This window comes from Manis pentadactyla, chromosome 14 (assembly GCF_030020395.1).
Source record: "Manis pentadactyla isolate mManPen7 chromosome 14, mManPen7.hap1, whole genome shotgun sequence".
In the NCBI taxonomy this organism is placed as follows: domain Eukaryota; kingdom Metazoa; phylum Chordata; class Mammalia; order Pholidota; family Manidae; genus Manis; species Manis pentadactyla.
In genome coordinates, this window is record NC_080032.1 from 69,123,108 (window position 1) to 69,195,196 (window position 72,089).

General features: G+C 37.6%; 3 protein-coding genes and 1 pseudogene across 3 annotated transcripts; 1 reads left to right on the top strand and 3 right to left on the bottom strand.

Annotated features, from left to right (window-relative positions):
- Positions 1 to 1,667: 1,667 nt before the first annotated feature.
- LOC118923248 (taste receptor type 2 member 8-like) lies at positions 1,668 to 2,515 on the bottom strand (annotated as a pseudogene).
- A 15,168-nt stretch (positions 2,516 to 17,683) lies between these two features.
- On the bottom strand, positions 17,684 to 18,603 carry LOC118923243 (putative taste receptor type 2 member 33; the record flags this gene model as incomplete). Its single annotated transcript, XM_036906831.2, is given in 2 exon segments — positions 17,684 to 17,947; positions 17,950 to 18,603. Coding segments are annotated over 2 exon segments (918 nt in total), but the record flags the coding sequence as incomplete, so codon positions are not given.
- Positions 18,604 to 25,560: 6,957 nt separating this feature from the next.
- On the top strand, positions 25,561 to 27,524 carry SMIM10L1 (small integral membrane protein 10 like 1). The gene has a single exon (XM_036909795.2). It carries the CDS (start codon positions 25,733 to 25,735, stop codon positions 25,931 to 25,933), a length of 201 nt encoding a protein of 66 aa, XP_036765690.1. The 5' UTR covers positions 25,561 to 25,732; the 3' UTR covers positions 25,934 to 27,524.
- A 385-nt stretch (positions 27,525 to 27,909) lies between these two features.
- On the bottom strand, positions 27,910 to 33,775 carry TAS2R42 (taste 2 receptor member 42). The gene is given in 6 exon segments (XM_057491432.1): positions 27,910 to 30,943; positions 30,946 to 31,069; positions 31,071 to 31,201; positions 31,204 to 31,401; positions 31,404 to 31,730; positions 31,733 to 33,775. Coding segments are annotated over 6 exon segments (1,062 nt in total). The 5' UTR covers positions 31,809 to 33,775; the 3' UTR covers positions 27,910 to 30,737.
- Between the last annotated feature and the right edge of the window lie 38,314 nt (positions 33,776 to 72,089).

Below are 72,089 nucleotides of genomic sequence, written 5' to 3' on the forward strand. Positions count from 1 at the left end.
CCAGATACAATTTTAGTCATGGCAAGCACCAGCCAAAGTTCATGAGGTATTAAAATTTTCAAATATTCATTTTATGATTTCTGATGCTTTTGTGTCTTCAATATTTAGCACTTAATTTTTTACATTTGTTATCTAGCCACATATAAATATCTTTCTTTCCAAGCACTATTCTTGCATCTCATCAAAATTCCCATTGTCTTGGTGATATTTGGAACATTTTTTGAATCCCTTCATTTACTCATTCAACACAATGCTGGTTAAATACCAACATGTTGAGAAAAAGTATTATATTTCCTGGTGAGCAAGTCTTCATTTTAAGTATTATGCTCACCTTGGTTTAAAATCATCCTAGACAATTGGCAATCATACCAAAAGGAAGTATCAGAATATTACACATATGAAAGAGAAAGAGGAAGAGGACAGAATGGAACCAATACAAAACTGAAGAAAATATTTGAAAATTAAATCCAAGTGCATCAGAGAGATTGTAATGTTTTGGGGGCCTACACTATCTAAGATATTTTTCTGTGTGTTAACTTTTATTTCACTAATTTGATTTTCTATATGTTGCTTTTTAGAAATGTGTTGTAACAGTGTTGAAAAATTGACCAATGGCAATTCTTTAGGATTAATTATCAAAACCTTTTCTTGCTCACCAGAGTCACCTTGTTATTAAGGGTTCTCTGGTATTGCGTTATTTTGTCCTTTCTTTTGTCATGCATTACTTTTTTCCCCTTGTGTTTTTTTAATGTACTCATTCTTTATTGAACTTACTCTTTAACCTATGTAGTTGCCCATCATCTTTTTTTGTTTCCTTACAGGAATTTGTTTCCTTGTTAAAAGAGATTTTTATGAAATGCAATGTTGTATGCTGCTAATGATGTTTTCAATTCCCCACATTTTCTGGGCTATGTCTTCATTTTTAAGCTTCTAGTAATAACCAGATGAATATTCCAAGATTTATATTCCAAATTCTAAGTCAGAGGTTTAGACCCTTTTACTATAATTGGGGTACTTAACTATACTTTGATGCATTTAATCTGAAATATCAACACATCATGACTGGTTTTAGGAGACACTAATGACATGGAGCTTTCAAGTGACTTTATTTTTGTGTTCATATATGCATTTTTAAAATTTTTCGCTAAAATTTCAACATATTACTCAACATATTTACTGTTCTCATTTTGTTACCCCTTTCTAGTTTTAAATGAAAACTTAAAATCTTTACCCTTCTTTAAGAAGCAAGCCTATATATATTATGTATATAAATTATATACCATATAATATATTAATATATATTCATGGTGATTCTTTATATATTTGTATTTCAAACCAATACAGTGGAAATTAAGTGAGATAAGATCTCTCAGATTTTGCCTCAGATAAAATGCATTATCCATATATTCTAATTTTACTATTAATTATATCATGACAAGTCTGATGGAAACCCAGCAAAATCTTTTTCTTTTTTCTTTCAAATTATTCCTGTCCAGGGGCTTTCAATAAGGCTGAGTGACCTATCAGAGGACAGAGTAAAAGGAATTGGAAAAATGAAAGCAATGTGCATGGAGTCCTTTTTGTTGTCTTCATTCTTGAGAAAATCATAATCATTTCAGGCATGTTTTATGAGAAAATTCATGCAACACTTCAGAGAGAATCCTATTTCAATTTGCGGTTAAAATCAGAAGAACTGGATGGAGGGCTGGATAGAAAAATACCAGCACATTAGCAAAAATCTTTGCTCCCAAACTGTCTAGTATGAGATAGGCCACATTTATCATAGTATTGTTCAAATAGTACCTAAAGAAGAAGAGTAAGAATGAAATCATGGACTTCACAGCTCTCACATGGGCCTCTGTGCCAGGATCTTTAGAACCTGTACCCTCCATCTGCCTGATGTGGCTCCTAAGGAGAGGAGGAAAAGGAGAAAAGGGGCAAGTGACACTGCAAAGGGGACGGTGAACATCATGTGAAGGCACATATGAGAAGTCAGTTATATTTCTCACCATTAAGTGCAATGTCAAATTCCTTTTCAGTGTTTACCTGGGTTTGATCAGACTCTTAACTACTGTATCCTGAACAAGGTACAAGCAGAAAGAGAGGGCTTCCCCCAGTACAATAAAGAGAGGCACTTTATGAATTCTCCATTCATCCAGAGGAAAATGGGATTAGATAAATTGGCTGTCCTGAGGAGATAGAAGACACAGGCAGGTGGTACAGGACATGCAGAAATAACTGGATCCTGTCCAGAGAATTTCCAAATTTATCAGATTATTATTGCACAATAAGTATTTCCTCACAGATTATATCTAAGCCTATACTTAAAATTATTATGCGCAGCAGGAATATTCTGGAATAGCCAAGCAGGTGAGAATAAAATCATCAGGGAGAACGTCCAGCTCCTGATACAATCAGTTCAGTTAATTAATACAATGAATTCATTTCCCAAAATCGCCATTGAAAATCCTCCAGCAGAAATGATCATAAACATGTTCTTCAGTGGATTTACCATGCCTGCTGATAAGAAATCTCTGCCTTCAGCACTCCGATTTATAAATGAGGTGTTAGAGATTTGTGCAAACAATTTGTGATTTACTGTTCAATACATTCCTTTTTCTTATACTTTGATGTCCACTGACAAAGGAATGTTCCAGTATGTTCCCAACATCTTAGTTATCTTTGAGAAAACCACCTTTATTCTTGTGAAGATGTCAACTAGTGATTTTCAGAAGCAGATATATTACCTGCTGCTGTGAAATTGCTGTAATTTCCATATAAAGCTGTGCATTAGAATTTCAATCCTGGTTTGTCAAAACACAAGATAGAGATAAGTTTTTAAATATTTTTTTAATGATGTCATCTTTCTTTAAGATTTAAACTTCTTTGATTCATTCATCTTAGTTATAAACAAGAAACATTAACCCCCAACCTAGAGATGCTGTCTCAGTCTGGAGCTCTGAGAAGCAAGGAAATTACTGGGGGAAAAGTTTGAAATCAAGGAGGGAGAAGGCTGGAAAGCTGTTATGTGCATGTAATCTGAGCCTTGTGGAGGGAGAGGGAAGGAAAGATTCAAGGTCTTGGGCAGTAATACAGGCCTGAGAAAGTGTCAGGAAAGCCGGTGGTAGTTTGCAAAACCACGGTGCCCGTCAGCGGTGTCCTGAGCCTTCCCAGAGCAGGCCTGCCATTGAATCCGTGCCCTGCTCAGTGGCTGGCTGGGGAGCTGTTCACAGAAGGGAACAGGGTGATCGATGGGTTGCAGAGCATAGGAACATGGGCCCGCCAGCTGTTGGGTAAATATAATTAAAAGCAAAATATTTTCCCTTCCCAGAAAATCTCTCCACAAAGGTAATAGAGAAAGAAAACAGTTTTATTATTGAATTAGCATTAAATCAGAATCTGATGCACCTCACAGGCAATACCCTAAGGGGTTGCAAGAACAGAAAGAACCTCATCGTTTTATACAGTGAAGCAGATAAAACCCATGACATCATGCTGTCAAGGTAAACAATAACTAGTACTCAAGTCAGAGGATTCAGAAGCACCATTTATTACACCCTTCATTCAAAATTTACCTGGTAATTGGGGTAACCATTCGTGTTAGTTAATTGGTTTTATACAAAGGAAAATAAATTCATATCTTCATGACAGGAAGTAGTTTTGCAAAGAAACTGGGAGTTAGGGGTGCTTATTTTTCACTGGGGGAATTACACCTCTTACTTTTAGTTCATTTTTGCCCTTACATAACCTATTATGCTCCCTGGAATCAGAGACCTTAGCCCTTTAGAGGCATATTTTCCTAATCACTGCATGCAGCAAGTATCTTACATAATAGTCAAAGTTTATTTTTATTAATCATCTAACCAATACATGTTATGTAAAAGTACCCAACGTTTATGTAAATATAGGAAATCTTACTGACGTTATACCAGGATCTCTTGGAGTCTCTGGCAATTTGGAAACATGACTGCAAACTCTTTAACCTTCTTGTTACTGAGATCTGGTCTCTGCAACCCCTCCTCTTGAAGCTGGGTGGGCTGTGGCTGCTTTGACCAATATGGTGTAGTGGGTATGACATTATGGAACTTCTAAGTATGAAAAGCCATGCAGTTTTTGCCTTAATCTCTAGAACATTTCCTGTTAGAGTCCTGAGCACTCTGTAAGAAGTCTAACAAATCTGAGACCAGCATGCTGCAAGGCGACCCAAGCCACATGAAAAGGCCACATGGAGGCAGTCTGATCAGCCATTCCAGCTGAGCCCAGACTTTAAATCACCCCACTCAAGTGACAGATATGTAAAGAATCTGCTTGGTAATTCCAGCCCTGCCCTTTGAGTCACATTCAGCTGTCTGGGTATTCTGAGGTTGAAGACTCAAGACATTTTGGAGGAGAAACAAGCCATTCCACTGGGCCCTGTGTGAATCACTTGACTCACAGAATCTGGGAGCATAGTAAAATAGTTGTTTTGTACCACTGAGTTCTCGTTAATATTTTAAAATACTAAGATATCTACATATTCAGAGCAAAATGATTTAGCATATAGAGTCTTTTATTATTCCAACTTTCCATCCGTTTCTTCCCCTTAATATAAAATGCATAACTCTTTTTATGCAAAATTATATATAATTTTTTTAATGGGCAAAGGATCTGAATAGACGTTTTTATCAAGGAAGATACACAAATGTTCAATAAGCATGAGAGTAGGCGCTTGATATTATTAGTCATCAGGTAAATGCAAATCCAAGCCATAATGAGCTACCCCTTCACATCGACCAGAATGACTAGAACTAAAAAGTTAAATAATAAAAAACATTGGCCAGAATGTGGAGAAATCAGAACCTGCACATGCTACTGTTGAGAGTGTTAAAATGGTGCTGCTGCTTTGGAAAACAGTCTAGCAGTTTCTCAAGACATTAAATATGATCCAATATTAAATTCTGTTTTGCCTTTATATAAACAATTATGATTAGATTTACTCAAGACATGAAACATAACCCAAGATTTTTAAACAATAGTTATCAGCAATAGACCCAGAAAATTCCCTATTTAGGCATAATCCCAGGAGAAATAAAAATGCAGGGTCTGTGCAAAAACCTGTATATGAATGTTCATAGCAGTCTTACCTATAATAGCCAAAAAATAGAAACTCAAATGTTCAAATGGATGAATGCATAAACAAAATGCCCTATATCTATACAATGAAATATTATTTAGCTCAATTAAACTACCTTTACATCTTTAGATAAACTCTATCTTAATATCTTATCCTTTTTATATATTGATGTGTTTGATTTAGTTACATTTTATTGACGGTTTTTGCCTCAAAGTCCATAAATAACTCTTATCTATTCTTTCTTTCTGGTGATAACTATGCCTGGTTTTGAAATTCCTTGCATTTCATTTTCAAGAATACATTGTGTAAAATTGTTAGTTGCCTTTCTCAAATATTTGGTAGAATTTGCCAATGATATGATCTGGGCTTGGATTTTTCCTTTTGGAAGATTTCTAAATTATAAATTTAATTTATTTAATAATTGTTTATTCAGGTTATCTATTGTTTTCTTTAGTGAGTTTTCGTATTTTATATAGCTCAAGGAATTGATCCATTTCATCTAAGTTATCAAATTATGGGCAAGAATTATTAGCAATATTACTTTGTTTAGTGTCAAGAGTCTATAAGGCTATCCCTTTTTTTTATTATTCCTAGTATAGGTAACTGGTGTCATATATCTTTTTTCATCAGTCTAGCTAGTATTTTATGAATTGCATTGATCTTTAAAAAAACCCTACCTTTTAGTTTTACTGATTTTCTCTATTGTTTACTATTTTCAACTTTATTGATTTCTGATTTGTTTTGTTTTGAACCTCTGCTGCCTTTGGGTCTAATTTGCTCTTCTTTTATTTGTTTCTTAAGCTGGAATTTTACCATATTGACATAAGACCTTTCTTCTTCTCTAGTATAAGAATTTTATGCCATAAATTTCCCTACAGGCATTGCTTTGCCTTCAACCTTGTGATTCTGATATGTTGTATTTTTATTTTCATTTACTTCAAAATGTTTGCAATTTCCCTTGATACTTTCTTTTTGATGTACATTGTTTAATTTTAAATATTTGCAGTACCCAGATTATTTTTGTCTTACTGATTTTGCATTTAAATCTCTTATGGTCAGATAACATAGTTTGCATAATTTTAATTATTTTAATTGTTTTAAGACTTGTTTTATGGGCCAGAATATGTCTATCCACTGCTGAATGTTCCATGTTTACTTCAAGCATGTGCTCTGCTGTCGTTGGATGGAGGTTTCTATTCATACCTATTAGGTCAAGTTGGTTGATAGTTCAGCCTTCGTTGTCCTTACTGATTTTCTGTCTACCTGCTCTAGCAGTCACTGACTGAAGACTGTTATAATTTCCAGATGCAGATTATGGATTTGTTTTTTCTCTTTCATTTCTACCAATCATACTTCATGTATTTTGGAGGTACTTTGAAACTCTCTTACTAGGTTCCAAAACATACTTAAGACTTATATCATCTTAGAAATTAATCTTCGGTAATTTTTAAAAATGTTTTATTCTTACTAATTTTTCTTCTTCCAAAGTTTGCATTATGTGATATTAGTATAACTTCTCCAATTTATGTTGATTAATTTTAGCATGGTATATCTTTTTCCATGTTTTTATTTTCAACCTATATCATCATATTAAAGTGAGTTTCTTTTAGACTGCATACAGTTGGGTCTTGTTTTTTATTTAATTAATCTGACAATCTCTGTTTTCCCCTTGCTTTGTTTGGACCACCTATACCAAAAGTGCTATTAATATGTTGGGATTTAAATCTTTCAGTTAATTATTTTTTTACATTTGTTCCATCTGGAACTATTTTTTTAGATGGTCAAGAACAAGTCAAAGCTTCTAGAGGAAGTAGGTTATTCATTCACCTTCAATACTTTCATAACTATTAGTTCAACTCTCCTCAAAGAGTATGGAGATTCAGTTTCGCACAGTGAGAATACCATTCTTGCCCTTTTCCAGACTAGGAAATAATCTCATGTGGCTATGCAAATAAAATTTTCCCTTCTTCTATTGCATCATTGTCTCATTTGAGTCCTATTGTTTGCGGGTGTTATTTGGCTTCAAGTTTTTCACAAACTTCTTGCTTGCTTCCCAAGCTCTTGCTATTGTGCTATTGTGTTTGGGTTATACTTCCTTGCACAGGACTTGCCAAGGAAATTTAATTTCCAGAAAAAGAAGGTGTTTGCGTGTGTGTGTGTGTGTGTGTGTGTGTGTGTGTGTGTGTGTGTGTGTTTTACCCCTGCTTTAGGTGGCACGAACAGTTCCTATGAACAGTGGCATATTTCACCAGACAAAGCCAGCAGAGGAGATCAGTAGGATAACTGCGCTGGGGGAACAAAGAGTAGAGTGGCGGACAGCATGGACCCTAACATCAGACTGCCCACAGGTTTGCTTCCTGATTCTGTAACGCATATTGTGTGAACTTTCATAAGTTCTTTAACCTCTCTGTGCCATGGTTTTCTTCCTCTAGAAAGGGGAATAATGAGACTACCTTAGGCTTGGTATCCCATAGCATGATAGATGCCTGTGGCACATCGTTAAGCACTCAGTGGATATTAGCAATTATTACCGAGGGGTTTCTCTCACTGCTATTAGGTCAACCCTGTGCTTTCTGAGAGGCGGGAGTCAACCGGACTTTTAAATAAAGAAAACTGAGACCCAAAAACATCATGGGAGTTCGACCCTGTGAGGGGACTTGTGCATATGCGATAATGAACCCCTTTCCAGGTAAGGGTCGTGACTTTTAACTGAGCGCTGAGGCAGACTTGCCAGCCCCGCAGCCTCGCATCTATCTTCTCAGCCTGTTTTGCATCTCCTGTGCGGGCTGGAGTCGGTGCCTCCGCCCGGGACGCAGCGCAGCTCCACACTGCCCCCTAGGGGCCTGGGGCGGTCACCCCAGGAGCCAGGCCCGCACGGCCAAGTACTCCAGTTCCTGCCACCCCACCAGCGCGAATCTGCGCACAGGAACCTGCAGTCGTTTAGTCTCTCAGCTTCGTTTCCTCAACAGGAAAATGGGGAGAATAAAGCCTCGCACACAGGACCGTGGTACGAATCAAAGAAGATAGTAGCCCATGTGAAATCCTATACTTGGGGGTATTTGTAGTAGTTACAGGAGTTAGAGGTAGGAGTAGTGGTTACTATTATCCCAGGATCCTGCCAGGATTCGGGTACATTTTGCAGTAGGGCGCTTGCTTAGAGTCAAAGTAGCCAGCAGGCTCAAAGGGCTTTTACGAAACTGGGGGCCGGATTAGACCTTCTGGACTAACGCCTCATGACTCACTGTGATACTTGGTCTGAAATGCAGTCCCCCACTCTGACACAAAAAGCATTTCTGGGGCTCAGTTAAGCGTTATTTGGCTCCAGCCTACATGACACACTTGCAGCCTTATGCCAGTAGAGAAGTCATCTCAACCATCTAGAGGAATTAGAATTCCTCCCTGGCCCCTCTGAAAGGCAGATAAATGGTGTCCACGGAAATGGGTCCATGCAACTTGACTTCACAAAGGACGTTGCCAGTGTTTTCCTCCAAACTCCTCCTTGCCTCTCCTCCCCATTTCCTTCTTCTGGCATTCTCTCCATGGCATCTTTATTGTGTGGACCAAGCTGTTTGTTTGTTTACAGTCACCTAGGAATGCCACCAGCAGAGACCGGGGCTGAAGGCTGTGTAAAAGCCCCACGGAGCTCTGGGTCCTGCCCACCCAGGGCCTGCCACCTGCCTCCCTGCCTTCGCGAGCTCCATGCCAGCGCCCTGCTTATAGAGGCCCTCCTTGTCTCCACCTGGGTGCACCATTTGTGACGCACTCCATCATATCTCCCACAAGAGGACCGTTTAGAGGTCTTTTAGAAAACAGGGCTAAAATTGGTCTGTGCGTGTATGAGTACAGAGAGACCTGCAGTGAATATTGCAAAGTGAAATGGGTAAAATCATATCAACTTTGTGGTAAGGTGGAGATGGACCGCTGAGCTCTGAAGCCTTGGGTGAATTGGGTGGTCAAACTAGGCGTTCGAATTGACCTCATAAAGGTAATAAGGCTGGGCCACATGGGATTACGGTTGGTGATTAGGAAGCTACTGATGCTTTCTGTGGTCCCCTTCACTACTCTTGCTAAAGAGGCTTTATTTGACTTAATTCAGGAGGACAAATTCCCAGGGAGTATCCTCACTTTATAGTTGGTACAATTCAAGGTGCTCTAGCAGCTAGCTCAGTCCCCTGCACTGGCTGTCAGTGTGTCTGGAGTGTCTGGAAGGGAAATGTGAAACACACTGAGAAAGGAAAGAAATGGGTGTCCACATGGACTAGAGAAAGGAAGCTTTCCTGCAAAGGCTTTCTTTCCGTAGTTCTTCCTGAATTCGGTTAGGTTTTTCAGGAGGAGGATGTTCATTCATCTGCATGAAAATGGTCACTTTCTCCCATCGTCCTCTTCTCAACCCTTCCTCTGGTGACTCTCAATATATCAGATGCTGGGGTTGGGGTTTTGCATTTAATATGAATAAATGATAAAGCAGAGCTACTTAATTAGAGAGCTTATGATTTTGGCCTCACTGGCAGGGAGCCCATAGTTTGCTTAACTAGGCAGCCGCAGTAACTGAGTACCTTTCACCATAGCCCCAGAAGACCCTGGTTGTGTGCTCAGCAGGCTTACATGGTTATGATGTTTTTATGGTTAAAATGTCTGTGTTGTGGCTTCAGTGGGACAGACTGGAAAATGAAGTCCTAGGCAAAACCTGTTAAATTTTTTTAAATGGTAGGTGTTGCCCATTTTACAGTTAGTTCCATTCTTGCTTATGCGTCTTGAAAACAGGTCCTTGCTCTCTGCTCCTTCAGTTTTTTGTTTTTGTTTTTTTTTAATTTTTAGGAACCTGGAAAGATTATAGAGATGGATTCTTTGGAGTTTTTATTCTGTTCCAGTTTGACTAGTTCAGATTTAGAGACACAGTATCAAATACTCCTTCCTAAACTGACCCCTCTAAGGAGGGTGGCATAGGGGACACTGAGCATACTTCTGAGTGGCAGTTAGTTTCCTGGACTTTCTAGAGGTTGGCAGAAGAGACTTGTGGTGAGACCACATTTGATCCAATATATTCTTTTATGTCACATGTTTCCTCCAGAAAAAGATCTCCCTAGGAATGGGAAGGTTATAGACATGGTGAAAATATTTTTGCTAGAAAATAGAGGAACTGTTCTTTCCTTTTTCCTCCTCCAGAATTCATCATCGACCAAGTCACTGTCACTGACCTAGACTTGGCCATTGACATCAAGTCCACCAGTGACCTACTAAGTGAACAGTCAGTCAAGGCAACTAAGTCAACAGATTGTTGCCTTGAATTAGTACTAATAATAGTTTTAGTCCCCTCTGGTAGCCATTTTATAACAAGGCTCCAAATCGGACAGGGACCACAGGAAAGCAAGGGATGACTGTGGACATTATATTTATCTATTACTATTGTAGCAAGTCAATACAAATGCCGTAGCCTAAAACAAAGCAGATCTGTTATCTTGCAGTTCTGTAGTTCAGCAGTTGGAAATAGATATCACTGATTTATTAAAAAATCCAGCCATCAGGAGGGCTGTCTTCCTTTCTAGAAGTTCTAAGGAGGAATCCAGGCCTTTTGTCTTTTCCAGTGTTTAGACGTCACCCAAATGCCTTGGCACAGATCCCCCTTCCATCCTCAAAGGCAGCAATGGTTGGCTGCATCTTTCTCATATCATTTCATTCTGACAGTGTCTCTTCTGCCCCCCTCTTCCAGATTTAAGGGCCCTGGTGATCACACTGGTCCAACCTGGATGATCCAGGATAATCTCTCCATTTCAGATTCAGTTGATCAATACTCTTAATTCTCCTTTGCCCTGTAATTTGAACCTAATTCCTTTAGATTCTGGGAATTAGGATGTGGACATCTTTGGGAAGCTGTTGTCTTCCTACCACAGACAGTATAGGAAATCTTAACTCTTCTCAACTTTATTTCAGTGGGGGACAGAGATGATTACCCATGCTCTGTAATGTTTAAAGTAGATTTTTGCAAAAGGATATATATGAGCTTATGTAAAATTACTTGATATTGATTATATTTGTACTTTGCCATATGTATATGCAATAGTGTAAATGACACATTAAAAGGGAAGAAATTTACTTTGACGTTGCTCTGCATTTGTAATTTGGAGCAATGAGTCCCTCATAGTGGTGTACAGACTTGAGAATGGGAAGATGTGAACTCTAGTTCCAGCCTCACTACTTACTGTCAGCTAATCACCTGCAAACCTCAGCTTACTTTTGTAAAATGAGACAGTTATACTTAGTTAACTCCTAAGTTTCTTTTTGCTCTTTAAAATATTTCAACAAGCAATACAACAATGTGGAGAATCATTAACTAACTAGCTTATTTCAGAGAGAAGTATTTCATGTCTACCAGTGCTTTTAATACAACATTCTATAACAACCTTCACTCTTATGGTGAGCTTTGACCAAAGAACATCAGATTTTAGGATTCCTTATCCTGGTACCATCAAGCCTTTTGTCTCAAGTCTTTTCCCCTAAGTAGGAAAATAGTTTCAAGATCTCTACTTGATTGCTTTAGGACTACAAGAATACAAGTGGTTGATTTGTATTCTATTTCCTTTTAAATTTTTTATGGTTATGATAATCTCATTTACAAATGTACACTGTAAAATTCCATTTTTTTCTTTTGTTTTCTTTGAATAAATTCCATTAGGAGAAAATATGCTTTTTGCTTTAAGTTACAAACTTTGACATATATAAAAACATAGTATTAAGCATACTTACTATATTATTCAAGACCCTGGTTCTCTTATTTTTGCTTTCATATGTTAAAGAAAAATACCTTTGAATCTTCTGCTACAGTTATGACATATTCCTTAACTTCTGTGATTTCTAATAGTTTTGGTGAACTATTTTTTCAAATCTGTTATTTGGTGTATAATTCTCTTACTGGGACAAGCTTCAGATATTGGAACTATTGTAGAATCTTTATTAAGTTAGTGGAATATTTAGAAATATATGGGAAGATCAAGTTCAACTGAATATCAAGGAATTAGTCTTGATTGAGGATAATAGAAGAATGGAGATATATTTCGCTTTTGTAAAAAATAAACTATCTTATATTTTAACTTTTAAATAACCAGTAAACAGGAAAAGAAGGCATAATTCTGAAAATTACAAATTATGTGGTGGAATAAAAATGGCCACAATCTTGTTGCCATTTCTGCCAGTGAGAAGGGGGTCTTCGTCCCCTCTCTTTGGACTTGGGCAGGCTCTGTAACTGAGCAGTAGCATATGGCATAAGTGATGCTGTGCCAGTTTCTAGGACCAGTTTCATGATATTAGAATCATTCACTGCCTGTCCTTTGGAACATTCACTTTTGGAACCCAGCCACCATGCTGTGGGAAGCCAAGCCACAGGAAGAGGCCATTAAGGTACCTCAGTGGACAGCTCCTTCGGAGTGCCTCACTGACAACCTGCATCACGTGCCAGCCATTGGACTGAATCATTTTAGATGTTCATTCCACTTGAGCCTTCAGATGATTCTGGTCCAGCCATCATTTGACAGCAATGAAATGAAAGAGCACAGTTCGAAACTGCCTGGACAAACCCAGATAATCCACAGGACATCTAGGCTGCTGTTTAACCTACTAATTTTGGGGGTGGTTTGTGATGTAGAAAGAAATACTTAGAGTAGATGGAGAAAGGAATAAAAGGAATTCCATCAGCCTAATCCCAGAGCAAGAAAAGAGAACAAAAAGAAAAGAGAAAGAGTTATAAATAGCAGAACTCTAACAAAATGGTAAAAGCAAGTCCAATGTCATGAGAAATTACCATAAATATGAATAAACTTACTTTATTTCTGTTCAAAAGACAATTTCATATTTAATAAGAAAGTAAAACATAATAACCTCTGTTTACAAAAGGTACACCCAACTTAGAAAACCACAGTGAGTGAAAGTAAATCAATAAAGATGTGTCAAATACTAGTGATCATAGTGACAGCAGCTGTTTGTCTCCCAGTGTCTATTATCCTTTCCATTATTAGTGATAGAGTCTCACTCTTCTCTTGGACATATTTGTGCCACAAATGCTTATGTGTGTACCTTTTAGTTATAGGAGAGATACATATTTTTCCATGTGGTTAATTGTTATTGCTTGCTTATTTGTTTATATTTGCCTCTAGCTGAATTATAACTAATATTACTATCCAAACAACATATCAGACAAACTAGCATTTAAAGTAAACAGCACCAATGGTTAAAGAAGGGTTATTTCAGAGTAATGTAACAGGAAACATCCATGGAAAAGGTGCAATTACCATGAATTTGAACACACCTAACATTGCATGACCTAAACAAATAAATCAAAAACCAAAAGAATCACAAAGAGAAACTGATGAATCCACAGAGTGAGAACTGAACCCACATTTCATAGACTGATAGATCAAGCAGAATAAGTAATGACATGAGAAATTGGAGGAACAGAATCAGCAGGTTGATCAAATACTTTTATGTGAAATCTGTACTTGACAGAAGTCTGTACACAATCATTTCAAATATACATGAAATGCTTACACACCTGGACCATAAATGCTCTGACAAAGAGTGTCCCAACAGAATCTGGGAACAGATATTACAGAGAATATAAAGCAATTAAATGTTAAATCAATTAAAAAGAATTTAATTTGGAAATTAAACTGTTCTCTAGTAACTAGGTTTCCAAGTAAGAGACCAACATTTAGAACTCAACAACAAAAAAAGGTCCATATAATCAAACTTGAAAAAATCATTTGAGGTTAAAAATTCACATTCCATTATTTCATATATTAGAAAAAAGCTTCCTAAATGAATGAGTAGCATACTCAATTCAACAACTAAGAAAATGAACAGCAGGATGACCCCCAAAAAATGTATAAAGAAGTTAAAAAAGAGCTAATGTTTATTTTGTGCATGGTACCAACCTAGGTTGTATATCCTATATACATGTATATATATGTATATCCTATATACATGTATATATATGTATATCCTATATCCTATGTACATCCTATATATGTGCAATTATATTTAACCTGAAAACAATCTTTCTCCCTTTGCTTGATGCAGAATCTAAGGTATGGAAAGGTTAACTAACTTCCCAAAGTCACACAGTTGGGAAATGGAAAAGTCAGAGTTTGGACCCACCCAGTCTAGAGCTATAGTCATTATGCTTTTAGATTTCAATAAAAATGAAAGAAACATAGAAGACAGAAAAAAATCAACATTAAGATAAAAAGTGAGAAATACCTACATGGGGAGTAGAACTTTACACAAGCAATGTTGTGAATAATTTTATCCTTAAATTTGAATAACTAATCAACACAGCCAAGTGTTAACAGAGCATAGAATTATGAAAACATTTTATATTAATAATAGAGAACTTAAATAGATCAATACTTCTAAAGATCTTGACTATATTATCAAAATATACTCAACATCAAACTCAGGTGGGTTTATAGGAAAGTTTTACCAAGTTTTTAAATAAGTCATAATCCTTACATTTTCTAACCTATTGCAGTGAACCTAAAAGTTCCATTCCCATTTATTTTAAGAGGCTAAAATATTATACTGGAAACAAATGAAAGTAATATGGGAAGGTAAATAATTATAAGGCTTTAACAGAAACAGATGCAAAAAGGCTTTAAGAAAAGTGAAAAAAAGACAGCAGTTACTAACTCAATTTTAATGAATTAAATATCATGTTTGTATTAATAATGCCCAGCTAGAAAAAAAAATTCATGAAGGATAATATCTACAACAGAAAAAAAGTATACCCAAATTTATGCAACTTTTATAGGCTTAATATTATTGTGATAGACACCATCTAACTGATGATCCCCCTTTCCTTTACCTCACACAGATGATAGGACTGTGACAAGGCTCTATTCTAGTGCTATTTCCTCTAAAACTGTGGAGCAGCCTAACTGGTGCTCTGAAAACTGCTTCCTCTTGGATATACCTGTCACCTTAATATTAAACCAGAAGTGAGAAATTCATGCAATCTGCAGGGTTTTTGATGTTTTATTTTCATTGGTGTCTCAGTCTTAATACGGTCTTTCATGCACCTGTTTACTTATGCATTAAAAAATCTTTTGAACCAACTGCTCTGTGGTCCTGAGATTCTACAGTAAACAAAATAGACACGATCCTTCCTTTTCTGAAGCTTACATTGTAACTTTAGAGATGATAAACAAACAAGTAAGTCAGATGTGGAGAGGATTTATCTTAAAATATAGAAAATATGAAATTGCATGACATCAAGATTAACATACTCTGCACAACAAAGGAAACTATCAACGAAATTAAAAGGCAACCTACTTTATGGGAAAATATATTTGTAAATGATAAATCCAATAAGGAGCTAACATCCAAAATATATAAAGAACCCATACAACTCAACTCCAAAGAAGCAAGTAACCCAATTAAAAAATGGGCAGAACTGAATAGATATTTTTCCAAAGACACACAGATGACCAACAGACACATGAAAAGATATTCAGTATAACTTTATATTATACTTATAATCATCAGGTCAGTGCAAATCAAAACTACACTAAGGTAACACCTTGCACCAGTCAGAATGCCTACTACCTAAAAGACAAGAAATAACAAGTGCTGGTGAGGTTGAGGAGAAAAGGGAACCCTCCTACAATGTTAGTGGGAATATCCATTGGCCTAGTCACTGTGGAAAGTAGTATGGAGGTTCCTTAAAAACCATATGACCCTGTAATTCCACTTCTGGGAATATACCCAAAAAAACAAAATCCTTGATTTAAAAAGATATATGCACACCTATGATTATTGCCACATCATTTTTAATAGCAGAGATATGGAAGCCCCTAAGTTTTCATCAATAGATAAATGATATGGATAAAGAAGATGTGGTATTTATATATAATGGAATGTTAGTCAGCCATAGGAAAGAATAAAATCTTGCCATTTGTTGCAACATGGAAGGACTTAGAGGGTATTATGCTAAATGAAACAAGACAAGCAGAGAAGACAAATACCATACGATTTCACTTTTTGTGAAACCATATGAAATAAACAAATAAAACAGAAACACCCTCATAGACACAGAGAAGAGACTGGTGACTGTCATTGGGAGGGTGGGGGAAAGTGTGAAATAAGTGAAAGGGATAAAGAGGCACAAAATTCCAATTATAAATTAGCCACTATGGATGAAACTACACTACAGGGAATATAGTCAGTAATATTATAATATCTTTGTATATTGACATGGCTAACTAGCTGGCTAGTAGATGGTTACTCTTACAGAGGTAAGCATTAAATAGTGTATAAAACTGTTGAATCGCTAGGGCGTACCTCTGAAACCAATATAATAATGTATATCAATTATAATAAAAAAATTTTAAAGACTAAATATTAAAAGTCCTAATGCAATCATGCACAATTCAGTTGTTAAGATTATACATTTTTCTTATAATAAAACTTATTATCAGATGAATAAGCCAACACACTTTCTCCCATTTCATCTTTTTTCAAAGATTACATTAAAACAGATTTTTAGGAAATTCCCTATATTTATTACATAGACAACTAGATGCCAATTTAATGTATGCAAAAAGGTTCATTCAACTACAGACCATAATTTCTTTACTATTCTTTTAGTGATTATTTTCTAGATGGGGAACATTTGAGTCTTCTTATCTAAAGCTTAAACGGAATTTTAAGAATGGGCGATGTAGATGTTTATCCATTCAAGGCCCAGAGATGGTTTAGAGGAAAACTAAAATATTTGACATCAAAAAGTGTCTTCATTAATTAAAAAAATAGAAAAAAAGACTCTTCTAACTACATATGGGAACTTACAACAGCAGTAAGAGGCCATGATCATGTTTCTTTCATCTTAATCTCTATTATACAATTCATTTTATTCTGAGCTTTTCACCTACTTCTTTAAATCAAATATTCTTCAGTACTTTTCACTGTACACATAAATAAAATTTACTCTCCATCTGTTTGTCACTCTTGGATTGTATTGTGCACACCTCTCCAAATAACAGTTCTAATTTCTCTCTATGAATCATGAAGAAAGAATCTGTGATGGATTAATACCTATCCCAAACATCCATCCTCAATATGTGATTTGGAATTTAATGTGTTTACCATGCAAAAGACAGGAGTTCCAAACAATGAAATCTAAACTCTTTGTGGTACAAATTACAATGAAAAATAGCAATGATTTCCTGAGAGTTGTCACTTTTAAAAATGCATAAATATAGGTCATAACTTTTCCAATTGGTAGAACACAGAACATGTATGTGAAACACACATAGCTTCATAATCCTAAGAAATTTCTACAATATTTTGTACAATTAGGCTGTTTACCTGAAAATAACTAATAAGCATATATTATTTCCAATCTTATATTTTTCATACACACATGAACATACTTTTTTCGTGATAGCTTAGGTCTTTTCTAGGTAGCACTCTGAAAAATCATTCAATCACATACACTATGGAAAATCCAGTAGGAAAGATAAAATCTTCAAGGCTCCATCAGTTAGTTGTCTGCTAAGACATACACAATCCCCCCTTATTGATCTATGCAGTTGAAGGTATCCATTCTTTGAGCCAGGAGTTCACCTGCCATAACACCAGCAGAAAGGCCTGTTTTAGCTTCTGGTTTCCCCAAATCAGAATAAATGAGTGGCTTGAAGGATAGACCAATTCAAGAGCATCACAAAGCAGGAAGAACAGCTTGTTCTGCTTCCTATTTGAACTCCAAGCTGTGAGGATTAGACTCAAGAAGTAACTGGCAAATAGCAAGAGGAAGGAGATCACAGTCTGCATGGCTCTCAGGTGGACACCTGCATGCTGGTGTCTTGGGATCTTTTACCATGGAGCTTCATCTTCTTGACATGTTTCCACAGAGAAAAGATTAACAGTAGAAAAGATGCCAGGGACATAGCAAAGAGAATGGCGTTTGCCAGTGTGAGTATACTCATATTTGAAAGGTGCACAATGTCCCTCACTTTTGTCTTCCAAGTCATGTTTCCTTCACATTCATTAGGCGGCATTTTATCATCTAGGCTGGCCAATGCAATAAGAGAAAACAAAAAGACCAAAGGCCCCAACAGTATTCCAAGAAGTACACTGTTAACTCTCCCCTTGACGTAAAGAAATATCAGGCCGGAGAAATTGGCTATCTTGAGCAAATAAAATATGCTGAGGCTGGTAGCAAGCCAGATGCTGAAATGGTTGCTTACTGCCCAAGCAATAGACACAGTAATTCTTACTTCTGAACAATATAAAGCTGGATTAAACATAGCTGTATACCAATTTATTACTATTACCCAGAGCAAACTGATCCTGGAGACAGCCAGAGCAGTAAGAATTCGATCCACTGAGGAGATCTTTAGTCTCTTGACCCAGTCATTGCAGTTTGCCAGAACTATGAGGCCATTGGCAAGATTTCCCAGAACAAATACTACCACTACTAGGATGGAAATAATGGTCTCTAGTAAAAGTTACCATGTCTAGAAAAAAAAAACTAAATCTAGTATCACAGTTTGTGATTCCTTTTATATTCTGCCCTTAAAGTCTATACACAGATAATTTCTGAATGTGCAGTAAACATCTTGTTTCTTTTAAATTCTGAGATCAACAACATGAAGAAGGAAAGCATCAAGCTATGCTAATGGATAATTCAAAGCAGTCTTTATGGAAAACATTTCCAAAACTAGTTAAATGAATTCTTGTTCATACACTGTGTGTCTTTGCCATAGGCTAGACTATTTAACAGCTAATGTTGCAATAAAGCTGAATTCTCATTTGCCAACATTCAAATGTAGACATATTCTCTTTCATTGTTTTGCAATTTTTGCCTTTCCCAACCTCTTTGAAATTTGGATTAATTGAGTGTAGATGTTAGCTAGTAAGTGTTTTAAAAACGAACACATAGAACATGTAGCAAATGTCTAAATTGGTAGATGTAGCTTAGTCATCTCTTGGTGACCTTGATGGGGAACAATCACAGAGAATTTATTTTAACAAAATATTAGATCCTTGTAGAAATATTTAAAGGAACTTGCCTATAGGTTTTCTAAGTTTTCCTATCAAAACATTCCCAGCTTTCCTAGGATCCCCAGGAAGGGTCATACTCCTTAAAATGGGGCTCTGATAATTAATACTTATAAATAGCTTTACTGCTTATTGGTTCATAAACACACACACACAGTGCCTCAATATTTCATTTGCTCTCCTGAAAAATTCTAAGAAACAAACACAGATTATTGTCTTGTAACTTCCAAAATGCAGAATGAATGTCATGGAGGGCATCTTGACTTAAATCCCCTTCCCCAACATTTGGCTTTTCAGGCCATTGTTAATATTTATCAACAATACTCTCATACTTAGTTCTTTAGTCAAGGCTTCTCCTTTGAGTCTATTCAATACTAACATTAATTATTTAATTGAAATATTCAGCAATTTTGTAAATATCCCTGAAACTCCTTTGTGATTTTTATTAGAATTGCATTGGACACAAAGATCTGGACACTATTTCATCTTAGGAAAGTGATTCCCTCTACTCAAGAACTTGGTATATGCCCACATTTGTTCAGAACTTCCTCCATTTTCTTCAATAACATTTAATAATAGCTCAATAATTAATATGATATTTACTACTCAGACTTATTTTACAGGCATCTTATAGCTCTTGTTGCTGCTGTGGAAAGTCAGTTTCAAATGTTATTTTCTCTAAGTGATTATTACTAGTGAATGGATATACATGAACTTCCTATTTGGAAATTTTGCTGAATTTATTTTACAAAACTTCTATTATTTCTCTGTGGATTACTTTGGATTTATCCAAAGGTGAACATATCTACAAGAAGAAAAATGCTGTTTTGGGCATTTTCGTTCAGATTCTTACATGAATTATTTCTTTATCTTTTCTCATTGCATTGGTCTATACCTCTAATGCAAAGCTTTTCTCAGCCCTAGAATTATGTAGGTTCTAAATTTTACATTAAGCATAAAATTCCTGCATTTATTTTGTACACAACTTTTACCAGGTTACTGTAACCTTCCTCATATATTGGTTCAGTGAAAAATTTGGTTAAACATATTTTAACATCTGTTGACTCTGAGTTCAATCAAGAGATATAGCACACAGAAATTTGTGGAGGGTAAGTTTAACCCCACAATTATCAACTCTAACGGGGAACTGGAGAAATGAGGGATTGACCATAAGAAGTAAAGAGGACTCTACAGAACATAGGCACTGCAGAGGTGAAGGAGCAGTTGTTATTCCCTGGCCAACATATGGCACCATGGAAAAGCTTCCACACAAACTTACCCACTTAACCAGGCAGAGAACCAGACCTTGTTGAAGATGGCCCACCTATGCCACCACATACAGAGGGTCTTTTTTTTCTTTTTAAATTATACATATATGCAAATGTAGCTATTTTGAGTGTGCAGTTCATATTACATAGAATTTGAATACTAACTCCCTTTAAACTACAAGTATCAGTTTCATTAAACTTACACACAGCCAATGTTTACTTATTTTCTCAGCCTATTTCAACATTTCATTTATGTAACATTGTTCCTTCCACCCCAGTCCTTACATTTTAATGTATTTTTTGTCTTTGGATTAATTTGCTTGGGCTGCCATAACAAAACACCATGGGTGGTTGGATTGAATGACAGAAGTTTGTCCTCTCACAGTTGTGAGGGCTGGAAATTAAAGACCAGGCTTGGCTTCTGGAGAAGACTCTCCCCTTGGCTTGTAGATGCCACCTGCTCACTTTGTCTTCACATTGCCTTTCCTCTAAGACTTCTGGTATCTCTTTCTCTTCTTATAAGGGCACCAAACCTATTGAATTAAGGCCCTACCCACCCTTATTCATTTAAACTGAATTACCTTGTTAAAGGCCCATTCTCCAGATACAGTCATGTTGTGGGCTAGAACTTAAACATGCAGTTTTAGCGGAACAAAATTCAGCCCAGAACAGTTTTACTGAAGTACCTCTGTTAGAATTTAATAGTAAGAGGTGTATATAGTAATTAGCCTCAGGCCTTTTATTTGGAAATTAAACTATTTAATTCAAACCCAGAACATTTTTTGGCCAAGAATTCAGGGATTATTTTTACCTTATTCAGCACTTTGAAAATACTGTCTTTTGACATTTTAAAAAATAAGATTTCTGTTATTCAAATTTATTTTCCCTTTTTGGGAGATTCTCTCTCATCACTTTATAGTTTCTATCTGAATTTCAATTTGTTTTCGATGGTTACAATTTTGTTACAATGTATGTGGATGTGAAAATGTATATGCTATTTCATTGCATCTAGAATGCATAAACTAGGAGACATTCCATTGTTTGTGTACAACTATGAGCTTATGTCATTATTTTAAATGGTCAGAGAGATCATGTGAAATTACAAAACATATTTGGCACTTTTCATGCAGGTTTTATTAGAGTACCACACACAGAAATGTAGAAAGAGAAAAATTCTCTCTGAAGATAATTTTTAAAAGTATTTATCCTAAAACTAAAGTCAGTATTATGCTTATTGGTGAAATACAAGAAAACTTTCCATTTACACATAAAGATGCCTGTTAATGATCACTCCATTATTTAACACCTTGAATGTTGGAGCCATTTCATAATATAAGCCAATACAAAAGACTGTACACAATTCAAAGGAAAACATAAAATAATTATATGCCAATGACATCAATCTCTATCTACAATAGACAAGAAAATGAGCCTTAAAAAGAACATGTGTGACAATTGAATAAAGCAGCTGGTTTCTAAATAAACAAATAGGCAAACAAACAAAAGCAGGTGGTGTTCTGGGGCCTTTGTGGAACCACAGTAACCAGTTACCAAATTATCATAGAACAAATTAAGGACATTTAATAAGCACCAAAATTACCTACTTTTTACAACTGTTTTCTTGCATATTCCAGGTGTGGCTGGAAGCACCTCCTCCTGGGGGATGTTTCATCTGAGTTTGGGGTGCTGCACCCTCCTGGGGTCACTGCCTAGCTCTGTGCTGCCATCCTCATGCTGTTGGGTCAGTCCCTTCATGTCTCAGAAACCAGTTTCTTCACATGAAACATGGATTTATGCATAGGTGAAGTATCAACAAGTTATGAAATACACAAGTTGCCTTACATAAATATTATAACTTCTCTTTTTTAGTGGTTACCTAGTACATATGCTCACTTTTTATTTTGTTTTATAGCTTATGCTCCTTATTAAAAGATCTCCAAAAGGCACATAAAGATGTTCAACATACATTATTCAATGAATACATGAATCAATAAACTACATGAGAACAAGAAAATCTATTTCAAACACAAAGACTGCACTTCTAGAGATTTCCTTGTGAATATAAGCCATGAATTAAGAATTCTTCATTTCTAAAAATATGTATGACTCCATGTTACTCAAGATTTAACAGTGTTGAACACAGGACACGTGACAATGATTCCCTCTCCTTTATCTTAGTCCCACAATTAATTTATTCTATATTTCTCACCTATTTGTAGTTCTCATTTCTGTCATGCAGCCAATATTCATAACATATACAAATATTCAAACTTCATATAAATATGTGTTGGTTACTCACAAGTCACTCTAAATTTTTCTTACTATGCCCTTGTTCTTGTCCACTCACCAGTAAAATAGGGTTACATGGTAAAATATGACAAAAACACCGATCTCCCCAAAAGTTGTATATAACTAAAAGAATATAAACAGCCAGGATTTGGTCCTCTTGTACATTAAGATGAAAAAGTATTGTGTTACATATTTTAAAACTACCTTGGCAAACAAAACTTATTTCCAAACGTAGGTTACATATTCCTAATAATGGGAATTATATGCCAAGTAGTAATATAGAAAGGCTAATTGGAATAATTAGCTTCATGTTTCTCAGAAATTTCTGAAACAACTTTTTAATTTCTCCTGTTTAAAAAATGATACTGCGAGCACACAGCGCTCTGCACACCTGAGCCACTCTGAGGTGAGGCTGGGTACTGTGCACAGCAGGCACATTCACAAAGCCGGGCTGGGAGGGCGGGCATCAACGCCTGACAGGCACAGGGGCGGACTATGTGTGTGCTTCCTCAGATTCTCTTGACGCTCTCCTGCGCCTTGGGTCAGCCCCGTCTGAGCCAGGTCATCTTTCCATTTTGGACTTGAATCCATCACCACACTTGAGGTATGAGATATGACTTCCTAAATAGCTTCTAAGGGGCTAGGTGAGCCGAGGTGCTAGTCGTTTTGGGGAATCCCTGGACAAAGGGAAGTAAGACAGGAAAAAGCTGAGAAGATGTATTCCCCCTGCTCTGTCTCTCTCATGGGCTTATGTACTTAGGGTTCCTCCATGTAACCCTCCAGGAAGAGCCCTGTGTGCCACATGCACACATGTACTGACTCTTATGCCGGCTCTCAACCTTGTAAGGTGGCATCCAGCAAAGGAATCATCACAGCACCTCCTTCCCCATCTTTTCTGTAGGTCCTCCCCGGAGCTGCCCAGGACTTTCCTTCCCAACCAACGTCATCTTTCATCCCTGACTTTGGTGCTAGCTTTAGAGGCCCAGGCTAAAATGGTCATTGGCTTGTTCAATTATTTACTCCCTTTATGTGGGTTTATCATATGACCAAAAAGTTTATTTAGAAAGGGTACAGGAAAGATTATATCTAAAGTAATATTTTAGTAAGACACCTGAGTTGGTATAGTGGTTATTAACTCAATTTTAAACAGTATCATTTTTGTGTATATAATACCCAGCTAGAAGAAATATAAAGGAAAGATAACACTCACATTAGAAAACATATATATACTAATTTACAAAAATTTTTAGAGGCTTGTAAAGGCGTTGTGATAGACACCATCTAACTTATCTCCACTTCAGATGATAGGGCTGCCGCAAAGCTCTGTTCTAGTGACATTTCCCTTAGAATTGTGGAGTAGCCTACCTGGTGCTCTGAAAACTTTTTCCTCTTGGAACAACCTGTCACCTCAACATTAAACCAGAAGTGAGAAATTCATGAAATCAGCAGCTTTTGTGATGTTTCATTTTTATGGTCTCCCAGCCTTAATACAGTTTATTCTTTCAACCACCCATTTATTACTATTAAAATATCTTTTGAACCAAGTAGTCTGTGGGCTGGCTTATAGGTCCTGGCAGTCAGCAGTTAACAAGATAGACATGATCTTCCCTTTTCTGAAGCTTATATTGTAAATTTATAGCTGATAAACAAATCAAATGTGGAGATGATTTAAAGTTAAAAAATGTTTAACTGCATAACATCAAGAATATACTCATGTAAAATCAGTTGTTGAGCAAGATTATAATTTATTTCTTATAACTTGCTATCAATGATTATGCCAGCACATTTTCTCCCATTTCATAATATTCCAGAGTATAACACATCTTGAATATCTATAATTACTACAGACTTAACAGATGCCATTTACTATATGCATAAAGGATAGTTGAACAATATGCTGTAATTTAATTGTTTTGGTGATTATTTTTTAGAATGGAGATTTGAGTCTTCTCTCAAGTTTAAAGATTTTACGAATGGAAGATGTAGATGTTTACCAAAAAGTAATCATGTGAGGTGATCAATGTGTTAACTTGACTGTGGGATTTCTTTCATAATATGCATATCTATCAAAAGATCATATTATATACTTTAAATACATCACAATTTTATTGCCAACTTTACCTCAATAAAGCTGGAAGTTTAATATGTTTTTAAAAAGTAGAGTGTCATGAAAATATTTTCCACATGTAATTTCTTAAGTTCTATGAGCCAGAATTGCTCTAAGTTTTCTATTATCCCCTCTTTGAATGAGAGTATTTGTTACGGTTATCCCTTCCTATTTCAACCCTGTGTACATCTTTGCCAGGTAAATATATTGTTTTTAATACGCAGACCATAGATCCTGGCATTCAAGAATAATGTTGTAACTGAATGAGACATCACAGGAGTCCAAACAGTTTAACCAAGAGGGCAAGCTGGGATTGATTGCCTCATTTTCCTAAAATGTTTTTATCTTCACTATAGCTACACCCTTTGAAAAATAATTTTGCAGTATCCCCTTGGCTCCGAGCTCAGTCACGTAACCTTACTTTGCTGAACTGGGAATTGGTAGTTGTGAGATCATAGGAATTTGAAATGGCTTTCGCGCTGGGAACCCACGACAACATGACCAGGCTGGTACACTCCAGGAGAAGGAGACTCATGGAGGGAAGTTGTCCCCCCAAGATCCAACCTAAACTGACCATCAGCCGAACTGTAACTGGCTCCCATACATGGCTGTCCATGTTACAGAAAAATGCGTGTCGGGATACGTCGGTAAGTGACGCGTTCCTCCCCTACCCTTGCAAAGCGCTACTAAAGACCATTCCGAGGAGCGGACAGGAAGGGGCGGGGCGCCAGCGGCCGCCGGGCCGAGCGCCGCCGGGAGGAAGAGACTGCGGCGGGAGGCGCGGACGTGACCCCGGCGGCCGCTCGGTCGCTCCCCGTTCCTCCCGGTCCCGGCCGTCGGTCGGCACTTCGCGGGGCCCGCGTGACCGTCGGCGCCAGGCCCTGGGCGAGCGGCGGCACGGGGCTCATGGCCACGGCGGCGTCCTCCCTGGCCCTCAGGGCCTCGAGCCCGGCCGCGGCGCCCAGCCCCTACGGAGTCTTCTGCAAGGGGCTCTCCCGCACGCTGCTCGCCTTCTTCGAGCTGGCTTGGCAGCTGCGCGCGAACTTCCCATACTTCTACGTCGCGGGCTCCGTGGTCCTCAACATCCGCCTGCAGGTACACATTTAGCATCGGGATCCCGGGCCTGCAACGAGGCCGACTCCCCGAGGCCCGGCGACCGAGCGGAACCGCGAGCGAGAGTGCCGCAGTGTCGCGAGAGTGCCCGGGTGCCCTCGGCGCCTGCGCGCTCCGTCCGCAGCGGAGCTCCGCGCGCGATGCTGCCGGGCTGCTGGGCCAAGAAAGGCTGTGAGCGGTTTTGAGGGAGCAGACAAGACCTTCAGTTACAGCTGGCGACAATGTTCAGGAAGCTTTGCATCCTAAAAACAAAACAAGACAACGACAGGACACATTTTAAAGAAGAAAGGCAACTAAGGTTTTCAGAAAAAATCTTTTAGTACAACAAGCTCATGGACCAAGTTAAAACAAGAAATCCTAAATTTCGGGAATATGGGATTGGATTGTAAGCAAGACAGTTGCGTAAGAAATTGAAGATCTTAAAGATATAATGTGGATGGCAAATACATTTTCTTCATCTCTGGGAGAAAACAACGGCAATTAGAAATTTACAGGAGAAAAAAAAAAGCCTGTACGGAAAAGCACCCTTCTAATACCAAAAATGAAAAATGCTGCAGAATTTGAACAGAGGGTTGGCGTGTAAGAAAATGGGCTCTATTTCGGTGTCCCCGGGAATAGCTTGTGGTTCAAGACCATGGAGCCAAAGAAAAAAGGATATCTACAGCTTGGCCGTTTTATGAATAACATTTAAATAATCAAAACAACTAATGTAAATGCTGTTTGTGGTTTTCTTTTAAGAGAATACTTAGTTATGGTTACAAAGTAGAATGCAAATATTAACAGCCTTGATTATTGTAAGAGTACATTTTACAAGTGGGAATGTTGAAGCGGGAGAGAGAAGTGAATGGAAAGGCAGTGCTGACCCTACAGAGGAAGGTGAGAGTCTGTTGATGATGGGGGTAAGCATTTTATTACTTTAAGGAGTAGCCGTACTTGCTAAAATAGTAATATGACTGTATTAACGAGAGAGGAGAGGGGAACTGCGTGAATTCAGTAAGAAACGCCTGAAGACGGGAAGTTCAGGTGTTCGAATATATGGGTAAGAGATTTTTTTTTCCAGAGAGTCTGGAGAGGAATTAATGGTCTGCAGATTTTTTCTCAATTAAGGAAACAAATCTGAGGCAATTTCGAGCCCCCAAAATTTAAAGTTTTTCAAGAACTACCTCAACTGTGAATAATACTAGTCATAGAAAGTCCTAATTATGTAAACACTGAATACCAACATCACAAGAAATGATTATGTAACATTGGGGGGTACTGAATAGGAGATGTGTATGTAAGAGGGAGAATCAGGCAAGATCTAATATAGAGAAGTTAATTCTAAAAGTGTAAATATTCAGAAAAAACTACCATGAGAAATTGACAAGTGGTTGTCTCTGGAGGAAAAAAAAAACAGATGGGTTGAGAAAAGGTGGAGGATTGTTGTTTTTCACTACAGTCTAACAGCATTATTTTGGTTTTTCTTAATTATGTATGTGTATTTCTTTGATTACAAATTAAGTAAATTTCCTTTTTAAAAGTGCCCCAGGTAACGGAAATGTACACCACTGGTTAAAAGCCAGCAGAGTAAAAAGGAATTGAGTTTTTAACCCAGGCAGGCCTCTGTTAACAAAGTACATAAAGTACAAACACTAATTTGTGGGTTTAGGTGAGTCCATTAATATTCTTAAACACCAATTTCCTCAACTGTTAAATGACTGTAAACATAACCACCGTGAAAGAACCTTCAAAATTAAACATATGCCTGTCTTAGCGCTTCATATATATATATACACAAATAGTATTTGTTGTAACGCAGTATCTCATTAACATGGGAATAAAACTTAAACTCTCTCATATGGGATGTCTGGTTTTCCAGTGGAGGTTTTTTGTCTATAGGAGATAACGTAGGGTACTGACCCTAGGAGTGTGTGGGTAATTGTACTTCAACCCTTCATTCCTGTCTCCAGCCAATCTATTGAGCACATCCTCATCTTTAATTTCTTTTGCCTTTTTTTTTTTCTGCCTGTGGACTATACCTGTGTTTTAAGACTAAACCTAGATGCCACTTTTACCACTAAGTATTTTCCCCAGATTCCTCTGACTAGATCAGAAATTATTTCCTGTACTCCACCTAAGGGCTGTGTTAGTAACAACCAAGGCCATTATAGGCTCCCTTGTTTTTGCCTAATAGTGTATAATCTGATGTGTTTTTTAGATATCCAACGGTTCTGTGATCTCTTCTCTTAGTAATTATGTATTGCTGTGATAGAGCTCAGAAACTAAATTTAGCCTAAAATAGAAGAACTGTAATTTAACTGATGAAATAATTCAGTAATGCCAATGGACTTGCAAATGGTGAGCATCACTATTCCCTAGGGGCACTTAAGTCCCAATTTGTACATAAAAGAATGTGAGTGCCCTTAGGCCAGGAGTGGTGAGATACAAGGGTGCTCCATTGGGTGGCTACATGAAAGTGCCTGCCTCAACCTTTTTTCTTCAGATTGGTCTTTTACATTGAAGAATCTAAGACACTTTACAACTGCGGTTTATCATATAGTCCTAATAGACTGGAAGCTCTGTATCCTGTCCAATTTTACAGCCTTAGTATTCACAAATATATAGTAGGAACTGAGTGAAAGCTCCATGATTTACCACTTACTCTTCACAATTACTCTTAAACCTAGATCTCTATTTTTCTTCCTACAAAATACCACTCCATATAGTTTCCCAGGGGAGAAAAGATTTTTGCCCCTACTAAACCACTTACTGTTTTAATTTACAAGTAATGTTATTCATCTTGGCATCCCACCAGGTAATATCCATGAAGCCCAAGGTTTTTCATTTATTTCTCCATACCCATTCCAGAACATTGCCTAATGCAAAGTAGATAGTAAGTGCTGTTGAATGAATGCCAAATTAGTTGGTTTTCTACATATAGTCATCAGTCAATAAAGGAAATAAAGGTACATTTGCTCCTGCTATTAAGATTGTCTACCGCCCATAAATTGAGCTTTTTCAGGCCACCATGAATAGTGATTTATCCAGCATTCCCTCAAGATGAAGAAGCAAAAAAACGTCTATGAAGCATTACAAAAATGCTTGGGAATGGTGACTGTGTTAGAGTTTAATTATAAAAGGGAAATAATGATCATAGTAACACATAATTTAAGGACTAGGAAACAAATATTCTTAGGAAAGGATAAAACTGTCATTACTTAGCTAAAAGAACGTATAGTCACTATCAACATCATTTTTTTATTTTACTGAGTTTTTAATACCAGGAACTATGAAAAGTTACTACATACATGATCTCCATAATTCTCACATGTACCTCATGAGGAAGACATTTCATCATCATTTCTCAGATAAGGAAACAGATTTAAGGAGGTTTCCCAAGGTCATAGTAACAGGTCAAACCTCAGTTGAATCTCAAGTTTATCTCTAAAGATATGCTTGATGAGGGAGTCAGCTCTTTTTTTGAATAATCCTGTTTTCTCAAACTTTCAAACAAGTATTACCTAGGTAATAGTTGGCAATATCTTTTATAAATATAATTATTGGAGGCTTCATATATTAGATTGTAAATTTTCAATATGATTTGATAAGTTCAAGTATTTTATACTTGCTGCTTCCTAAAGTTGTTTGGCCTATTTGTAGGGGAAAGAAAGGAAGAAGATGGAGGGAGGCAGAGGAAAGGACGCTTCCCTTAGGATGGAAAGGCAGCACTTTCCTTCCCCTGAAGGAGTAGAGGTAAGGTAATCCCAAATTTTGAAACTGCTCATCACCGCACTGAGGAGGCCTAAATGAATTTGCTGTTACAAAATCTTACAGTCCTATTCTAATGGGGGCTTTTCCTGGTGGACCATCAATAGCATTTGATAGAGTCAAGAAGAAAATAGGACTTACATACATGGAGACATAAAGGGGTGGCAATGGAAAGTTTAGGAATACAGGAACAAAAGGAGAGGAACATGCCAGAAACTTTGACTTGGAAAGTAGTGTGAAGAGTAAATTGGAAGGTTCTAGACACCAGGCCAGGAAAAAGAACCCCTGCCACAGCTCTCGGAATTCCCACCAGCTGGGTTGGATTGAGTCACATCAGTGCACTTCTTGTATTACTATGCACGAGGGAACTTGCAGTTTTTACAAGAAAACCTCATAGCCTATTCCCCAGCGGGATTACCACCAGGCCAGGTCATGAATCTTTTTTCAGCTGAAGTCAATTCCTCCCTACCTCCACTGCCCACAAATATAAATCTCAACAGTGCTGTTGGGACAATGGAAAGGCCAAAGGACTTTCTTTCATGTCTACAGCAAATGATAAGAAACTATGGCATTCTTAGTAGCTTAATTGCAATACATCTGAGAGCAGGCACCCTGCTAGTTTCTATCCTAGTGAGGGATCTACAGTAAACATTAGAAATCCTTGACCATCCTAATGGCTCTCAAGCACCAAGTATGTGGATTTATTCACAGTAAGTTAGTAGCATACATCAGTAAACAAGAAAGCGGAATGGAGGCCATTCATATATTGAGCAAGGTAAATTGGGTATACCTTCTCATATGAAGCAAAAAGAGGAAAAATATTTTATAGATCTTTTACCTTATTGAAGTTTGTAATTTATCTTTATTTCTAAAGAGCTGCATGCCTCTTCCCCCACCTAGGAGTTGCAATTACATACATCTTTTGCATATGCTATTAAATAATTTAGATTCTCTTTGAAAATATGTGAGACTTTAAAATATTGGTAACCAATGTTTTAAACAAAAATGATGACTTTTAAAATTATATTGGTTGACTATCTGTGAATTATCATCAAAAGTAATGTGTTCTAGGGAAAACTTCACTAATTTTTTTAGGAACCCAGTAAAAAAAAAAAACAGGAGAAATGAAATTGATCCTCCAAGGCCCCCCCATTAGGTTATTATCTTTGAAAAGACTCCGGAAAGTCTTTCTGTGGAGCTGCAAAGGATGTTCTCTTTTCAAGATTTTAAGTTGCCATAGTACCTTCAAGGCTGTCTTAGCTTGCTGTTTCCCAGAATCAAAATAAATGGGTAGCCTGAGGGAAAAACATAGACTGCTAAAATGACAAACTTGGTAAACTTGTTCCAAAATACAAGAAACATACAATTTGCCAAGTATGTGGGGGAAAAAATGAGCCCTGAAGAGGGAAAGAAAAGACATCCCCATTTTCGTGGCCTTTTTATAGGCTTCTGTGCTGGAGTCCCTTGAGCCCATGTTGTTGAGCTGCAAATCTCTGATGTTTCTTACAAGTACCGAAATAAAAGGAGCAATGAGATGAGGGACAGGACAATAGGAATGAAACAGGTCAAGCTACGAATGACCACGGTTTTGACATAGATAGTTTATTTTCACCCAAATATGGCTGTCAGATTGCTGGCATCTACTGCAGAGACATTCAAGAAGAGATCCTTAAATGTTTCTAGCAATAGAAAGTCAAAACTTAGAAAGAACAAATATAAAGAATCACAAGAATCGCTCTGTTTCTTCTCCCCTTCAGCAAGAGGAAAAGTGAGTGGAGTCATTTCTCCACTATCTTAAGGAGGTAAAAAATGCTTAAGCAGGTAGCCCAACAGGCAGTCAAGTGATTATTCTCCAAAACAAAGTAACAGGTTTTGCTAGCTTGTCCGTAAGTGGAAAATAAATGTAGATACAATCTCGTAATTAATGATTCAAACAATGACACGAACAGCTGACCGATTCTGGAGATAGCCAGGCAGGTGAGGATGAGGTCAGCGAAAGAGGTCTTTTGGTTCTTGACCTATTCAGAGCAGTTTACCAGTCCATGAACACATTCCCCAACATTTCAATTATGATTTCCACTATTGACAGTATCACAAAGATTACATCCAATCCAGGGAACATTTTCTATTAAAAAAAGAAAAAATCCAAATTCCAAATACTATGTCTCAATAATAAATTTTATAACCAAACTGTTGCAGAATAGTATGCATTTCTTGTCCTTATCCTCTTTGCTGTTATTGCAATTTCAGTCTTAAGCTGAACTTCTTGCTGTTGGATATAGTTTCATATATATCTAAGGAAATCTTTCTGTTTTTTTGTAATGCAGATCTTAATCCAGAAAGATCTACTAAGGTATATAGTCTGACATACTTTCATGAAAATGTTTATATTTCTTTGAAAGAGCTACGAATTTCCCAACCAAACAGCTTGTGTGTCCATTTATCATTGGCATGAACTGAAACTTTCCACTCATGGTAATGATTAAAAAGTTAAAGTCAAATATGTTAGCATGCAAATATGGGCCAGAATCTTTTTCACTGATTTGTACTTTCCTCCTCACCTGAAATATTATATTATTTGAATCCAAATATTTTACTTTCTTTCTGTAGAAAATTTACAATCTAATTTATCTATTATTCAATGTGAATGTATTTTGTGAGTCCTGCCATGTGTCAGACCTTTTTACAAATGTAATCCAGCTCACTAGAGGGAAGGAAGGAAGAAATTTATTGGATGGAGCAAGGCTTAAGATAAAGAGATTTGGTAGTATTTTCAAGAGGAGAATGGTAGCTTTCACTAGATTATTGTCCAGAGATGAAAATAAATTCACTGCTATGAGAAGCACTTAGGAAATAGAATCAGTAAGGCTTGGTGATGGATTTGGGGCCTGTGAAAAGGAGGGGAAGCCAGCATGACATTCTGGCTGCTGCTTCTACACCTGGATGCACTTAATACTGTGACCTGAGGAAATCCCTGAAGGAGAGCAGGTTTGGAAGCAAGGAGTAGGGGAAAGAAGAAAAGTTAGAAGATGATGAATTCTGTTTTGAACATTTTGGACTAATTTGAAGTCATCCAAGCAGAAAGACGGAGTGGGCACTTGGATATTTGTGACTACAGCTCAGAAAAGGAACTGGACTACAAGCAGAGATTTGGGGTTCAGCAGCACACACTTGGTTCCCTAAGAGGTGATGAGCTCCAAGGGCCCCAAGGAACACAGACAGTGACAAATCCAAAGGAACGACAAAAGGCAGTCAGACGGAGAAGGGAAACCAAGAGATGAGAGTTCAAAGCAACCAAGAGCAAGGAGCGTTTCAAGAAGAGAGTAATCAATGCTTCCTGGTATTAACGTAAAAAGAGTTTAACTGAATAGAAGCCAAACTGCCATGGGTTACATAGTCAGTGAGACTCCAATAATGAACTATTAGAAAACCAATTAATGTAATCAACACATTAACAGATTAAAGGAAAAACACCGGAAGGAAAAAAAGTTTGATATAATCCTACATCTATTCATAATAAATGTTTGCAGCAAACTGAGGACAGAATGCAACATTTTTTTTCCAGATAAAAAGTTTCTGCAAAAATCTAGGGCAAGTATAATACCTATCAATGATAAATTGAAATCATCCCTCTTGAGTTTGGGACCAAATCAGCAAAAAACATCTCACTCTGTTTTTTGGAGGCTTTCACCAATCACACAATAGGGCAAGAAAATGATATAAAAGATGTAACATTGTAAAGCACAAAATAAAACTGCCCTTATTCACAGATTATGATTGGATTCCATAGCAAATCCAAAAGTATTCTTCAATACATTCTTAAAATATGATTATTTAGCAAGGTTTCTAGACACAAAATAAGTGCAAAACAACCCATTCCATTTCCTCATACCATCAACAGACAGTTGAAGTGAAATATTCTTTTAAAAGATGAAATGATCATGACCTCAACAAATATCAAGTTATCTAAGAATAAATCACACACAGAAAAAATATGCAAAATCTTTATGGAGAATATTAAAAAGTCTGAAATGATCTTAGCTTTATTAGCCATATAATTGGCTTGTAATCAATACATACTGGATTAATTAAACCCTCCAGATTTTTTAAAAAATTTAAACCAGTACCACACACATTTTTCCCATTTTAGGAATGTTGTCAAACGACATTAAATCCTCTGACTACATTGTTGAATGTGTTAGATTTTCCTGCTTGGTATCTAGATCATGGATTTGTCTCAAGACTAAAAGCATCCATTTTATTTTATTTTTATTAAAGTATTATTGATATACAATCTTATGAAGGTTTCACATGAGCAACATTATGGTTACTACATTCACCCATATTATCAAGTCCCCCCACACCCCATTGCAGTCACTGTCCATCAGCATAGCAAGATAAAAACATCCACTTCTACTATGACATTGGCCATCCCTATCTCCATGAATAGCCAGCCGTGTTTCTTTCACCTAATCCAGTCACTTGACTTTTTTTTTTTCACTATATATATTGGCTGCGATTTTCCATGTGTGGCAATAGGTGATAAAATAATCTCGTTTACTCACACGCAGGTACAGACTGATATTCTATCACTCTTTTTGCATTTTCTTTGCCTAACAACTTTGTATCTTTGTCAATGGAAGATAATCTAAAGCAAGAATTCACTGACTAAAATTTTAAAGTCAACCTAAATGTATCTTCATCCAAGTTTGTGATAAAAATATTGATCAGAACAGGGTCCGGCATCAGAAAAATGGGGTCAGAGGCATATGCTATAGTCCACTTTAAGCAGTTACTTGAAAATTTACAGATATACTTAAATATTTTACTCCACAGCTCTTATTCTCTGTTTTGTCCACAAGTGTCAGGAGAACCTATATCTAAACTATTACTGGAGTCAGGTATAAAACATCAACAATATTCTCTTACCTGTGAGTCAAAGAACTGAACTCCAGAGGAAATTAAGTTTTCCTGAATTTGCCTTCTTTATATTACCATAAAGGATGTTCATACTGATTATAGTGACTCTTGTCAAGGGTTAGAGTAGCAACTGATATGTATGTCCATTTGTTCAGATGTCTTTTTTAAAATACCTGAATGATTTTAGCATTGAGCCAAGAAATTAGTTGAGAAGAATGGGGAAATAATAAACAGTTATTCATATAGTTTACTAATTATAAAAATAATCACAACAGTAATAATAGCATATATAGAACCCTTATTGTATGTTTGGCTCTGGATGAAATAATTTATTTGCATTTGTATACATACTAATCTAGGAACATAAACAAAAATATCCGTACCAGTGTTCATACTATAAGACAATGTAAACAAACTTCAGATAAGTGAAAAATGGATGGCTTTCACAAACACAAAAGTTTATATGTCCTTCTTTATAGAGGCAAAACTATAATGTTACAGATCAGGATAGGGGTTATCTTTGAGAAGATGGGTTGTAACAGTGATTAGAAAAGGACATGAAGGGAGCTTTGGGGGGTACTGACATAGTTCTACTCCTCTTCCTTAAAACAGCCATAACAATGCCACTTCAAAGGTTTGTTCTGATGGCTAAATGAGATAATGTATAAAAATGCCTAACACTGTGCTTTGCACATACAGCGTGCTCAATAACAGGTCCCAATCTTGTGTTAAAGAGACTTTGTTCTGAATGAATTTTCCAAATAAGTGCTGATAAAGATATATATATATTTTTTGGATTAGGCAAAGATTTTTTTTTTATTAAGGTATCATTGATAATCTTATGAAGGTTTCACATGAGCAACACTGTGGTTACTACATTCACCCATATTATCAAGTCCCCCCTACATACCCCATTGCAGTCACTGTCCATCAGTGTAGTAAGAGTCACTACTTGTCTTCTCTGTGCTATACTTAGGCAAAGATTTCTTAATGTAACACCAAAAGGAGAATCCATAAAAGAACAAATGCATAAATTGTACTTCATCAAAAGAAAAAATGTATGCTCTTCAAAAGGCACTCTTAAGTGTGTGGGTAAAATTGTACTATTTCCAGAATATCTCGCCTGTCCTCAGTACATCTGCGTATCAACAGGTGCTCATGGGTGGAGAAAAGTATGGCTTTAGGGCATTTGCATCATTCCTCAAGGATGGAGAGAAGTTCATCTCCATATCAGTGAGTAATCACCTGGGCAATGGAGGGCTTATCTGTACCTGAGAGGTAAGGAGGAGGGCTGGTGTTGCTTCTGCTGGAGCAGGAAAGATTTCTCCCATTGACTGATTTCAGTTTTTAGAGGTATTTTGCTCCAGGATTTCCTCTCCCTGGACTTCCAAGTAGAAGAAAAGATAAGCTATCTACTTGGAAAAAGTCTTTGCAAAGCATATAGGGGATTTAGAATGAAAAAATCTCAAAACTCAACAATAAAAAGCAAACAACCCAGTTAAAAAATGGGCAAAAAATTCAAGCAGATAGTTCACCAAAGAAGATACAGGATGATAAAGATATTTTAGATCTTTGTGAATATTTTAATACCCACAAAGAAATTTATATTCTTGATTCACTTGTAAAGATAATTTTCAAAATTCTATTTATGGTTCTTAAATCTTGGTTAGGATGACAAAAAGTAAGGCCCATGTTAGCTTAAACAAATAGAATTTTCTTCTATAGTGCCTCAGTATTCATGGAAATAGTTGGATTTAAAAAAATGGACACAGTTGGTTCAATTTTTAAAAATTAAATAAGATTATATGGACATTGTATGACTAAGCCCCAAAAAAACAATGTTTGATTTATTAAATATGGCTCCTTGAGCCAATAGTAATTATGTCAGAGATCAAAAAGATATGGATACACAATACTTCAGCTGTGGTCCTTATGGAGCCACTTAACACTATGTCACCTTTAAGCTGTGTCTACCCCAAGGGTGACCTTCAGATCTGGGAGAAATCAAGAATTTTAATAACTCTAATTTTAAAACTTATATCCAATAATAGCTGCAGACAAACTCGGGCAGGCAAAAAGTGCCTCTCATGCCCTGTATGTGTGGCATACCAAAAGACAAGGCTGGGAACTGTCCGCTCCCAGTAAGAGGGGTGTTTGTATCTCTGAATTAAAAGAGTATCGTGGTAATAATATGTAGACTGACTTTTGAATTACTGTGTTTAAATTCTGTACAATGTACCCCGATATTGTTTGTACTGGGGACACACGGCTCTCATCCCTCCACTCTCTAACACTGTGAGGTCCTCTTTGCCATGCACACTCTGGATTATGAAAGCTTATTTTATATCCCCACTTTACAAAAAGGCAACAGTAAGGTATAGGATAGTCATTAGGATCATTAGTGTAAGGTCACTGCAGGATGAGCTAACCTCAAATACGTTATCCCCTCAAAGTAATAATACAAATAAAAGCTGGCATTTATTGGACTCTCACTATGATTAAACAGGGTCTTCATTACATATTTAACTTCATTTAATCTTCACAACAATCCTATTGATAAGTGTTATCATCACCTCTGTTTTATACACAAAGAAACTGAAATACAGGGAGGTTGATTAATTTGCCCAAGTTCATATACCTAGTAAATTACACCAATTTCTATTCAGGTGGATGTATATGCATGGAACTTGAGGAGACCTTACTATAATGTCTCATTAAAATTGCCATGATGGTAAAAAACAAATATGAATAATATCATACTGACTTCGGAAATCAAGTGTAATAATCAATCATGTAATGGAAAAGAAAATAATTTTTACTAACCAAGCCACTAAAACAAGATTAAGAAAACCAGCCATCTGATGGCACACTTAAGTAATCAGGACCGGAATGGGCGTCGGGAAACTCCCAGAGGCACTGATGCTGTCAGCCTGGCTCAGGCAATTCAAACAAGTTACGGTCACTTCAGACGGAGCACCACTTCCTTCCTTTCCTTTCTGGAAGGGCTCCGCTAGCAAGTTACGGAAATCCAAGGCTTGGCTTCTGACACCAATTTCTGTATTAAACAGAGAATTCAGCAAATCTGAAAGAGCTCACTCGTCAGAGGTCGAGTTTGTATAAGTACTTAGAAGGTTTTTATGCAAAACGGGAGGCTACATTCTCAGCTACCACTCGCACTGCCTTTCCCCTTGAGATGCTTCATCCCCGAACAGGTATGGATTATATCCAAGATAAGGATCCCTTCGATGCACAGAAAGCTGAGCACAAGGGTGACCCCCCATGCCAATCCCTGACTAATACAGCTCAGCTCCTACTTGTGAAGTCACACAAGGGCCGTGTAACTCTTCCCTATACAGAGAAATATGCCCATCAAAATGCTTTCATGAAGCCAGGCCGTGTATGTAGTCTATAGCTCAAGAGAAGCAGCTCTATGTGCCAAGGATTCGTCTCCTGAGGAAACAGATTGATGGCAATAAACAGAAGATTTGGGAAAATACTTTCTTTACATTCTCCACAATGGCCAAAAAAGTACTATAGCTCATGCTACACAACAGATAAGAATACAAGGAGAGAAGAAATTGCTTCATGGGACTGGAAAACATGGGAGCACAGGTTTTTCCTCCTAATCCCGCAAAAATATTAGAGCTAGAGGATGTCCCCTCCAGGTGGTTTGAAAGTATCTTCTTTATGCATTCTGCAGTCTTTTAAAAAAAACGAATGATACTTTATTTCAACATTAAGTTTCAAAATACAATTAAAAAAAAAACTGCAACAGCAACCAAAAATGTATAAAGTATCCAGGAATTAGTTAAGGATTTACAGAATCTGTTTGAAATTCTATACCCATTCAGCAAATATTCCTCATTTTTCTCTCCCTCCTCCCTCCATCCCCTGGCCATTTATCTTTTTAAGACTATATTAAGCATATTTCATATTCTTGATCTGCATGCTCACATAATTCTCATTTTGTCCAGGTTGTTCAGGACTTTTATCCTTTTCTTGCAGTGAATGAAGTTGTCTGATGGTCTAATGTTCCCCTGAGGATATCAGCTGTTTTTCTGGCAGTGATTCCTTTAGCATCAAATAACCACATGTGAAAGTGGTTTAAAAAGTGAAAATCACAACTGGAAATTATAATGGTTGGTGTAAGGCAAAGTTATTGTAGTTTAAATGCATTTTTCTCACACCCCACCTCCAGCTCACCTATGTGGCTCTATCTACAAAATACATGCAAATCTGACCACTTTCACTACCCCCCATGTCACCTCCCTGGGATAGTGGCTGGTCCAAAGTAGCCTCTTACTGCCTTCCCTGCTTCTGCCCAAGCCGCTGCAAAGTGATTCCATTAACATCTAGATCGTATCATGTCTGCACTCTGATGAAAACCCTCCAGTGGCTCCCCACTTTGCTCAGAATAAAATCCAAAGTCCTCACTGGTTACAAGACTCCAGCTTCCTGTCTGACCTAACAGCTGACCACACCCCTCACTCCTGCCTCTAGGGCTCCCACTGCCCCTGAACTCTTCCGCAAACATTACAGACTCCCCCAGCCTTGCAGCCCTGAGGGCCTGAAATCCACGTGGCTCATCCCTAATTAGGCAAAAATCCCCTCTCAATGAGGCCTTCCCTGGCCACCCATCCCCAATAATTTCTAACCCCTTTCCCACTCTTCCTTGCAAATTGAATCCAAGCAAGAGTTTTGCCTAATTTTCTCATTCCTGAATGCCCAGCACTTAGAATATGCCTCAGGGATAAATTAATAACAAGATGATTTTTTAAAGAGAGGGCTCACTTCCCTATAGTCCAAATATTGGTGACTCTTCAAACCCCAAGGTCTGGATAGCTGGCATTAGAAACAAGATAGCAGAAAATAAAACTAGGAAGGTTGTCAGAGCTGAATGCTCTGACAGTCTGCAGAAAGAGCGGCTGGTGTTAAATTCTGAGAACCTCTGGGAACATATATGCAGGAGAGAGAAAGACAAATACTGCATTGTATCACTTATATGTGGAATTCAAAAACAAACTCACAGAAACAGAAGAAAAGTGGTTACCAGGGACTGGAGAAATTGGGAGAGGCTGGTAAAAAGATACAAACTATCAGTTATAAGATAAATAAGGTCTGAAGAGCTAATGTAAAGCATGGTGACTGGAGTTGATAACACCATATTGTATAACTGAAATTTTCTAAGAGAATAGAATTTAAATATTCTCACACACAAAAAAAACATAAATATGTAAGGTGATGGATACATTAACTATCTAGATGGGGGAAACTTTTTACAAGGCATATGTATATTACATGAGCACAATGTACAGTTTAAATAGCTTACAATTTTATATATCAGTCATTCCTCTATAAAGCTGAAAAAAATTTTTTTAATTCAAGTAGCTTCGAGTTTCAACTCAGACTGACAGAGAGTGGGTCAGGAGTGCCACCTACTGGCAACATTTTTAAAGAGCTCAGGGATAGCTTTTAGGGAACGAAATTAATTCCAAGGTTGAATCTATAAAACTAAACAAATGATGAGATAATCTATCTTAAGTATTAAGAAGTCATAATTAGACTACTAGTATAAAATTATAACTAATAAGCAACCCTGCCATCGTTTTTCCCAATATTTGTCAAATTTGTTTATAAAGTCAAAAGCAAATCACAAATTACAAGCATACTGAACATTAATAGCTTAAACCAATTGCAAAAATCATGCAATAAGTTTTACTGATTATAAGGATAATACTACGTTTCTTCACCTCTTCCATCACTACATCTCTTTCTCTGACCACAGCAGGGAAAGACTCTCTCTTTTAAGGGCTCCGGTAATTAGGCTGGGCCAGGATAATCCAAGATAATGTCCTCCATCTCAAATTCCATACCATTAATCATCTCTGCAAACTCCCTTCTGTCACGTCAGTATCTGGAGATGAGGGCATGGATGGCCCTGGCCACTCTTGTGCCGACCAGTCTGTTCACCAAGGACACATCAAGAGAGGCAGCTGTTCAAAGGCTGTCATCTTGGGGATCCCCAGGGGGTTCACCACACTAAGAAGGCCAGGTCTTTGCCCCATCCAATATGTCGGTGGGTTCCTGCCTCTTTGGTACAGTCTGTCCTGTCCTCTTTGGGGAGCACTCTAAAATAAAACTTTCTCCCCTATTCTTGATGTCTGTCTCATAAAGCATTTCCTGCGTAACAAGCTCAGTACTTTACATGCACTGTTTCACTTCATCCTGCTAATAGCCTTGTGCGGGAACTCCTATCACTATTTCCATGTTTATGTATGTCCAAACTGCGGTACATTGAAGGGTTAATTCACTTGCCCAGATTCACCAGCTAACGCATGGAAGAGGCAGCCCTGAGACCCAGCCAGCCTGACTGCAGGAGCTGTGCTCTACTCATTACACCTACCGCCTCTCACTGTCAGGTCTGCTATTTTATTCACTCTGTTTATATGAATTATTCTGCCTCATTCTCACAGGAGTGAGAAAGCAAAAGAAATCCTAATGAACTCAACTGTAATTGTGCTGAGTTTCTTGTCCTGGAAGAGGAATCCTAGATTGGAAGACAATAGGTAATAAGTGAAAACTTTCAGTGGCTCCATTTCCTGATGATCCCAGATGCTGAGGCTGCCAATTCAAGGCATAAAACAGGAGAGTGTGGGGCAGCCTGGCTGAGTGTGCCTGGGTGTTAAAAGCTCAGAGTTTATGTGGTAGAGGCTATGTGTGCCTAAAAGAAGTCCTTCTCCACTGCAAAAATAAACAAACAAACCTGTTTATAGCATACAACATTTTTTATTACACAAGCTTTGGCATATAACTAGATAGAATCACTAAATCCATTTCCCATTTGCTAAAGAGTTTATCTGCAAGGCACACACCAGAACAGGGATTCCCAAACACCAAACACGGCTACTGGCAGAATCATTAGCTTGTTAAAAATACAGACTACAAGGTCCAAACTATGATCTAGTAAATCACAATGTCTAGAGGCAAGGCCTGAGAATTTTATTTTATTTAAGATACCCCAATGATTCTGATGTAGCTGGTCCAAAAATCAACCTTTCTTAACACATTAGGCAATCCATAAAAAAAAAAAAAGTGGAACTATTGTGCGTTAAGTTGGAAAACATGACAAAACATCCATTTTAATATGCTGATTTTTCAAACAATTATTTCAGGATCTTTGCCAAAGTCTCATGGTTTTGTTTCCAGAAAGGAACCTCAACAAACATTTCACTCAACCCCTCAGTAGGCTAGGAAGGAGTCAATTGGTAAATAGGAATAAAAGTAGCATGTGAAAACCCAAACTTTATGGGTAGGTGCTGAGGGCTTTCTGTCTATAGCAAAAGGAAGGTATTCTCCTGGGTCATTATAAACAGCCTATGTGACCCTTAAACATATAAAATGATATTTGAATTCCTTCCTAAGAGAAAAGAAAATTAAAGCCATGTCTCATGTATCAGACTGGCAAACATTTTTTTAAAGCTTGTCAGCATATTCTGTTGGTGGGGCTCTGGGGTAATCGAAATAGTGATTGCTGGTGGGTTTGCCATTGGTATGAAATCTATAGAGGGCAATTAAGTAAAATCTAAAAAAACCACATATGTGCTTATCTTTTAATCCAGGATTTTCTTTTCCAGAAATTTACCCTGAACATGCACTTCCAACAGGAAGAAAGTAAATATGAACAAGGTTAATCCATTATAGCATTGTTCATATTTGCAAAATATAGAAACAATCTAAATGCCCATCCATAGAAGAGTGGTTAAATAAACTATTCCATGCCCACACAGTGAGGTACTAAGCAGCCAGCTGTGAAAGAGAATGACGGCAGTCTCCATGAAATGACACGGAATGATCTCCACCATGTATTGTTAAAGAGGAAATGCATATATGCTACTATTTTTGTTGGAAAGGAAGGGGAAAATAACACATTCACATATCTGTTTGCTTTTGCAAAAAGAAATACAGGACAGATAAATCAGAAGTTAATAAGATTAGTTACCTCCAAGGGATGGGTGGGAATGGAGTTTAAGGGACTGGGGATTAGCATAATATTATTTTTTATATTATTTTGACTTTGGGAGTCATGTCAATGTTTCATATACTCAAAAATGAATTAAAAATAAGGATGGGGAACCAAGTTACTGAGCCACCTCTGAGGACTCAGGAGCCTTCCCCTTAGCCCCATTGACATAGAGCAGGGACATGGGACAAGGGTTACGCTATTGTAAAAATCTACTTAGCCTGAGAGAAAGGCCCAATTTATTCTTTAACTTAATCTATATGCTGTTGTTCCTGTTCTTCTAGCCCCTTAATCAATTAAGTAACTTTGTAAGCAGGACAGGAGAGAGACTTCCAAAGTGTAGATGAACCTATATGGATAAAGAATGCCAAGACTCAGACCAACACAGTCATCTAAATAACCCTATTCTTAAGACAAAACTTGAAAGGAATTATGAATCTCCTGTATACATCATGCCTTATGCTGAACCCTGCCCAAAACACTAAACCCTAAACCCTTAAGGGTACCTCCTCTCTGAGGTTGCCTGTACTTCCCTTTATTTGAGTGTGTACTTTCTGCCTTAAATAAAACCTTCTCACTGCTCAGCTAACTGCATTTTGTCTTGTGCTCTGCCAATGGTGAGCTTCTTTGTCATTTTGCTATTTCATTCTATTTTCCAGACTTCGGCACACGTATTCACTTTGTCTCTGTTCTACTCCAGATAAGTAGGGAAGGGCTACTAAGTTCTCTGATTCAGGCCTGCAAGTTCCCAATCCCTGGGTGACCCAGACTGGACTGTAGCTGTACTATCATGTTCTTCAGTAGCCTGCCCCCAAATCTCTTTTCTTTGCTTTTGGGAAGTTCTCAGAACATAATCTCACTCCATCCAGTGCTCACGGCTCCCCCAAATCCTGCAGTGGTAGGTGCTTAGTTCCCACTCCGTGCAGATTCAAGGTGTTGGACGCCAGGTAACTCTGACTTCAGGAGTTGGCAAGGGAATTCCCCTATGGTGAGCACGAGTTCAGTGAACTTCCCTTTCTTCCCTCTGCCTTTTCTTGGTCTCTGCTCCAGTCACTACTAGTCTCCCTTTAATGAATCCCTTCCTTATCTACACTCATCTGCCCTGTTTGAGAATCTTTCTCCATCAAAGTCAAGAGTTTGAGGTTTCACCTGATACACCCAGAGAGACCTCCCCAGATGCAGCTGCCCAGCAACACCCTCACTCACTTCCCTACCGCTTGGTACCCACCCACCGACCCCCAGCACGCTTTCTCCCATGGCCCTCCCCCAAGGAAAAGGAATCACATCATGTGTCTGCTATCCAGAAACTCCACTCTTTCAACCCCTTTGCTGATGCAAGTAAGGGTGATGATCTGCTTCCTGCTGGCACAGAATATGCCATTGTAAAAATCTATCTAAGAATTCAACAGAGAAATGACAGGAAGACTCTTAGTACTGTCTGAGGGATCACTGATAAAAGTAACTAGTGGAGGCATTTAAGAAGAAATTTGCCTGCAATGGTGCTGTAACTGAGCATCCAGAAAATGGAGAAGTAACTCAGCTGCAGGGTGACCCGTGCAGGAACATATACCAGTTCCTGGTAGAGGCCGAACTGGGTCAGGATGACCAGCTGGAGGTTCATGGGTTTTAAGCGCTTTTGGCTCACTGACGCTTAAATGAGGATTTCCTTGCAATGAGTAGAATTTCCCTTCTGTCCCTTGTCAAAAGGTTAAAAACCTCACAGTTTGTATAACGTAACCATTTGGGGTCTGCTTTTAACCTGGACTAGTATAACTCCTTCATTCAATAAACTGAAAAGAGCCGTGCAAAAAATAAAACAAATTTAAAACACTAAACAAATCAATTTTAAATAACTTAACCAAAATAAAATAACTCACCTTGCAAGATAATACACGGACTGTGTGTCCTCAATTTAAACACAAAAAGAAATTGTAAACAAATATTAAACTCTAGTTAGTGTCATTTTTCTCCCAGTGGTAATGAGTAGCAATTCTACTTTCCGGTATTCCAAAACTGAATAAATATATTCAAATAAATACATTGAGCATAATGGGGGCCATATTTCTTACCACTAAAGAAGGAAATGGAAACTATAAAAAGGGGAAGACTAGTGTGTGGTCTTGAATTGGAACTATATAGGTATCAGTACAAACTTATGGCTTTTAAGAGAGAGATGGTATGTGTGGGGGTGTGGGGGTGGATGTGTGTCTTTGCTCTGTCTGCTGAGAAGGCCTAAAATAAATAATAGCACAATTAGCAATAAACACAACTACTTCTTGGATACTGTTTTCTAACCACTGTGCACTGAAAGAAACTAGAGATTCTTGGGAAAATAGCCAATCCCCAGCCTAAGGCAGTCAAAGCACAAGCTGATCCTAAATTATCTCATTGGACCATAATACCAATACAAAGGATATGATAAAAAAAACAAAGGGAGAAAGATAGAGACATACCAAAATGACACAGGAGCCAGTGTGAAGCCCTCCCATTGGACATATCCAGGATCATTTAAGCATCAATATAAATAGTCATAGCAATGAATTATACCCCACCAAATGAAATAGGAATTGTACAGTCCATACTGATAACAAATAAATAAATATGAGAGAAAGATCTGTTTTACCTATTAAAGCCAACTATTGACTGTGGAAGAAATGATTGAGTTAGAAAATGACTATTCTGCAGCTATTATAGTAATTAACAATCTGTGTAAAGAAGAATCATCAAAGGGTAATAAAATTAGTAGATGCAATTTTAGTGAACAGAGAATTTACACAACCTCAAAAGTTTTCTCCACAAATGACTTATTAACTACAAAGGAGGAAAAAATAGTTTTCAAGCAGAGAAACCCAGCAGACATCAACTCAGCCAAGTGATCAAAGCTCACATCAATGATGAGACAGATCAACATTACCTTCTGATCTCTCATTCACTGAGAAAAAAAATCACTTCGTAGTATTTTTCCCAAAAACCTGTAACCTGAATCTAATTGTGAAGAAATGTCCAGCATACCCAAATTGAGAGGCATTCTACAAAGTAAATGGCCCATGTTCTTCAAAAATGTCAAGGTTATGAAATACAAAGGAAGGCTAAGGGGCCCAACCAGATAAGAGAAAGCTTTGGAGGGTGCCAACCGAACAATGCATGATTCTGGATGGGATCACGACCAGGGAAAGAAACTCATCTATAGAGGGCACTATTGTGACAATTAACTAAATTTACATGGGACCATGGATTAGATAACTGGTTTTTTCCATGTTAAATTTCCTGCCTTTAATCATTGTACTGCAGTAATGTAAGAAAAAGCCTTTGTTCCTAAAAAAATATATTTGGAAGTACTGAAGTACTTAGGAGTTAAGGAACCTCATGTTGCAACTTCCAAATGCTTCAGAAAATGTGTGTGTGTATGAGAGAGAACCAAAATGTGAATGCAAATGGGACACAATGTTAATAATTAGCAAACCTGGGTTAAGGGTACATAAGAGTTATTACCAATACTCTTGCAACTTTTATGTAAATTTGGAAATACATCAAAATTTTAAATTACCCAAAAGTTGTTTAAATGTGATTGAACTAAGTGATTGCCGGAGCATCTTCCTGAGGGGTTTTGGACAAGAGTTTTATAGAGCATCAGAGGAGGTAACTCAGAAGCAGGGCGTGATTGACTAGGAGGTCGGAGACTATCTTATAAGACTGGCAGCTCCTGTTTTCTAGGGTAAGGCATGCTAAAGCTGAGCGGGAGACTTGTGCTTGGTGTATGTTAGGTCTCCTTGACAGGTGTTTGCCCTAAGTGCAAGATGTCAGATTTAGATTTGTGATGTGGGGCAGCCTCCACCTTGTGGGTCCCGACATATAATGAACTTAATCAGAGTCAATTTAAGTGTAATCAGACAATGTCTCTGTAACTAAGACAAAGTGCCCTCCTAACAATGACAGAAATCACTCTATTCCTATTTCTTGCTTCTATTTTTACTCTGTAACTGCTGCCTTTTACTTCTCTTGCTGTGTAATCCTAAGTAACAGTGGTGGCTGTCATGTCTGAATATAGTCCTTGCTTCTGTTTTAATCAGTAACAGAAGAGGAACCATGAGCACAAAGGGCCATATTTTAGAGATCTGGCTTCTGTTTCAATAGCTGAAGTTTTATGTTTTTAATACATGCTCCTGCACTGTAATTTTCTAGAGTAGTATTAAATTATCTCTGAATTCTCTCCCTCATGCCAGTCCTATAGACCAGTTTAATACCAAAGAAATTAACAATGTTAAATGAGAATGAAATTTTGTATTGAAATAATTGATGTTTTAATTTACATAAAATGACCCACAGAAGACTCTCAGAACTCAAGGTCAGAGTTTTGTTTAAAATTTTTTTTTTTAATATGAAATCAATGTTACCATTTAGCACAATCTTTCTCCTCAACCCCCAAGATAGAGTGATAATAAATAATAATAATAAAAACAACAGCAAATAGCATGTGCCAGGCACTCTTCTAAGTGCTTTACATGTGTTAATTTAAATTATTAAGTTAATGTGTTGATTTTGTAATTAATTTATTATGACACTATTACTATCCTTTCTTTTTAGAAAAACCAGAACACAAAGAGGTTAAGTAATCTCCCCAAGGCCACTATACTGTGATTTATAATAAGAATTACATATCTGATCTCAGAACTCCTAAACCCCTTGGAATTGCCTTAAGAAGAGAGTGATACACAATTTAATTAGTAGTTTAAAACCTATCCATGCTGAAGTTACTCTACAAGAAGATATGTCAAAGAAATAATCAATCTTCCCAGGTTTTCTTCTGCCTGCTACTTCTATAGCTTTTCTTCTTCCTACCTAATCACAACCTTTAAATAGAACTCGTGCCACATGTCGAATTTACCGAGTATCATAATTCTTCCAAGTGGTAAAGACACCTCAAGACAAATACTGGGCATAGAAGCCACAGGGCATAAATATGCAAAGAAGTAAAAAGCTAACCTTTTCAAACAATAAGGCTTCTCTCTCACTTACCAACTTAACATTTCCCTGTATGGCCCCGGAAGATGACTGGTTAGCCAGAGACGGGTAAGATTCCTCAAGGGAGGAACAACCTAAGACAGGCACAGTCGCAGGGGGCCATCTGGTGAGAAAATGGGGAGCAGCAGAGGTGAGGCTTAGAACCTCCCCCCTCATGTTCTGAGAGAAATCTTCTGCATACATGGATGTTTATTGCCCTCGTCTAGCTCGGATTAACACATAGTCTACAGGCACACACCTGATCATCTACATTTGCTCTCTTACAACACTAAACTCTGTTTTCTACCTTTATCTCGTATCTACCTACCACTTCAGCATTTTATTAAAAATAATAATAATAGAGAAATGTGGTATCCACATATAAATCAAGTTTAAAAATCAAATGAATATTCATATTTGAACTGACTGTGTTCATATGCATGAACAAAACCGAAAGTTTCTGTGATGGCTGCCCTTGTACTGTTCACCATGTAACTTATTCACTATGTAAGAATTTGTACTCCATGTAAGAATTTGTTCGTTATGCATCAGAAGACTGGAGACTGATGAAAATTAGGCTTGGGGTGGATTAATGATTGTGCATTGAGTATTGACCCCCCTATACAGAAATTTTATTGTGGTTAACAACTATTTGATCAATAAATATGAGAGATGCCCTCACAAAAAAAAAAAAATATATATATATATATATATATATATATATATATATATATAAACACACTTCCAATTGTAAAATAAATAAGTAAGCGGGATGTAATGTATAGCATAAGGAATATAGTCAAAATATTGTAACAACTTGGTATGGTGATAGCTGGTACCTAGAATTATCATGTATATAAATGTTGAATCACTGTGTTGTACACCTGAAACTAATGTAATGTAATACTGTTGTCAACTACCCTTCAATAAAAAAAAACAACAACAACAAAAAAAAAAAAAAAGCAAAAAAAACCCGCCAGTATAGAAAAAATTACCTATTACTATAAAAAAAAAAAAGAAGAGAGTGATACAGGTGTCTTTTGTTTTGTTAATGAGGTTACTTGGGACCTTCCTCACCTGTGGAGGGGCATGGTTCCCTGGGGAACCAGCCATGTGATCAGAAGGTTGGCGTTCAGTCCCAGCCACCTGACCTACATGGTGGGGAGCTGCACTGGAGATTGAATTGATCACCAATGGCCAATTATTTAATCAATCATCCCTATGTAATGAAGCCTCCATTAAAAAAAAAAAAAAGGGACGGGGTTCAGAGAGCTTCCAAATTGGGGAACCAGAAAACATCCATGTGCCCCCTTGCCAGGCCCCAGCTTCAGGAGGACAGAAGCTCCTTTGTTTGGGATCTCACCCTATGTATCTCTTTATCTGGCTATTTATTCATATCCTTGAACATCCTTTGTAATTAACCAGTAATCTGGTTTCCTGAGTTCTGTGAACCACTCTGGTGAATTAATTGAACCCAAGGGGAGGGTGGTGGGAACCTCTGATTTATAGCCAGTCTGTCAGAAGTACAGGTAACAATTTGGTCTTGTGATTGGCATTGGAAGTGGTCATGTTGGGAGGGAATTCAGTTCGGAGATGTAGGGAAGTCAGAGTGATAGGTAAGGAAGGAATTTATTAAAGTGAAAATTGCAGGGAATGGCAGCTGCCTTGCAAGCAGCAGAGAGCAAGGAAGAGCAGAGGGAGGAAAGGGAAGCTCATTGAACTCCTGCTCGGCACAGGGCAAATCCCTTGCCAACCGCTAAGGACAGGGTCACCAGGTGTCCAGTGTCCACTTGAATCTGCACAGCATGGGAAATAAGCCCCAACCACCCCCAAGGTTTGGGAAAGCCACAGAGCAGTGGATGGAGTGAGATTATGTTTTGAGAATTTCCCAAAGGCAAAGAGATTTTTGGGCAGGCTACTGAAGAACATGATAGTATAGCTACAGTTCTGTCTGAGTCACCCAGGCAATGGGAACTTGCAAGCCCGAATCAGAGATCTTAGTAGCCCTTCTCTACTTATCTGGGGTAGAACAGAGACAGGGTGAATACGTGTGCTTAAGTCTGGAAAATCGAATGAAATAGCAAAGTGACAAAGAAGCTTACCACTGGAAGAGCACAGAGACAAATGCAGTAAACTGAGCAGTGAGAAGGCTTTATTCAAGACAAAAAGTACACACTCAAATAAAGAGGAGTACAGGTAACCTCAGGAGGCACCCTTAAGGGTTTAGGGTTTGAGTTTTTATAGGGCCTTTTGGGTAGGGGTCAGCATAAGGCATGATATATACAGGAGATTCATAATTCCTTTGAAGTTTTATCTTAAGAACAGGGTTATTTGAGTGACTGTTGGTCTGGATCTCGGCATTCTTTATCCACATGGGGTCATTTACAATTCAGAGGTCTCTCTCCTGCCCTGGTTACAAAGTTACTTAATTGATTAAGGGGCTGAGAGAAGAGGAAGAACAGAATATAGATTAAGTCAAAGAATAAGCTGGGTCTTTTTCGCAGGCTGAATAGATTTTAGAATGGCATAACCCTTGTTCCATTTCCCTGCTCAGTCTCATGGGGTAGGGCAGAGAAGCCCTTGATTGATGATCTTTGATTTTGGAGGCCTGATTGAATTGGTACAATGAAGACATGGGCTGCACTCCAATGTTTTTCTTTATCTAGGGAATTGTTTTTCATATGAGGAATATCTGGACATCCCAAGTCACTCCTGGCCTTTGAAATTCAACTAATTAACTAATTAACTCTGTGAGTCCTTTCTGACTCTCTGGTTTTACCTGGTTAACTGTTTGAGTCCCTTTTAGTGGGCTTTACTGGCTTTATTCTCTCTCCACCCTGCTCATGTCCGTCTTTATGCCTAACAGTCAGTCTTGTGGGCTTGAGCCCTTAACCTGTGGAATCTTTGAGCTGAATCATAGGACACCCAGCTGGTGTCAGAGAATTGCTTGGTGGTGTTGCTGAAAGCCCTGACATATGGCAATTGGTGATCAGAAAAAATAATTATGAAGCTAGTAAGTTATGAACTGAGTTTCAAACCCAGACCCTCTGGATCCAGAATCTGGGCTCTTAATAACATAGGTATTTTGTGATTCAGCAAGACCCTTTGCATATTATCTTCTTTGTCTTCCATACGGCCCCAAAAGCTTGACTTAGGGGAAGATATCTGAAACTGAATGTATTCATTTCTTTCCTCTTGGCTGGGTACAGGTGAGACTGGGACCATAGATGTAGTCAAAATAGAGTGAAGGCCTCTGGAGGGGGAGGGCGGGATATTTGCAGTCAGAGCAATGTAACTACACGCAAGGAAACCCCCCCTGCTAAAACTCTATGTTAAACATTGAGCTCTAGAATCATTCTTCAGTGAAATCAGTTAATGTTCCCCAGATAAAGAAGAGTAGCACATGTTTTATTATACTAATCATTTGTAACCATGTGTAAGATTCACTTTAGCATACTAAAAGGCCCAGGCCTATGTGCTGTCTTTCCTCCTTCAGATCTGACAGGTAATTCTGCAAACTGAGCAACTAACTTAGCATGCAGACCCAGCTGTAGATGGCATGGTAAAAGGCAAGAAGAATTCCATCTTAAAGATAAGATTGCATTTTAACACCCAGGAAGTTCAAGAGGCAAGATTCTTTAGCAAGTAGACAATACCTCAGCCCACCTTGGGGGCTGGGCAGGCAGCCTTTTGATATGCTCCCAGACCAAGGCACCGGTGTCCCAGAGAGAAATCAAGGCAGGAAATTCCTTACAGTTAAGTTAATTTTTAATATTCAGGGACCACTTAACAAGTCCACACCCCTAAGCTTTTTCATGTTCTCGAAAAATCCTCAACTGCCTATAAAACCCCCTAGACAATGCACCACTGCAGACTCTCTTGTCCCCTCCTGGTGTGAGCCGGGAGCTCTGTCCTTTCACTGTATCTCTAAATAAAAGCCTGTACCTTGCTCTCCCACCTTGACTGTTTGTGAAGCTCATTCTTCGGCTCCGCAAATAAGAACCCCAGCATCACAGGCACCAGGAAGAGCCAAAACAACACTAAAGAAGAACAAAGTTGGAAGACTTAAACTACCTAATTTCAATAAAACTACAATGATCAAGACAGCATGGTATTGACAAAAGAATAAACACACAGATTATTTGACCCTAACAGAGCCCAGAAGTAGATCCATACAAATATAATCAACTGATTTATGGCAAAAGCACGAAGGCAGTTCAATGAAGAAAGGATATGCTTTCCAAACAATGACACTACAATGACTGGACATTCAAATGCAAAAAAGAAAAAAGAAAAAGAACCTAATCACAAACCTTATTATACCTTTCACAAAAATTAACTCAAAATGAATCATAAACTAAAATGTAAAATGCATATCTATAAAACTTGTAGAAGAAAACATATGAGAAAATCTAGGTAATCTAGGTAATGAGTTTTTAGATACAATACCAAGAGCATGATCCATGGAAGAAAAAATTGGCAAGTTGGACCTTATTAAAATTTAAAACTTCTGTTCTGCGAAAAAATCCAAGACAAGCCACAGACCAAAAGAAAACATATTCAAAACACATCTGACAAAAACACTTGCATAAATTCTTAAAGTTCAGCAATAAGAAAATAACACAATTTAAAAATAGGTGAAATATCTAAAAAGATATGTCACCAGAGAAGATATAAAGATGGCAACTAAGTATATGAAAAGATGATCAACAGTATATATCATAGGCAATTGCAAATTAAAACAACAAGATACCACTACCCACCTTCTGGAATGCCTAAAATTCAAAAAACTTACAATTCCTATTGCTGGGAAGGATGCAGAGCAACAAGAGCTCTCATTCATTGCTGGTAGAAATGCAAAATGGTAGAACCACTTTGGAAGGCAATTTGGAATGTATCTTACAAAACTTAATAATTTTACCATACAATACAGTGATTTTACTTTTGGGTATTTACCCAAATGATTTAAAAATTTATGTCCATGCAAAACATGCAGCTGTATTTGTAATCGTCAGAACATAGAAGCAACCAAGATGCCCTTCAATAGGTGAATGAATAAACTGTTCTATGCACATACAATGGAATATTATTAAGTCATAAAAAGAAATAAGCTATTAAGTCACAAAAAGATATGGATGAATTAAAGTGCATATTATTAAGTGAATGAAGCCTGGATAAGGCCATGGAATAGAAAAAGGACATCAGGTAAAAAATTAAGGAAATTTGAATAAATTACGGACTTTAATTAATGATAATATATCAATATTGATTCACTCATTATAATAAATACACCACAGGGATGTAGGATAATAGGAGATGCTAGGCTACAGAGGCCCAGTGGATGAGATTTCAGTCCTTAGTTCATTAGCTCTAGATCTTTTAAACTACATCATGTTCTAAGGCCAAGGAGCTTTTTTTTGTCTTTGTTTTGTTCTAATGTGTTTTCTGGCATCTGTACTTCAATATAACTATCAGAATATAAGTCATAGGAAAATGAAGGGGGAAGAAGAAAATCTGATTAATGTAGTAGAAGAAATACTTTCTTCAGAGAAAGTTTGAAGAATTTATGATTCTAACAATCAATGTAAGGAAAAGTGAGAATCTGGAGGCCAAGCTAAGCAATATAAGAGGAAACTGCACTTACTCAGAAGAAATTTTAAAAAAAGAGATGTTTCATTGACTGAATATACAGTCAATTAACATTTGACAAGGGAGCCAACAATATTCACTGGGTAGGGATAGTCTCTTCAATGAATAGTACTGGAAAAACTGGATATTCACATGCCAAAGAATGAAATTGGGCCTCTATCTTACACATACAAAAATTAACTCAAAATGAATTAAGGCCTTGACATAAGAACTGAAAAACTGTAAAACTCCTAGAAGAAAACAGAGGGGGATAGCTCCTTGACATTGGTCTTGGCAATAATTTTTTTTGGATAAAACACCAAAAGCAAGGGCCACAAAGCAAAAATCAGTAAAGTAGGACTACATCAAAGTAAAAAGCTTCTGCACAGCCAAGGAAGCAACAAAATGAAAAGACAACCTAGGGAGTAGGAGAAAATATTTGCAAAACCACAAATCTGATAAAGGGTTAATATCCAAAATATATAAGGAGCTCATATAACTCAATAGCAAATAAAGGAAATCTGATTTAAAAATAGGCAAAGAACCTGAGTAGACGTTTTTCCAAAGACACACAAATGGCCAGCAAGCACATGAAAAGGTACTCAACATACCTAATCATCAGTGAAAATAAAATCAACACCCAATGAGATATCCCCAGGCCAGGAGGGGACAAGAGAGTCCCAGGGTGGTGCGTTGTCTAGGGGTTTTATAGGCAGATGAGGAATTTTCCAGAACATGAAAAAAAGCTTAGGGGTGTGGACTTATTAAGTGGTCCCAAGATATTTACAATTAACTTGATACAAGTAACCTCCTGCTCTGTTGATTTCTCCCTGTGACCAGCATCTTGGTCTGGGAGCATATGAAACAAGGCCAGCTGCCAGCCCCCCAAGGTGGGCTGAGGTATTGTTTGCTAAAGAGTACGTTAAGTGCAATCTTATATTTAAGGTGTAATCCTTATTGCCTTTTACTGTGTTATGGCTGGGCTTGCATGCTAAATTAGTTTGCCCAGTTTGCAAAATCACTTCATCAGATCTGAAGGAGGAAATACAGCACAATGGCTGCCATCAAAATGGCAAGAGATAACTAACAAGGCTGCAGAGAAAAGAGAACACTTGTGCACTGTTGGTGGGAATGTAAATTGGTGCAGTGGCTATGGAAGACAGTATGGAGGTTCTCCAAGAAACAAAAAAGTAGAAATAATATATGGTCCATTGATTCCACTTCTGGGTATACATCCAAAGGAAAGTCACCCTCTCAAAGAGATACGGCACATCTATGTTCACTGTAGCATTATTCACAATAGCCAAGACATGGAAACAATCTAAGTGTCCATCAATGGATGAATGGATAAAGAAACTGTGGTACATACATACAGTGGAATATTATTCAGCCATAACAAGAAGGAAATCCTGCCAACTCCAGCAACAGGGATGAAACATGAGGGTATTATGCTAAGTGAAATAAGTCACATATAGAAAGATAAGTATTGTATGATTTGATTTATATGTGGAATCTAAAAAAGCTGAACCCACAGAAAGGAAAAGCAGAATGGAGGTTGCCAGGGGCTGGAGTGTGGGGGAAATGTGATATTGGTCAATGGGTAAAAACTTGCAGTTATAAGACTAAGTTCTGAGGAAGTAATGTACAGCATGGTGACTATAGTTAACAATAAAGTATTGTATACTTGAAAGTTGCTAAGATTGTATCTTAAGTGTTCTTACAATAACAATAACAAAACAAAAACAAAAGGGTAATTATGTGAGGTAAAGGTTGTATAAACTAACCTCACAGTGATAACCATTTCACATTCTACTTGAGTATCAAATCATCACACCGTATACGTTGAACTTACACAATATTATACCTCAGTTATATCTCAATAAAGCTGGAAAAAGTAAATTCCTAGTCCATAAACAAAAGTTAATCACATGAAATTTTGGAAAGACGGTGGCAATAGAGGTTTATTTTTGAATATTTTCAAATTCCCACATAAAAACTGGCTGAGCAACTAGAAAACAAAACCAAAAACCCATGGACAATATTTACCATAAATCTAGGTGGCAAGATTTCCCAAGAACCCAAATAGAAGTAAGTGAAAACAAGCCACGCAGATCCGCAAGAACAGCTGTTGCTGGCCATGCTTTCGAAGCAGAAGAAGCTGCTTCTGCTCAGCTGGAGAATAGGAACCAACCAGTAATGACCCGAGCACGCAGATGACTGATGGAAGCAAAGCAGCAGAAGCCGAGGGACTTGGGTCACCAAGTAACAGCTAAATGTAAGGGTCCTAAATGAAGCCTAAAGGGATGGGTGCAGTCAGTGCCGTGTGGACACCCAAAGCTGAACTCCCACAGCTTCCTTACAGGTGGAGCTCTGCAGTGAGGAGAAACTGCAGAAAAAGTACCAAAATTGAGCAGAACAAGTACACACAAGAGAAAGAGACATTCCAGGTAAAAATGGAGGACAGGAACACAGCCAGGAAATTTCGCAAAGCAAAACAAAAGACATTATATTCTTTAACACTGCATAAGAAAACAGAAGAGGAGGCTTTGGAAAGTGTAAAAAAGCTGTCCGGATCGATGCCTCTTTTTAGAAGTCTAGGTGTATATAAAGTGACTTTATGAAAAAAATGGAATGCTAAAGAATGTAAGTCAAATCTCTTAAAAAATTATTATAAGGAAAAAGAAAACAAGACACAGAATTACACCCCTACAGGCAATAAAGCACTTCAAAAAGATATGCCCACAGAGAAGATACAAATCATAACCTTCTGGTAGAAATGAGGTAACAATTCAGGAAGAAATTAGAAATAAAAGCAAAAAATCACCTCATAAGTTGAGTCTGAGCTAGAATGAACACGGAAATGACTACACACGATGAATAGTGCCTTAAAAGAAATTAAAGATAAAAAGGAAGAAAAAATTTTTAAATGACAAAAAAAAATGAAAAGGTAAAAAGGGATTGTAGAGAAAGTAAAAAATATTGTAAAATAGCCAAACAACCAACTTAAAATTAATAGGAGTCCCCAAAGAAGAAAACCAGACAGTAATAGAACACCTTATAAAAAATATAACTCAGGAAATTTTCCTGAAATTAAAAAAAAGTAAAGATTTGAAACTATAAATTAAAAGAAAAAAACATCCTATCAGACTACTGGCTCATAACAACCAACAAGAAACCATATGCTAGTATGATGACTGGACTTAAAAGAAAAAGAAAAGTTCCTTGGGCACCTATGAACAACTGCAAATGACTTACAATAACGAGAAACAGAATTACACCCCTGAGGAATAAAAGTTTATCAGCCTAAGAGTTTTCAACAATAACCTTCTTTGCCAAACAAAAATGGGGTAGCATATTAAAGACACAGAAGGAAAGAAAATGTGATTTTCTATCTGCAAAACTAACATTCCAGTAAAAAGGGCCTAAGTAAACTGTTACTAACTAAAGGAATGTTGTTCTCATAAACTTACTGGGGAACCAAAATGCCCAGAAAGAATCAACATAAATATTGGTAGAGTAGTAAGCATGCCATTACTTGCAGAACTAAAACAGAGTGAAGGATGAAAGAGGGTGATGGGTACACGATCTGACAACGTAGATACGGGAAAACCATTTTAAAAATTAGAGGAAAATAAGGAGAACATAAGCAAAAAAAGATAATAAAATTTAACTGCTGTAAGAAATTGTATTGATGGTGGTAGTATTCATATTGGTATTCTGAGGTTCTTTGTGTAATGTGAGAATATTCAATCATCCTTACGTCCCTTTAAATTTTAATAAGTCAAGAATCCATGTAATCTCAGACATATAGAAAAAAAAGTCACATGCCAGGCACTGAAACTAATGTGGGAATGTCTAATGTTATTTAATATTTCCTTCATTAGTGAACAAAGAGGTGATGGATGAACCCACTGAATGACCTCTAAGTGTTCTGATGTCCTGGAATTTCCACCTCATTGCTTATTTCAAAAAGAAGATTTTTGCTCTCTAGTTTTCAACAAACCGCAAAGACACCACAGTTGTTACATGCTTTCATTTGAGGACATTAACAGTCTCAATGTCCCACAGATATAAGATGGCTTTAGATACCGTACAATGCTGCAGCCTCTCAACCATGCCATCTGAGCCCACAGTCTAATGCCATCTTTGCCCAACAAGGAAATGCCATGCCTTGGAAACAACCTTGTTTCTCATAGTTAACTGTAACCATCATTGGCAGAATGACTTTCCCCTGACCTGCTTCCACATTTCCATCTTATCTTAGCTGGCACTTCCAAGCTTGAGAATAAAGGGTATTACTGTTCTCAGTGCTACAGTATTGGCCACCGTGTGCTCTGTGTTATGTAAGAGATTCCATATGTGAAGGAAATTTCAAATCTGAGATAGGTGTCCTAAAAACAATTACTGTCCACGCCCTTTTCTTCATTGATGCTTTCCTATAAATCACAAAGAAATGAATCTCTTCTGTAAATTCTCAGCTTCAATTCCCTTCCCAAATCTGCTCAGTATACTATCTTCTTAGGAGTGTTTTCTCAGTAAAAGATCTGTTTAGAAGAAGTCCTTCCAGATTGTCTCTCACCAACCACTGTTACCAAAGCAGAGATGACCTTTGAGTTTCCATGCTCATTCCTGCACACCAATTATCTATTATTTCCAAATCATTTTCCAAAAGACTTATGATCATTGTTTGCAAAACCCACAGGCCTCTAGACCTATAATCTTAGGTATCTGGGTATTACTCTACAGAAAACTCACTCTCAGCTTTTTAACTTGATGGTGAGTGTATTAAGGCCTTCTACTCAGCATCAGTGGGAGAGGCAGAACATCGAAGACTCAGATGCTCAAAAAATGCAGTTTTATCCCAATTAATCATCCTGACATTTTCTGCAGGGCCACCTCCGCCTCCAGAGAACCCCTCAGCCTAACCACTCTCACTCACCTCCTGGGCTGTCTCCTCTTTCAACGATGAGTTTCCTTCCCTTTTGGTTCTGTTAATCCGTAGCCTACGCTCTCTACCTTTAGGAATTCTTCATAAATTCTAATCTACAGTTAATACTCTCTGTTATTTATCAGAAATGTTTTTGAATTTGTTCTTTTAAAAATACTTTCTATTACTTCAGAAAATTTGGTCAAAAAAACAATGCAAGCACTCTTCTAGTCATTTTCCTGCTCTCATGCACGAGGACTTCAATGGTTATAGCAAATGACTAAAGAACTGCAAAGTTGTCAGTTTTTCATTATTCAAAAAAAGCTCAAAGGAATGAATATTTGTTCACTTTTTTTATGTTTGTAACTTAAATTCTTGTGTTTATACAGAATATTTTGTCAGCATAACAATGGCTTAATGAAAATACATGTGTGATTTTTTTCTCTGTTGTATAAAATAGTTTAAATGGAATAATAATTGTGTATTCCTTGAAGGTTTAAAAAAACACTTAACACCGTGTAGACCTGTCCTTTTTAACAGAGGTAGTTTTCAAACAACTTTATCAATTTCATCCATTGATATTGGTCTTTTCATGTAAATCATATATCCTTGAGTCTATTTATTAATAGTCTATTTTATTCAGAATTTAAAATTCATTGGTATAGAGTTGTACTATATATTTTTTAATCCATTTCATTTCATCTATCACTGTTTCTTGACTAAGTTAGCTTATTGCTTTTCTTGTTTTTATTTATAAATACTCTTGGATTTAAAATTCTGTTTTTATTTTTATTCTGACTTTAGCTTTATATCTTTGCTGTTTTTATTGGGTGTATTCTGTTGTTCTTTTGCTTGAATTTAGTGTTTATTTCATTTATTTTCCTTATTTTGTTTCACTTATTTAGTAATAAAACAACTTAGATCCATGATTTTTACCAGTAAAATATTGGCCAAATCCATAGATTTTAAACATATAGGATTCCCACTTTTGTAAATTCTTGATTTGGACTTTTCTTTAACTGAGGAGTTTCCTAGAAATATTTTCTCTTTCATTTTCAATTGTTAAAAGGGTTTGTCACTAACTAACTACAAAATTCTAAGTTGTGTTTCATGACTGACAAGAAAGCATCCTACTAATTTTCTTTTTAAAAATCCATTGAATTTTTCTTAATAGTATAATTGTATAGTTCTCTAATTTTACAGTGTACCAAAATAATCTGGTTGTTCATTTAAAATGAAGTTTCCAGAGCTCTAGTCCTATATATGCCAATTTATTTGTCTCTGATGGACCCTGGAAATTTGCATTTTTAATAAATATTCCAAGTGATCCTGATGCAGGTGCCTATTTTAATAAATGGTCAATATTGGTAATAATTACATGGTCTGGAAAAAATAACATATACTAGAGAAAATGGTTAAATTTCTTCAGGGAATATTTGTAGATACATTAACATAGCAGAGCAGTCTTCTTTATTGTTATTTACATCATCTACCACCCTTTATGTCTGCAAATCTATTTTTAAAACCTGACAATTATATATGAAGCTATTGTGATATTATCATGTTTCTGCCCATTTCTTCCAACAATTTTTGCTTAAATACAATATTTCATTGTTTCCAAAACACATATTTTCCCCTATTGCATCTCTGAAATCAGTTTGTATCATAAAATAATGACATCTCACAATCTCTTTTGGCCTTTGGCCAAATGGGTTATTGCTTGTGCATGTGCAAAAATCAGGAATGTCAATTTCAAAATCTGTAGTGTTTGTCAAAAGCTTGAAAGAAAGTCCAGCAGACAATTGTAAAGCACTCTTAGAAACTGAGAAGGATAGAGTTGCAGGAGTAGCAAATCAGATGTATTTTTAACATCCCTGAGGCAGGATCAAAGATAAGCTAACTCTACAAAATTGTAGCACCAACTTAAAACACCAATAATACAGCTTTTAAAATATATATAATCTTTTTTTAAAATGTTGCATTACAAACACATTTATTGGAGATCTTACTATCAAGAACTGCATTCACTGACACAAACAGGATATCTCTTCTGGGCCAAGAATAGATATACTCCAGCTATCCATACAGTGCCATCTAGACCACCCCTCATCAATACAAATGATCCCTAAATTTTATCAAACATATGAAGAAACATGCATCATTTAAAGGACTCACTAAACACAAAAACAAACCTACCTCTCCAATCCCAGAAAAAAGATAAAAATAGAAGCCAAAAAAGGCAAATTAAATTGTATTCTTAGAAATACTAAATTTAGGAAAGCAGGCTACCACAACAGAAATAAAACAATTATGATAAATTTAAAACATGGTTTTAAGGTAGATGATCTAAGTAGCAAAATGAACATAGATAAAGATAGAATTCATGAGGTAAAAAAGAATATTAAAATGTTTTCCCAGAATACAATGGGAAAAAACAGGAAAAAAAGCATAAAGAAAATTTTAGGGAGATAAAGAGTAGATTCAAAATTTTAAGTAACTATTTTATAGCGGTTCCAAAATAAGGAAGTATAAAGAATGAATCATCAACATAATAGAAGAAAACTTTTCTAAAGTGGAAATGACTACAGACTCACTAAGTGCTGAGAAAAAATGTTTAAAATGCTTCCAGAAAGATCCTGGAGACATCTCCATGTTCAAATATAATGAGAAAATGCTAAAAGCCTCCAAAATGTAAAATAGTAAACCAAAAAGTAGAAATTGCAAACAAATAAATGAGCATCATAATGACCTTAGACTTATTATTTGAAATTTTGGAAGCTAGGGTAAAAAAGTAATTTTTTCCAAATTCCTGAGGGTTGGCTTCTTAAATCAAGATTTCTAACATTTAATTGTTAAAGCAAATAAAGACATTTCAGATTTGCAATGAGTTTTGAAGAAATTTGCCCACTAAAACAAACAGAAAAGACCAGGAAAATGTAGTAAGGTATGAAAGATGTGTAAGTAATAATTAAATCTCAAACACTGCTAATAAATAGTTATAAAACTTAAAGAAGTCATAAAAAATGTCCAAGATTAAATTTTAACAGTAATGTCTTCAATAAATTTTTTAACCAAAATATAAAATTCTAGCTGAAAATCAAGCATGATTATGGTATGGTGAGTAAAGAGGGAAAAAAACACCATACAGATGGTATTTGTGTTCTATCCTGAAAGGAGCTCAATAGATAATTGATTAGTTATCAATATTAATAGAAAAATATAAAAATCAATACAAGCCATATATGCATAAAAAATTAATGTTGAATTTTTCATCTCATCCCATAAGGAAATAAGTTCCAGATGGCCAAAATAAATTATTAAATATTTATCTCAACAAAAATTGAGTAGCAACAACAGAAGAAACCTAAGGAAAAGCAGGCAGGTAAAGTTTATTAGTTACTCTGGTAAAGTTTATTTAATTATACAATTAATAAGCATTTAACATGCATTTAGTCAGAGGTATACAAAAACATAATCATACAGTTACATATGCTCAGATATACTTCATGTGTTATATCACTACACACAAAATAGGAATTAATGGACTTCGAAGTCTGTCAACAGAACTGCCCTACACTTAAGGTCTCACACCATCTATGCATTGCCACTCAGTAGCCACAGAAAAGGTGTTAGTTTAAAATTCTGTATGTATGCCAAATAGAAACCCCTTTTGAAATAAATTATTGAAGGCTAGTTCATGATAAAGCATATCAGTTATCACATTTCTAATATTACAGATGAGAAAGCAAAAAGACCAGATTGTCACACATGAGTAGAATAAGGACTTGAAAGTGAATTGTTTGGGAGTCTTAATAAGGATTAAAGAACTTATGTTGTTCCAAACTGTAAACTGCTCTCCACTTTCCTTTAACCTTGACCTTCATTCTTGGCAGGAAGCTCCTGTAACTCCTGTTTTGGTGCTTTTTTTGTTTCACCTGGGGATGTTGTTTCTGATAATTATTCTGTCATGGTACATGATGACTTCTACTCATTCCCATTAGAAAAACTGGGGGAAATTCCTGGATTCTGTGACACTTTCACATGGGCATAACAAAGTCAGCATTAAAAAACAAGCCTGCACATTGACATTGCTGACCACCAGTGGAAAAAGAAAATTCGGATTTCATCTAGATCTTCCATCTACCTTGAAATCGCATAGAAGGATGAGCATCTCTCCAAGGAGATCTCTGTCCTGGAAGAGCCTGATAAACCTTATGCTCTGGGAGGAGAGCATCTGAGGAACATCCCTTCAGAGTCCGGTTCATCCCCAACTCCCGCAGTCTAGTCATCATCTTTCTGTTAGTGAATGCTAAGTACGATTCTATTTTCTTACACACTGGCTCACTCTTAACTCATACGGACCCAGCAGTTAACTGACGCAAATAGATTTTGCTTAAACTGCTTCTTGAGTAATTAATTTTTAAATCTAATACAGAACTTCATACATGATTGGTTATAGCATGGAACTGACAGTATTTCAGACAATTAGGTACCATTTTATATATCAGAGTTCAAATACATAAAAATAACAGATATCAAGGAATGGAGAGCGTGTGAGTCAACAAGGATATTCACATACAGCTACTGTCACCATAAGTTAGTACAGCTATTTCCTAGGGAAGTATATATTGACATTTTATAACTGCAGACACTTTGGCCCAAAATTCCACTTCATGGCATACACTTCTTATTTATGGAGTTCCCTCTATAATGCATAGCAGTAGTATTAGTGTCTTAGACACTGTTGTCACTACCATGTAAAGACTTTCCATTCTCATGACATGACACTGAATCTAGGATGCTAGGATGCCTGACCACCACCTTCTGCACAACTCAGTACCTTTGTAACAACCCTGTATGCACGTCAGTCATCTCATCTATAAAACTGAGATATTAATAATAATCATACCAACTTAATAAGGTTGTCCTGAAGATTAAATTGTATACAGTAGATGCTTAATAAATGTTACCTATTGTAATCAGTCTAGGCTAGGAAAACTTGAAAGAATATAAATACACTAAAATAATTAAAGAATATGTATTTACAGAGTCAACATGAAATTAAAACATACAGACCAGCATCACTATAATGTAGCCAGAATTTTTAGGACAATCTAAGCGAAGTTTAATTCTTATCAAAGACAATTGTGTTTATTTGCTAATGATATCAGAATTCTAGTTAATTCAGTAGATACATCATTTCTTCCAACTCACCTCTACACAAGAGGGACCATCTTCTCAGCACAAATTCATCCACTCTGTCAATATTTATCCTTCCTGGTAAACCCAGCCTTGTTAAACCAAACTAGTGCATGATAAATCTGGGGAAGATCTCTCTTTCTGTCACATTTAGAGAGCTTAGCACTCCTCAGGAAAGGCAGATGTGGCTGATGAAAGAGCTGAGGTATGAAATTTACACCTGACTCTAAGTGTGATGGAAAAGATTTGGGGAATCTTAAAGCAAGAAGTGGTGTGACCTAACTTTTATTTCTCAAAGATCACTCTGGCCGTTACGAGAAGTGACACAGGATATGGTAGAGGGCAAGAATGTTCCCAAGACCAGCAGCAAAGCGGCTCATTGCCTGAAACAGAGCCACGTGTTGGAGATCATGGAAGGGGTCACATGGGTGATATTTTGGAGATAGAGTCAACTCGACTGGTTAATGGCCCGTGGGTTGGGGCAAATGAGGGGTCAAGAGTGACCTCTATAGTTTTGAACAAATGGCTGAAACAACTGTCTTTCACTGAGAAAAGATTGAGGGAGAGCAGTTTTCAGGGTCTGGGAATCAGGAATTCTGTCTGGGACATGATCAGTTAAACATACATAGATGGCAACTGCCTTGCTGGAGAGCCTCGGTTCATCCCCAGGTGCCCACACACCTGCTGCAGTGATGCTCTGCCTTCAGCCCCTCCTGCCCGCCTGACAGTCTCCCCTTTCAGCTCTGCCAGTTCCTGTTCTTGTTGTCTCTAGTGAGTTCACAGCTGATATTTATTATTTCATAACACACTAATCTCTTTCACTCACTGCTGATTGTGGAGTAGATTTGTCAAGGACCTGAGCTGAGTGATATTTTGAAGAATCACCTGCTCTCTTCCAGTTCCAAGCTAAAGAGAAGCCTGCCTTCCAGCAGGACTGCCCCTTCCACAGCCACCCTCACGATGCAAGGCTGCCTGCCTGGCACCCCTGTTCATTCCTTATCTCTGACCCTCCTTTCCTACCTGGAGGTTTACCATGAGCTACTTTGTCAGGACTTTCATCTCCTTTCCCTTCCCAAGTGGTGTCTCAAGGAACCAGCGAATGGTTTCTACTATAGGGATATGACTGTTCCAATAACCTAAGGGGAGCCATTAGACCTAGAAATTAGTCCCTTCTCCCACAAAGCCCAGTAGAACCATCCTGCTTCCCCACATTGCCAGAGAATTGCCAAGTGCTAATGTATTCTAACTTCTGGAATACATCCACAGTTATACCAGGAAAAGAAACCAGTCTGTGCAGTCATTTTGTAAGGGCAACCTTACCTGTAGCCGACCCATTATATTAGGAAGCCTTCCTGTAGTGTTATCTGCAACCCTTCAGAAAGGGCCAGACCCAGAACTCGTATGTTTAGCACAGGACCTATAGAGGTCATTCTTGACCCCTAAAAATAGCAGGATTCATCCAAGAAATTGTGTATTCACTTGGTTCTTTCCTAGAAATCAGATGGTGGAGTCTGTGTCCACCTTTGCTTTCATTAAATAGCATAACTCCCAAGGATATTAATATGAATAGGAAGTCTTTAGTCACCTGTGTTCTGCAACACTAAGACTTTCCTAATAAGGCCAGATCCAGAGAAATCTTGGATGATCTCTGGGTTTGAACTGGCTGAGGGTAAACCTCCTGCATTCCATGTGTGTCCAAGTGTGTGTTTCCCTTGTACATTTCAAAGTTAAATCAGTAAAAGAAGTGATCTCTGTATCATCCAAATTTTTAGCTACATATCATACACATAGGTACATATACCATGAGTGATAGAATTTGGACTATAATAATGACTGTAGTATTGGCCATCTTCCTTTTCAGCTATAGGATCACTGCCACACACACACACATACACACACACACCACAATGGAAGAACAGAGAAAAAGTATCACCAAACAGACTGAAAATCAAACAGAACAATTCTAATATCTGTGCTGATGGCTTGGACACTTTCCTTCAAAACCTTTGCCCAAGTCACATGTTCTACCTTTTAGAAATGAAACACTAGCAACATTTTACCCACCCATCCTGCTGGGCTAAGTCCCAAAGAGAAATAAGGGATGCAGTTGGCATGAGGAAACTGTATCCTAGTCTACCCAGTAATGAGGCCCATCCGGTATGGCCCTCAAAGATGCCTTTGTTGTGCTCGTCTTTATAAAGGAGCTGCCTGGCTTCTCCCAGCACACAGTTGGGATCCACTGCAGAGCTCCCTCCAAGATGCTGCTGGTCCTGCTCTCCGTAGCCTTGCTGGCCCTGAGTTCAGCTCAGAGCACAGATAATGGTAAAAGTAAAAATGCGGGGTGTGCTATGACTCTGCTTTGGGGCTTGGGAGATCACACTGCAGTGAAGAGGCAGGTGGAGAAGGGGGAAATGAGAGGGAAGAGAGGCTGCTGAGTTCTTGAGACAAGGATAAGGCCAGATATGTCCTCTTTTAGCCAAGGCCTCCTACTTTATTTAAAGTATAGCGGAACCCAGTAATGAATGTCAGCCAGCGGAATGAAAAGATAAGACCTGCATTTTTAGAAAGATCTCTCAGCCTTCTGTGAGGTATGCACAGGTGCAGGGGAATTGAGTCATGAAAATATGGTAATCAAAGTTGACAGTGGATGAAGGGGGCCTTGCTGGGGGATGCAGTACAGATGGAGGAGATAAATGCACAACAGAGTGATTTCAGAGGTAGAAACTAGGACACAACATTCTCTGTCTACACAGAGATCCCCAGATGCCAGGCCTGGCGGTCTCGTTTTCCTCCCAGCCCTCTTCCATAGTTCAATGTGCAGGTAGTGACCTGTAGAATATTGTACCCAAATTTTACTCTTGGTCACCATGTTGAAGAAGCATGTTTATGTAAGTAAAGTATTTAATGAAGAAAGAGGGCAGAGCTTACTAAAATATGACATTGAAATACCACAGCACTTGACCTAAATCAGCAGTAGAGTTTGAGGGAGTCTTGGAGGACAGAAGGGGGCCTTTTCTATTTCGAGTTTGTGGTTGATACTCAGCAGAGCGACACCCTTGTGGCCTCACATCTTCCTCCCTTTGCCGCATAGACCATAACCAACAAGTTAACTGAGGGGATATACAGGCTGTGGGTGGAAGCATCCGTTCCCAGGGCGCTGAAAGACTCGGGTCTTCGCTCTACACTCTGTCTTGTGCTTCTTTTCCTAGATGTCAACTATGAAGAATTTATCACCATCAGACCAGGTAAATCTCAATTAATTGTCAATTTTCTTTCCTCTTTATTTTCTCAGTGACTTTCAGTTCTCTGGTGTCTTATTATCATTGGATAATACTGGGTTAATGTTAGCACTCCTAAAGATACAGGCAATCCTTTGCCCACCCTTACTGCTGGGGACCAGGAGCGCAGTCCCAACTTGAATAACAGGGTCTTGGGCTTGGATGACAACAGGAGTGTGCTGCCTGGTCCCTCAGGCCGGAAGTGACTGCTGAAAGGTGACCAGGGAAATAGTCCTAATTCTCTGTCCTACTGGGAACCCCTCAACTGTTTCCTTCTTCCCCAATATTCCTCTCTCTAAATAGATGGTTTAGGGAAGAAAGCAAAGAAATAAGGGTCTAGGTCCCTTTGCTCCGTGTTTTCTCCACTCAGCTGTATCCTTGTAGCCGGTAAATAAAATTGGCAGTTATTTAGTGAATCCAAGGTGGGCATCACGCAGTCTGTCTTCTCGCTGTCATAATATTTATTTACCTGGGTCTTGGAACCTGGAGTTTCCATGTAGCACTCAAAGGGCAAAGCTTGGAGTCCCAGCGGCAACTTATGGTAGTGGCCCAAAATACAACTGGCAACACAACAGACATTTATAACCCCTTTGCTTTTCTTCTCTTTGGAGACATCCTCTGGGAATTCTAAGATATTGAAGACCTCCTTTTCTGCTAAATTTAAAGGTACATGTTTGCCTCGGGAGCAAAGCACTGAGACTTTCAACATCACCAGTATGGAGATTAAAAGGAATACTGCAGAAGAAAGGCACACAGAAAGAAGGCTGGGTGGAGCGGTAGGTTCTGAGAGAAAGGGACTGTCTGATAAAGTCAGCAGAGATCAGAATGACAGGAGAATCTTCCATCACTGAGCTGTTATTCTTGTGCCATACCGATACAGATGGAGAGAACCCCAGCGACAGCCTGGATCTGGGGCCTCAGGTACCGAGAGTACTCCCATCTAGACCCCCTCCGGACTCATGGGAGTAGACCTTCAGGACCTCCCCAAGGCCAAGAATTCAATGACAGGTAGGATTCAACTCCACTCTCCACCAAAGGCCCTAATGCCTCCAGTTCTCAAACTTGTGGCAGTCTTGGACCCCTTTCCTAAAGATTTCTATTTAGATATTCTCGCACAGAGTAACAAGTCCCCATATTTTTAACAAGCTGCCCAAGGGAATTCTAAGTTTAAGAAACACTACCCGTAAGTTGCCTTCTTCCCAGTGAGTGTCTGTCTTAAAACGGGCTGGAACCGGGAAGCGGAGTCATGCTGTCCCTCGGGTCCTCTGCTCTCCTCCGCCGCAGGTCAACGAGTGCCCATCTCCGATCCCCGCCTGACCGCTCTGCTCAGCCCTGCCTCAGGCTGTGCAGGCCCAGTGTCCCTGCTGGATGAGACTTTAATTTTATGCTGCTGAATGTTATCTCGTTTTTTAAATACTTTTATTGCTCAATGTAAAAAATTGAACAGAGCAGAAAGATATGAAGCTAAATCTTAAAGGTATATCTCTACCTCTCCACTTTCCTCCCCAAAGCCACCCATTGACTCTTGAACATCCTATTGGCAAAATTAATTTTATATAAACATGTAATCTTTTTTCCCCCACAAACAATATCATGTTTTATATGAAAATCTATATGCTGATTGTTTCAAATAACATATTTCTAAGAAAATTTCTCTATCCATTCACATATATATGTACCTATTTGGTCTTTGTTTTGTTTTGTTTTGCAATTGTATACAATTCCAATAGTGTGTGGCTGCACCATGATTTATTTAACCAACCCCCCTCCCCCGTCAATGGACATTTAGGCTGGTTTCAGTGTTTCACTATAACACAATATGTTGCAGTTACCTTCTTTGCAAATATATATTTGAACATTTTCAAGAGCAACCAAAAGATAACCTAACAGTAATCATTATTATTCATCTTGTAAGCAACAATTTGGACCACACTGTCTGTTAAGTGCATAAAAACAAAAGGAAATTAGGAAGGAAAGGGGAGAGGGAGGCAGGAGAGAAGGGGAGAAGCTGGATTTTCACCAGCAAGAAATTCAAAACGACCTGCCATGGCATGCCTTCTCTGTCAACTTTTATCCTTTTTGTTCGTTTGTTGCAGAAAAATGAATATGAAGATTACAGCACTTCAGAAAGCCATGACATTGAAACAGTGCAGGCTATCTTCAATATACCAATAAAATAATCAGCATCCAATTTCTAATTGCTCTCTCTCTTTCTGGGTGTTAGTGAGTCTGGAATTTGAGGGCCACAAACACAGCGTAGGAACATCCAACTTCTTGATGCCTCCAGGGAACTTCATCCTGGGCCACTTTCCTGGAAAACACTTTTGCTTTGTTCATTGTTTGGGGACAGAGCTCTCCCCCCTTTCCACCTGCTATGGCCCCCTTCTTCCCTCTCTGAGTAAGCTTTACTAAAAGCCAGCTGCCAAGTGAAAGAGTTCCATGTTCCTCCCCTTCTCTGGGCTCTTAAGCACAAATGCAATTTAAAAAAATAATTTTCACACATTTTATAGACATTCCAGTAATTTTAGGGAAATGAAGATATAACAAATGTGAAGAAGTTGTAGAAGCTGAGGAAATCCTTAAAATTCCCCAAATAATTGATCCATCCTGGTTGCTAGGGAAATGCATATGGTTCCAGGCTCCTGCTGTCTCAAACCCACTGCACCTCCAAGCCCCCTTTTATATAATTCTAAATTCCCTCCCTCCCTAGGTCCCCCACTTTTCTTTAACAAAATATGAGGGTATTTCCAAAGAAAGCAGCATGATGTATTTTAAGGAGAAAGGAATTGGGAGTCCTTACAGCTCCTTTTCTTGCTACCTGTAACCATCTTGCAAGCTACTTAAACTCTCAGGGCCTCATATTCCTCATCTATAAAATGAGGATACTAATAAAAATACCTATCTTAAAGGATGAAGAGTAACGAGAAACTATACATAAAAAGCTAGCAAAGATTGCCTCTACCAGTTCCTAATAATTATTTTAGGGAAGAACAGTAGATATGAAATTGTAATGAATCAAACACTCTGAAATTAAAAATTTCAAGATTGCTTTGTCAAGAGATCTAATTACAATGTTGTCTGAGAATGTCTCTTCCAGATTTTAAATAGAAAAGAAAAAAATCACTTTGTCTATTTGTTAAACATTTTCTGTCTTACTTGTCTATTTGTAAAAGTCTTATTATTTTTTTTTAAGTTAGTACCTGCTAGTCTGTTGTGCATACTGGTATACATTTAATACTGAAGTTTAATTCATGACAATTTGAAATGCAAAGGCTTCTTAAACCTCTTCCCGATCAGAATGTGTTCATTAATATAATGAAGCATTGCCCACATAATGTTGAAATTTTTCCACCACCTAAATTACCATAAAATATCTAGAATGAGAAAACAGGGGTGTGGGAAGATCCTAATGTATAACAGATTCAATAGCTGGATCTTAGACTAAAACAATAAAAAAGACAAGCTTATAATTCTAATCAAGAAAAAAAAACAGCAAACAGTGCAAACTTCAGAAACGAGAAGGGTAATTAACCTTAGGTGCATAGTATAGGATAACATTATATAAAACTCTATTTTGATATGAAAATTCCAATGAAATTGACACTGTAAAATAATTTAAGCTACCAAATTTGACTCAAGAAACTTGGGAGAATTTGAGTAGAAAATAAACCAGGAAAAAAATGGAGAAGTTGATTGGAAACTATCCCCAAAACTTATCACAATTACCTCCAACATTAATATATAGCAAATTTTAATACCTAACTTTTTGTATCATTAAAAAGCACATAATTCTTATAATATTTAAACTGTTCCCCAATATAGAAAGAGTCAAGTTTCTAAATTCATCGTGGGAGGTTCACAAAACAAAATATATAGACCTGCAAAGACCTTTCATTAGGAAACATTCTCAATAATATCTAAGCAAGTCAACATTGTGTTAAAAGAATAAATACTTGATGTGGAAAGAGGAATGGTTCAAAATTAGGAAACTGCTCCCTACTTTACTTACCCAAGGCCTCAAAATTTTCACTGAGAAATTCAATCAGGTAAAAACTATCTCACCTTAATGAAACCAAGTTTTTATGAAGCTCTCCCTAGAACCCTTAATGTCTCTCCTTCTACACACTATTTGTCTATCTTTTTGCAAAATTCCTTGAAACATGTATCTAGAGTTATTCCCCACCACCACCTTCTCACCTCCCATTTTCTCATCCACAGATTCCATAGAGGCTTTTGTACTCACCATTCAAATTGTTTCAAGGTCATCAATGACCTCCAATCTACTAAATTCAGTGGTCAATTCTGAATCTTCACCTCACTTGACCTCTCAGCAACTTGTCACCACTGATCACTCCCTTCTTTCTGGAACACTTTCTTAACAGCTCTAGGGACTCCACCCTCTCTCCTAGGTTTCCTTCTACATCACCTTCTTCCCTCCAGCAGCCACAGATCCCCTCCTCACTAGCTCTTTCCATTTCACTCAATAACATCTAGACTCATCTGTTTGCTCAAGCTGACAAGGAGTCATTCTTGAGTCCTCTCTTTTCCTCATATATCACTTTATATCGGGATGAATAGTTTAACTTTTATTTTGAAATCATACCTTCTAAATAAATCCCAAATATAACCCCAAGAGGGGATTCCCTGCCCAGGGCAAGTTCTCTATGAATTCACTGAGCCTGAAGGAAGGCAAGGGCTCATGAATTGGGAATGAAAGGGTTTATTCTCATGGCTTGGTCTCTCCTCACTCTCAACCCAGGTTGCTAGGCTCTCTCTTCCTGCACCAGGCAGAACTCTGTGGGCGGGTCCTGGTGACTGGTGGGGGCCTTACCAATTACATATCAGGAATGGAGGGGAGGAGAGAACGGGTACTTTCTCTCCCCGCCTGTCCTGGACTAGTAATCTCATGACTGATCAGTGGCTCTGCCATGGGTAAACATTCCATAAACAACATGTGCAAACATGTGCTTATTGTATACACAATGGGCGCTATTAAGACCAGGTAGGAATCCTGGTCAGAAAGTTCCATTTTCCCCACACCAAATATAACTATTTTCACCATTTTCATGGTACCAGCCCACCTGAGCAGGCATCATTTCTAACTTACTCCAATAGCCATCCGCTCCTATTCCAACTGTCAGTTCTCCACTCCAACCATTTAAAAATATTATTCTTCCATTCAAAATTTTCCAGTGGATTGCCGTCACTTTTATTCCGTAAGAACAAAATTCAAATTTGTTGTAACAATCAATACCCTACATTACTGGAGCATGCCTATCTTTGAATTTACTAACTTCTCTATTCCTAATTCTGTACTCCATTCTAGATACACTGGCCTTCTTAGTATTCCTCCAACGTATCAACCTTGCTCCTACCTTTATCAAGCATGCTTCTTCACTTTATTCAAATCTGTTGAATGTCACCACCTTG

Bases quoted from the DNA above. Each gene is read 5' to 3' on its own strand.
- SMIM10L1 (XM_036909795.2), top strand. From the start codon at position 25,733: ATGGCCACGGCGGCGTCCTCCCTGGCCCTCAGGGCCTCGAGCCCGGCC.